At 39.5% G+C, this 72089-nt stretch overlaps 4 protein-coding genes and 1 long non-coding RNA gene across 9 annotated transcripts; 2 read left to right on the top strand and 3 right to left on the bottom strand.

Moving 5' to 3' along the window:
* Positions 1-29535: 29535 nt before the first annotated feature.
* LOC146676989 (TBC1 domain family member 2A-like) lies at positions 29536-37147 on the bottom strand. 5 transcript variants are annotated; one of them, XM_085417386.1, is made up of 6 exons: positions 36544-37147; positions 32210-32397; positions 32002-32122; positions 31732-31917; positions 30986-31107; positions 29537-30656 (listed from the first exon to the last, which is right to left on the bottom strand). In XM_085417386.1, the coding sequence occupies exons 1-6, from the start codon at positions 36547-36549 to the stop codon at positions 30455-30457; spliced, it is 825 nt and encodes a 274-aa protein (XP_085273512.1). In that variant the 5' UTR covers positions 36550-37147; the 3' UTR covers positions 29537-30454. The 5 variants fall into 5 exon arrangements, with proteins under 5 accessions (XP_085273511.1, XP_085273512.1, XP_085273513.1 ...); XM_085417390.1 differs by lacking the exon at positions 36544-37147 and adding an exon at positions 35566-35681 and having other exon boundaries at positions 29539-30656; positions 32221-32397; XM_085417389.1 differs by lacking the exon at positions 36544-37147 and adding an exon at positions 35566-35681 and having other exon boundaries at positions 29539-30656.
* A 533-nt stretch (positions 37148-37680) lies between these two features.
* On the top strand, positions 37681-39474 carry LOC146676990 (uncharacterized). The gene is made up of 3 exons (XR_014913130.1): positions 37681-37919; positions 38599-38983; positions 39111-39474. It is a non-coding gene; the product is annotated as an uncharacterized LOC146676990 (long non-coding RNA).
* A 7565-nt stretch (positions 39475-47039) lies between these two features.
* On the top strand, positions 47040-48351 carry LOC146676991 (syncytin-A-like). The gene has a single exon (XM_085380825.1). The coding sequence runs from the start codon at positions 47217-47219 to the stop codon at positions 48177-48179; it is 963 nt and encodes a 320-aa protein (XP_085236951.1). The 5' UTR covers positions 47040-47216; the 3' UTR covers positions 48180-48351.
* Positions 48352-53836: 5485 nt separating this feature from the next.
* On the bottom strand, positions 53837-55554 carry LOC146676992 (TBC1 domain family member 2A-like). The gene is made up of 4 exons (XM_085380848.1): positions 55384-55554; positions 55114-55299; positions 54368-54489; positions 53837-54038 (listed from the first exon to the last, which is right to left on the bottom strand). The coding sequence occupies exons 1-4, from the start codon at positions 55552-55554 to the stop codon at positions 53837-53839; spliced, it is 681 nt and encodes a 226-aa protein (XP_085236974.1).
* Positions 55555-67399: 11845 nt separating this feature from the next.
* On the bottom strand, positions 67400-69593 carry LOC146676993 (TBC1 domain family member 2A-like). The gene is made up of 4 exons (XM_085417391.1): positions 69423-69593; positions 69153-69338; positions 68407-68528; positions 67400-68077 (listed from the first exon to the last, which is right to left on the bottom strand). Exons 1-4 carry the CDS (start codon positions 69591-69593, stop codon positions 67876-67878), a joined length of 681 nt encoding a protein of 226 aa, XP_085273517.1. The 3' UTR covers positions 67400-67875.
* Between the last annotated feature and the right edge of the window lie 2496 nt (positions 69594-72089).

Genomic DNA, 72089 nt, shown 5'->3' on the forward strand with positions numbered 1-72089 from the left:
AACGGGTTATGTACAGAATTAAGGGGAGAGAAGACATTTTTGAGCAGGTCTGGGGTCCTTTTTTGGTGTACATCGACAATGTCTCCTAGATATTATGATAAATGTTCTTTTGGGGGGGGGGGGGGGGGGGTTTCATGTGTCATTGGTATTTTTGTTGTTGTCTTTTTTTTTTTTTTTTTTTTTTTTTACTTTGAAAGTCAGTAGAGGGAAGAAATTGTCTTAATGTCATCAGTGGTCAAGGTTATGTTTTGTTTTTAGGCACCTGGGTGTTTTGCCCCCATTACTTTTGTTTTTGCTGATGTTTCCCAGGAGGCGGTATATCATTTTGTTTCTCCTGGGTTTTTTTTTTGCTTTGTTTTTTTGTTTGTTTGTTTGTTTGTTTGTTTGTTTGTTTGTTTGTTTGTCTGTTTGTCTTAGTTACTGTTAGTCCTTATTTGTTGGTTGTTGTTAAGAAACGGACAGAGAACTGACAGTATGATTATTCCAGTTGTATATTTGTTAACGTTTCTGTCCATCCAAAATATGAATAAAAAAAAACCAAAAAAAAAAAAACAAGAAGACAAACAAAATTTGTTGGTCAGCGTGATCAGTCGTTTGGGCTCCTCAGCTTACAGCGGTGAGTGGGTGCTTTCAGACACATGTGCTGAATGCAGGTCAGCTTTGAAAGTTTATGAGACGTTAATAAGTGCGCCTTCTCCTCTCAGGACATTACGTCTGTGACGGCGTTCACCAGATGAGCGGAAGAGACGACGTCACAGACAGCCGGCTCACGTACGATGACGAGTTGGTCTGCCAGACCACGTGTGAGTCTGTGTGTGAGCAGCGGCAGAGAACAGCTTACCTGCTATTCTATAAAAGACAGGTGACGTCTCCCAGCAAACAGTCAGCATGTCTGTGCAAATATTCAGTGTAACTTGTAGAAAAACCCTCACACTCAGTTTATTTGTGTTTTTCTTTTTCTATTTCTTACTTTCTTTGCCGCACTAGAAAGGCAGCAGAGTCGGGACTCAGATCTGCAGCAACACCTTCATTGTTATTGTTATTATTGTTGTTAGTACTGTTGTTGTTATGATTGATATTGTTACTGTTATGATCAGTTTTATTATTATTATCATTATTAATTTTTTAATACATTTGTTTATCTTTATTATTATTAGTAGTAATGTTGTTGTTTATGTTGTTATTGTTATTATTATTACTGGTATTTTTGACATTATTATTATTATTTTGTTGTTATTGTCATTATTAGTAGAAGTAGTATTAGTTATATCATTTTTATATCAGCCTGGAGTGAACAACATGAAAGCATGGATCCATCCTCCCTCACATTCACAATTCAGGCTGCTGGTGTAATCGTGCAGGGGATATTTTCCTGGTACACTTTGGGACCTTTAAATGCTACAGTCTGAGTATTGTTATGACCACAGTGTACCCTCTTCTGATGGCTGAAAGTAAAAGGGGGTCCAGTACCGGTTCCGGTACCAGGCCTACTGACAATTTAACATAATGTAAAATGGTAACATCGTAAACATAATGTTACCATTTAACATAATGTAAAATGGTAACATTGTAAACAGAATGTTACCATTTAACACAATGTGAAATGGTAACATTGTAAACAGAATGTTACCATTTAACATAATGTTAAATGGTAACATTGTAAACAGAATGTTACCATTTAACACAATGTAAAATGGTAACATTGTAAACATAATGTTACCATTTAACATAATGTAAAATGGTAACATTGTAAACAGAATGTTACCATTTAACACAATGTGAAATGGTAACATTGTAAACAGAATGTTACCATTTAACACAATGTGAAATGGTAACATTGTAAACAGAATGTTACCATTTAACACAATGTGAAATGGTAACATTGTAAACAGAATGTTACCATTTAACACAATGTAAAATGGTAACATTGTAAACAGAATGTTACCATTTAACACAATGTGAAATGGTAACATTGTAAACAGAATGTTACCATTTAACATAATGTGAAATGGTAACATTGTAAACAGAATGTTGCCATTTAACATTATGTTAAATATAACTAACGGATTTACTTTACCAAATGGACCATCCCGGCCTTGCCGTATTGGTCTATTTGATTCACCTTTGTTTTTCTTGTTTATTTTATTTTCACTTGCTACACATAGGACAGACATGACTGGGGGAAAGAAAGGGGAGAAAGAAAGAGGGAAAGAAAAACAGCAGGGAAGAGGAATGGTGATAAAGGGCAAAAAACAAAAACCAACAAAACAAACAGACAAAAAATATATATATCAGTCACTTCAACTCAAAGAAGTCCAGACGCTTTTCTTTCCAAGCTCCTTTGACTGACTGTTAGGACAACTTATTTATTGCAAGCATGCAGTACAAGAATAACTCGATGTTTCTGACTTTGCATTACGAATTGTTTACCCACTGACAAACATTTCAAATGAAATTAAATTAAAAAACAATTTGTGGTAACCTGATTTTAATTCAAAAAGAATCATTAACAACACTTCTTGTAATGGTGTCAAAATCAGCCCAACTTTTATTTTCAAATGCAAAAAGTAAAAGAAAATGAGCCAACATACTGGACACATATAATTGTCAATATAATTGTTTATAAACAATTATACTGTCATCATTGTTACAGATATGGAAACTTTATTAACAATTTGTCCAAGTAAAAAAATGCCCTGCTAATTGTTGGGGTTTTCTCTCCTCTAGCCCTTTCCTTTAAGCTCTTCTTTACATCCCCCCACCCCCACCTTTTCTTTTTTCTTAATAATATAACAATAAAAACAATTGGCTGCATTTTAAATGTGTCAGATCAATGTCTTTATTCAAGAATACAAGAAATGGTAATAGCTGCATGTGTGTTTGTGTGTGTGCATAATATGCATACTTTACTTGTTGGATCCAAATCCCACAAGGAATCAAATAAAACAAGAAGACAAATTATCCTTTCAAAAAAACAGAGATTGTGGATGCGTCTGGCTTTCATAACTGGATGCAGGATAATACTTAGGCACTGGAAGTCATCCAGCCCCTGTTCTCTCAGGGAATGGACTGAACAAATGTCTAAGATGGCATCATATGAACGGGTTATGTACAGAATTAAGGGGAGAGAAGACATTTTTGAGCAGGTCTGGGGTCCTTTTTTGGTGTACATCGACAATGTCTCCTAGATATTATGATAAATGTTCTTTTGGGGGGGGGGGGGGGGGTTCATGTGTCATTGGTATTTTTGTTGTTGTCTTTTTTTTTTTTTTTTTTTTTTTTTACTTTGAAAGTCAGTAGAGGGAAGAAATTGTCTTAATGTCATCAGTGGTCAAGGTTATGTTTTGTTTTTAGGCACCTGGGTGTTTTGCCCCCATTACTTTTGTTTTTGCTGATGTTTCCCAGGAGGCGGTATATCATTTTGTTTCTCCTGGGTTTTTTTTTTGCTTTGTTTTTTTGTTTGTTTGTTTGTTTGTTTGTTTGTTTGTTTGTCTGTTTGTCTTAGTTACTGTTAGTCCTTATTTGTTGGTTGTTGTTAAGAAACGGACAGAGAACTGACAGTATGATTATTCCAGTTGTATATTTGTTAACGTTTCTGTCCATCCAAAATATGAATAAAAAAAAACCAAAAAAAAAAAACAAGAAGACAAACAAAATTTGTTGGTCAGCGTGATCAGTCGTTTGGGCTCCTCAGCTTACAGCGGTGAGTGGGTGCTTTCAGACACATGTGCTGAATGCAGGTCAGCTTTGAAAGTTTATGAGACGTTAATAAGTGCGCCTTCTCCTCTCAGGACATTACGTCTGTGACGGCGTTCACCAGATGAGCGGAAGAGACGACGTCACAGACAGCCGGCTCACGTACGATGACGAGTTGGTCTGCCAGACCACGTGTGAGTCTGTGTGTGAGCAGCGGCAGAGAACAGCTTACCTGCTATTCTATAAAAGACAGGTGACGTCTCCCAGCAAACAGTCAGCATGTCTGTGCAAATATTCAGTGTAACTTGTAGAAAAACCCTCACACTCAGTTTATTTGTGTTTTTCTTTTTCTATTTCTTACTTTCTTTGCCGCACTAGAAAGGCAGCAGAGTCGGGACTCAGATCTGCAGCAACACCTTCATTGTTATTGTTATTATTGTTGTTAGTACTGTTGTTGTTATGATTGATATTGTTACTGTTATGATCAGTTTTATTATTATTATGATTGTTATTTTTTTAATACATTTGTTTATCTTTATTATTATTAGTAGTAATGTTGTTGTTTATGTTGTTATTGTTATTATTATTACTGGTATTTTTGACATTATTATTATTATTTTGTTGTTATTGTCATTATTAGTAGAAGTAGTATTAGTTATATCATTTTTATATCAGCCTGGAGTGAACAACATGAAAGCATGGATCCATCCTCCCTCACATTCACAATTCAGGCTGCTGGTGTAATCGTGCAGGGGATATTTTCCTGGTACACTTTGGGACCTTTAAATGCTACAGTCTGAGTATTGTTATGACCACAGTGTACCCTCTTCTGATGGCTGAAAGTAAAAGGGGGTCCAGTACCGGTTCCGGTACCAGGCCTACTGACAATTTAACATAATGTAAATGGTAACATTGTAAACAGAATGTTACCATTTAACATTATGTTAAATGGTAACATTGTAAACAGAATGTTACCATTTAACACAATGTGAAATGGTAACATTGTAAACAGAATGTTACCATTTAACATAATGTTAAATGGTAACATTGTAAACAGAATGTTACCATTTAACACAATGTAAAATGGTAACATTGTAAACATAATGTTACCATTTAACATAATGTAAAATGGTAACATTGTAAACAGAATGTTACCATTTAACACAATGTGAAATGGTAACATTGTAAACAGAATGTTACCATTTAACACAATGTGAAATGGTAACATTGTAAACAGAATGTTACCATTTAACACAATGTAAAATGGTAACATTGTAAACAGAATGTTACCATTTAACACAATGTGAAATGGTAACATTGTAAACAGAATGTTACCATTTAACATAATGTGAAATGGTAACATTGTAAACAGAATGTTGCCATTTAACATTATGTTAAATATAACTAACGGATTTACTTTACCAAATGGACCATCCCGGCCTTGCCGTATTGGTCTATTTGATTCACCTTTGTTTTTCTTGTTTATTTTATTTTCACTTGCTACACATAGGACAGACATGACTGGGGGAAAGAAAGGGGAGAAAGAAAGAGGGAAAGAAAAACAGCAGGGAAGAGGAATGGTGATAAAGGGCAAAAAACAAAAACCAACAAAACAAACAGACAAAAAATATATATATCAGTCACTTCAACTCAAAGAAGTCCAGACGCTTTTCTTTCCAAGCTCCTTTGACTGACTGTTAGGACAACTTATTTATTGCAAGCATGCAGTACAAGAATAACTCGATGTTTCTGACTTTGCATTACGAATTGTTTACCCACTGACAAACATTTCAAATGAAATTAAATTAAAAAACAATTTGTGGTAACCTGATTTTAATTCAAAAAGAATCATTAACAACACTTCTTGTAATGGTGTCAAAATCAGCCCAACTTTTATTTTCAAATGCAAAAAGTAAAAGAAAATGAGCCAACATACTGGACACATATAATTGTCAATATAATTGTTTATAAACAATTATACTGTCATCATTGTTACAGATATGGAAACTTTATTAACAATTTGTCCAAGTAAAAAAATGCCCTGCTAATTGTTGGGGTTTTCTCTCCTCTAGCCCTTTCCTTTAAGCTCTTCTTTACATCCCCCCACCCCCACCTTTTCTTTTTTCTTAATAATATAACAATAAAAACAATTGGCTGCATTTTAAATGTGTCAGATCAATGTCTTTATTCAAGAATACAAGAAATGGTAATAGCTGCATGTGTGTTTGTGTGTGTGCATAATATGCATACTTTACTTGTTGGATCCAAATCCCACAAGGAATCAAATAAAACAAGAAGACAAATTATCCTTTCAAAAAAACAGAGATTGTGGATGCGTCTGGCTTTCATAACTGGATGCAGGATAATACTTAGGCACTGGAAGTCATCCAGCCCCTGTTCTCTCAGGGAATGGACTGAACAAATGTCTAAGATGGCATCATATGAACGGGTTATGTACAGAATTAAGGGGAGAGAAGACATTTTTGAGCAGGTCTGGGGTCCTTTTTTGGTGTACATCGACAATGTCTCCTAGATATTATGATAAATGTTCTTTTGGGGGGGGGGGGGGGGGGGTTCATGTGTCATTGGTATTTTTGTTGTTGTCTTTTTTTTTTTTTTTTTTTTTTTTTACTTTGAAAGTCAGTAGAGGGAAGAAATTGTCTTAATGTCATCAGTGGTCAAGGTTATGTTTTGTTTTTAGGCACCTGGGTGTTTTGCCCCCATTACTTTTGTTTTTGCTGATGTTTCCCAGGAGGCGGTATATCATTTTGTTTCTCCTGGGTTTTTTTTTTGCTTTGTTTTTTTGTTTGTTTGTTTGTTTGTTTGTTTGTTTGTCTGTTTGTCTTAGTTACTGTTAGTCCTTATTTGTTGGTTGTTGTTAAGAAACGGACAGAGAACTGACAGTATGATTATTCCAGTTGTATATTTGTTAACGTTTCTGTCCATCCAAAATATGAATAAAAAAAAACCAAAAAAAAAAAACAAGAAGACAAACAAAATTTGTTGGTCAGCGTGATCAGTCGTTTGGGCTCCTCAGCTTACAGCGGTGAGTGGGTGCTTTCAGACACATGTGCTGAATGCAGGTCAGCTTTGAAAGTTTATGAGACGTTAATAAGTGCGCCTTCTCCTCTCAGGACATTACGTCTGTGACGGCGTTCACCAGATGAGCGGAAGAGACGACGTCACAGACAGCCGGCTCACGTACGATGACGAGTTGGTCTGCCAGACCACGTGTGAGTCTGTGTGTGAGCAGCGGCAGAGAACAGCTTACCTGCTATTCTATAAAAGACAGGTGACGTCTCCCAGCAAACAGTCAGCATGTCTGTGCAAATATTCAGTGTAACTTGTAGAAAAACCCTCACACTCAGTTTATTTGTGTTTTTCTTTTTCTATTTCTTACTTTCTTTGCCGCACTAGAAAGGCAGCAGAGTCGGGACTCAGATCTGCAGCAACACCTTCATTGTTATTGTTATTATTGTTGTTAGTACTGTTGTTGTTATGATTGATATTGTTACTGTTATGATCAGTTTTATTATTATTATCATTATTAATTTTTTAATACATTTGTTTATCTTTATTATTATTAGTAGTAATGTTGTTGTTTATGTTGTTATTGTTATTATTATTACTGGTATTTTTGACATTATTATTATTATTTTGTTGTTATTGTCATTATTAGTAGAAGTAGTATTAGTTATATCATTTTTATATCAGCCTGGAGTGAACAACATGAAAGCATGGATCCATCCTCCCTCACATTCACAATTCAGGCTGCTGGTGTAATCGTGCAGGGGATATTTTCCTGGTACACTTTGGGACCTTTAAATGCTACAGTCTGAGTATTGTTATGACCACAGTGTACCCTCTTCTGATGGCTGAAAGTAAAAGGGGGTCCAGTACCGGTTCCGGTACCAGGCCTACTGACAATTTAACATAATGTAAATGGTAACATTGTAAACAGAATGTTACCATTTAACATTATGTTAAATGGTAACATTCTGTTTACAATGTTACCATTTAACACAATGTGAAATGGTAACATTGTAAACAGAATGTTACCATTTAACATAATGTTAAATGGTAACATTGTAAACAGAATGTTACCATTTAACACAATGTAAAATGGTAACATTGTAAACATAATGTTACCATTTAACATAATGTAAAATGGTAACATTGTAAACAGAATGTTACAATTTAACACAATGTGAAATGGTAACATTGTAAACAGAATGTTACCATTTAACACAATGTAAAATGGTAACATTGTAAACAGAATGTTACCATTTAACACAATGTGAAATGGTAACATTGTAAACAGAATGTTACCATTTAACATAATGTGAAATGGTAACATTGTAAACAGAATGTTACCATTTAACACAATGTGAAATGGTAACATTGTAAACAGAATGTTACCATTTAACATAATGTGAAATGGTAACATTGTAAACAGAATGTTGCCATTTAACATTATGTTAAATATAACTAACGGATTTACTTTACCAAATGGACCATCCCGGCCTTGCCGTATTGGTCTATTTGATTCACCTTTGTTTTTCTTGTTTATTTTATTTTCACTTGCTACACATAGGACAGACATGACTGGGGGAAAGAAAGGGGAGAAAGAAAGAGGGAAAGAAAAACAGCAGGGAAGAGGAATGGTGATAAAGGGCAAAAAACAAAAACCAACAAAACAAACAGACAAAAAATATATATATCAGTCACTTCAACTCAAAGAAGTCCAGACGCTTTTCTTTCCAAGCTCCTTTGACTGACTGTTAGGACAACTTATTTATTGCAAGCATGCAGTACAAGAATAACTCGATGTTTCTGACTTTGCATTACGAATTGTTTACCCACTGACAAACATTTCAAATGAAATTAAATTAAAAAACAATTTGTGGTAACCTGATTTTAATTCAAAAAGAATCATTAACAACACTTCTTGTAATGGTGTCAAAATCAGCCCAACTTTTATTTTCAAATGCAAAAAGTAAAAGAAAATGAGCCAACATACTGGACACATATAATTGTCAATATAATTGTTTATAAACAATTATACTGTCATCATTGTTACAGATATGGAAACTTTATTAACAATTTGTCCAAGTAAAAAAATGCCCTGCTAATTGTTGGGGTTTTCTCTCCTCTAGCCCTTTCCTTTAAGCTCTTCTTTACATCCCCCCACCCCCACCTTTTCTTTTTTCTTAATAATATAACAATAAAAACAATTGGCTGCATTTTAAATGTGTCAGATCAATGTCTTTATTCAAGAATACAAGAAATGGTAATAGCTGCATGTGTGTTTGTGTGTGTGCATAATATGCATACTTTACTTGTTGGATCCAAATCCCACAAGGAATCAAATAAAACAAGAAGACAAATTATCCTTTCAAAAAAACAGAGATTGTGGATGCGTCTGGCTTTCATAACTGGATGCAGGATAATACTTAGGCACTGGAAGTCATCCAGCCCCTGTTCTCTCAGGGAATGGACTGAACAAATGTCTAAGATGGCATCATATGAACGGGTTATGTACAGAATTAAGGGGAGAGAAGACATTTTTGAGCAGGTCTGGGGTCCTTTTTTGGTGTACATCGACAATGTCTCCTAGATATTATGATAAATGTTCTTTTGGGGGGGGGGGGGGGGGGGGGTTCATGTGTCATTGGTATTTTTGTTGTTGTCTTTTTTTTTTTTTTTTTTTTTTTTTACTTTGAAAGTCAGTAGAGGGAAGAAATTGTCTTAATGTCATCAGTGGTCAAGGTTATGTTTTGTTTTTAGGCACCTGGGTGTTTTGCCCCCATTACTTTTGTTTTTGCTGATGTTTCCCAGGAGGCGGTATATCATTTTGTTTCTCCTGGGTTTTTTTTTTGCTTTGTTTTTTTGTTTGTTTGTTTGTTTGTTTGTTTGTTTGTTTGTCTGTTTGTCTTAGTTACTGTTAGTCCTTATTTGTTGGTTGTTGTTAAGAAACGGACAGAGAACTGACAGTATGATTATTCCAGTTGTATATTTGTTAACGTTTCTGTCCATCCAAAATATGAATAAAAAAAAACCAAAAAAAAAAAACAAGAAGACAAACAAAATTTGTTGGTCAGCGTGATCAGTCGTTTGGGCTCCTCAGCTTACAGCGGTGAGTGGGTGCTTTCAGACACATGTGCTGAATGCAGGTCAGCTTTGAAAGTTTATGAGACGTTAATAAGTGCGCCTTCTCCTCTCAGGACATTACGTCTGTGACGGCGTTCACCAGATGAGCGGAAGAGACGACGTCACAGACAGCCGGCTCACGTACGATGACGAGTTGGTCTGCCAGACCACGTGTGAGTCTGTGTGTGAGCAGCGGCAGAGAACAGCTTACCTGCTATTCTATAAAAGACAGGTGACGTCTCCCAGCAAACAGTCAGCATGTCTGTGCAAATATTCAGTGTAACTTGTAGAAAAACCCTCACACTCAGTTTATTTGTGTTTTTCTTTTTCTATTTCTTACTTTCTTTGCTGCACTAGAAAGGCAGCAGAGTCGGGACTCAGATCTGCAGCAACACCTTCATTGTTATTGTTATTATTGTTGTTAGTACTGTTGTTGTTATGATTGATATTGTTACTGTTATGATCAGTTTTATTATTATTATCATTATTAATTTTTTAATACATTTGTTTATCTTTATTATTATTAGTAGTAATGTTGTTGTTTATGTTGTTATTGTTATTATTATTACTGGTATTTTTGACATTATTATTATTATTTTGTTGTTATTGTCATTATTAGTAGAAGTAGTATTAGTTATATCATTTTTATATCAGCCTGGAGTGAACAACATGAAAGCATGGATCCATCCTCCCTCACATTCACAATTCAGGCTGCTGGTGTAATCGTGCAGGGGATATTTTCCTGGTACACTTTGGGACCTTTAAATGCTACAGTCTGAGTATTGTTATGACCACAGTGTACCCTCTTCTGATGGCTGAAAGTAAAAGGGGGTCCAGTACCGGTTCCGGTACCAGGCCTACTGACAATTTAACATAATGTAAATGGTAACATCGTAAACATAATGTTACCATTTAACACAATGTGAAATGGTAACATTGTAAACAGAATGTTACCATTTAACACAATGTGAAATGGTAACATTGTAAACAGAATGTTACCATTTAACACAATGTGAAATGGTAACATTGTAAACAGAATGTTACCATTTAACACAATGTAAAATGGTAACATTGTAAACAGAATGTTACCATTTAACATAATGTGAAATGGTAACATTGTAAACAGAATGTTGCCATTTAACATTATGTTAAATATAACTAACGGATTTACTTTACCAAATGGACCATCCCGGCCTTGCCGTATTGGTCTATTTGATTCACCTTTGTTTTTCTTGTTTATTTTATTTTCACTTGCTACACATAGGACAGACATGACTGGGGGAAAGAAAGGGGAGAAAGAAAGAGGGAAAGAAAAACAGCAGGGAAGAGGAATGGTGATAAAGGGCAAAAAACAAAAACCAACAAAACAAACAGACAAAAAATATATATATCAGTCACTTCAACTCAAAGAAGTCCAGACGCTTTTCTTTCCAAGCTCCTTTGACTGACTGTTAGGACAACTTATTTATTGCAAGCATGCAGTACAAGAATAACTCGATGTTTCTGACTTTGCATTACGAATTGTTTACCCACTGACAAACATTTCAAATGAAATTAAATTAAAAAACAATTTGTGGTAACCTGATTTTAATTCAAAAAGAATCATTAACAACACTTCTTGTAATGGTGTCAAAATCAGCCCAACTTTTATTTTCAAATGCAAAAAGTAAAAGAAAATGAGCCAACATACTGGACACATATAATTGTCAATATAATTGTTTATAAACAATTATACTGTCATCATTGTTACAGATATGGAAACTTTATTAACAATTTGTCCAAGTAAAAAAATGCCCTGCTAATTGTTGGGGTTTTCTCTCCTCTAGCCCTTTCCTTTAAGCTCTTCTTTACATCCCCCCACCCCCACCTTTTCTTTTTTCTTAATAATATAACAATAAAAACAATTGGCTGCATTTTAAATGTGTCAGATCAATGTCTTTATTCAAGAATACAAGAAATGGTAATAGCTGCATGTGTGTTTGTGTGTGTGCATAATATGCATACTTTACTTGTTGGATCCAAATCCCACAAGGAATAAAATAAAACAAGAAGACAAACTATCCTTTCAAAAAAACAGAGATTGTGGATGCGTCTGGCTTTCATAACTGGATGCAGGATAATACTTAGGCACTGGAAGTCATCCAGCCCCTGTTCTCTCAGGGAATGGACTGAACAAATGTCTAAGATGGCATCATATGAACGGGTTATGTACAGAATTAAGGGGAGAGAAGACATTTTTGAGCAGGTCTGGGGTCCTTTTTTGGTGTACATCGACAATGTCTCCTAGATATTATGATAAATGTTCTTTTGGGGGGGGGGGGGGGGGGGGGGGGGGTTCATGTGTCATTGGTATTTTTGTTGTTGTCTTTTTTTTTTTTTTTTTTTTTTTTTACTTTGAAAGTCAGTAGAGGGAAGAAATTGACTTAATGTCATCAGTGGTCAAGGTTATGTTTTGTTTTTAGGCACCTGGGTGTTTTGCCCCCATTACTTTTGTTTTTGCTGATGTTTCCCAGGAGGCGGTATATCATTTTGTTTCTCCTGGGTTTTTTTTTTTGCTTTGTTTTTTTGTTTGTTTGTTTGTTTGTTTGTTTGTTTGTCTGTTTGTCTTAGTTACTGTTAGTCCTTATTTGTTGGTTGTTGTTAAGAAACGGACAGAGAACTGACAGTATGATTATTCCAGTTGTATATTTGTTAACGTTTCTGTCCATCCAAAATATGAATAAAAAAAAACCAAAAAAAAAAAACAAGAAGACAAACAAAATTTGTTGGTCAGCGTGATCAGTCGTTTGGGATCCTCAGCTTACAGCGGTGAGTGGGTGCTTTCAGACACATGTGCTGAATGCAGGTCAGCTTTGAAAGTTTATGAGACGTTAATAAGTGCGCCTTCTCCTCTCAGGACATTACGTCTGTGACGGCGTTCACCAGATGAGCGGAAGAGACGACGTCACAGACAGCCGGCTCACGTACGATGACGAGTTGGTCTGCCAGACCACGTGTGAGTCTGTGTGTGAGCAGCGGCAGAGAACAGCTTACCTGCTATTCTATAAAAGACAGGTGACGTCTCCCAGCAAACAGTCAGCATGTCTGTGCAAATATTCAGTGTAACTTGTAGAAAAACCCTCACACTCAGTTTATTTGTGTTTTTCTTTTTCTATTTCTTACTTTCTTTGCCGCACTAGAAAGGCAGCAGAGTCGGGACTCAGATCTGCAGCAACACCTTCATTGTTATTGTTATTATTGTTGTTAGTACTGTTGTTGTTATGATTGATATTGTTACTGTTATGATCAGTTTTATTATTATTATCATTATTAATTTTTTAATACATTTGTTTATCTTTATTATTAGTAGTAGTAATGTTGTTGTTTATGTTGTTATTGTTATTATTATTACTGGTATTTTTGACATTATTATTATTATTTTGTTGTTATTGTCATTATTAGTAGAAGTAGTATTAGTTATATCATTTTTATATCAGCCTGGAGTGAACAACATGAAAGCATGGATCCATCCTCCCTCACATTCACAATTCAGGCTGCTGGTGTAATCGTGCAGGGGATATTTTCCTGGTACACTTTGGGACCTTTAAATGCTACAGTCTGAGTATTGTTATGACCACAGTGTACCCTCTTCTGATGGCTGAAAGTAAAAGGGGGTCCAGTACCGGTTCCGGTACCAGGCCTACTGACAATTTAACATAATGTAAAATGGTAACATCGTAAACATAATGTTACCATTTAACATAATGTAAATGGTAACATTGTAAACATAATGTTACCATTTAACATAATGTAAAATGGTAACATTGTAAACAGAATGTTACCATTTAACACAATGTGAAATGGTAACATTGTAAACAGAATGTTACCATTTAACACAATGTAAAATGGTAACATTGTAAACAGAATGTTACCATTTAACATAATGTGAAATGGTAACATTGTAAACAGAATGTTGCCATTTAACATTATGTTAAATATAACTAACGGATTTACTTTACCAAATGGACCATCCCGGCCTTGCCGTATTGGTCTATTTGATTCACCTTTGTTTTTCTTGTTTATTTTATTTTCACTTGCTACACATAGGACAGACATGACTGGGGGAAAGAAAGGGGAGAAAGAAAGAGGGAAAGAAAAACAGCAGGGAAGAGGAATGGTGATAAAGGGCAAAAAACAAAAACCAACAAAACAAACAGACAAAAAATATATATATCAGTCACTTCAACTCAAAGAAGTCCAGACGCTTTTCTTTCCAAGCTCCTTTGACTGACTGTTAGGACAACTTATTTATTGCAAGCATGCAGTACAAGAATAACTCGATGTTTCTGACTTTGCATTACGAATTGTTTACCCACTGACAAACATTTCAAATGAAATTAAATTAAAAAACAATTTGTGGTAACCTGATTTTAATTCGAAAAGAATCATTAACAACACTTCTTGTAATGGTGTCAAAATCAGCCCAACTTTTATTTTCAAATGCAAAAAGTAAAAGAAAATGAGCCAACATACTGGACACATATAATTGTCAATATAATTGTTTATAAACAATTATACTGTCATCATTGTTACAGATATGGAAACTTTATTAACAATTTGTCCAAGTAAAAAAATGCCCTGCTAATTGTTGGGGTTTTCTCTCCTCTAGCCCTTTCCTTTAAGCTCTTCTTTACATCCCCCCACCCCCACCTTTTCTTTTTTCTTAATAATATAACAATAAAAACAATTGGCTGCATTTTAAATGTGTCAGATCAATGTCTTTATTCAAGAATACAAGAAATGGTAATAGCTGCATGTGTGTTTGTGTGTGTGCATAATATGCATACTTTACTTGTTGGATCCAAATCCCACAAGGAATAAAATAAAACAAGAAGACAAACTATCCTTTCAAAAAAACAGAGATTGTGGATGCGTCTGGCTTTCATAACTGGATGCAGGATAATACTTAGGCACTGGAAGTCATCCAGCCCCTGTTCTCTCAGGGAATGGACTGAACAAATGTCTAAGATGGCATCATATGAACGGGTTATGTACAGAATTAAGGGGAGAGAAGACATTTTTGAGCAGGTCTGGGGTCCTTTTTTGGTGTACATCGACAATGTCTCCTAGATATTATGATAAATGTTCTTTTGGGGGGGGGGGGGGGGGGGGTTCATGTGTCATTGGTATTTTTGTTGTTGTCTTTTTTTTTTTTTTTTTTTTTTTTTACTTTGAAAGTCAGTAGAGGGAAGAAATTGACTTAATGTCATCAGTGGTCAAGGTTATGTTTTGTTTTTAGGCACCTGGGTGTTTTGCCCCCATTACTTTTGTTTTTGCTGATGTTTCCCAGGAGGCGGTATATCATTTTGTTTCTCCTGGGTTTTTTTTTTTGCTTTGTTTTTTTGTTTGTTTGTTTGTTTGTTTGTTTGTCTGTTTGTCTTAGTTACTGTTAGTCCTTATTTGTTGGTTGTTGTTAAGAAACGGACAGAGAACTGACAGTATGATTATTCCAGTTGTATATTTGTTAACGTTTCTGTCCATCCAAAATATGAATAAAAAAAAACCAAAAAAAAAAAACAAGAAGACAAACAAAATTTGTTGGTCAGCGTGATCAGTCGTTTGGGCTCCTCAGCTTACAGCGGTGAGTGGGTGCTTTCAGACACATGTGCTGAATGCAGGTCAGCTTTGAAAGTTTATGAGACGTTAATAAGTGCGCCTTCTCCTCTCAGGACATTACGTCTGTGACGGCGTTCACCAGATGAGCGGAAGAGACGACGTCACAGACAGCCGGCTCACGTACGATGACGAGTTGGTCTGCCAGACCACGTGTGAGTCTGTGTGTGAGCAGCGGCAGAGAACAGCTTACCTGCTATTCTATAAAAGACAGGTGACGTCTCCCAGCAAACAGTCAGCATGTCTGTGCAAATATTCAGTGTAACTTGTAGAAAAACCCTCACACTCAGTTTATTTGTGTTTTTCTTTTTCTATTTCTTACTTTCTTTGCCGCACTAGAAAGGCAGCAGAGTCGGGACTCAGATCTGCAGCAACACCTTCATTGTTATTGTTATTATTGTTGTTAGTACTGTTGTTGTTATGATTGATATTGTTACTGTTATGATCAGTTTTATTATTATTATCATTATTAATTTTTTAATACATTTGTTTATCTTTATTATTAGTAGTAGTAATGTTGTTGTTTATGTTGTTATTGTTATTATTATTACTGGTATTTTTGACATTATTATTATTATTTTGTTGTTATTGTCATTATTAGTAGAAGTAGTATTAGTTATATCATTTTTATATCAGCCTGGAGTGAACAACATGAAAGCATGGATCCATCCTCCCTCACATTCACAATTCAGGCTGCTGGTGTAATCGTGCAGGGGATATTTTCCTGGTACACTTTGGGACCTTTAAATGCTACAGTCTGAGTATTGTTATGACCACAGTGTACCCTCTTCTGATGGCTGAAAGTAAAAGGGGGTCCAGTACCGGTTCCGGTACCAGGCCTACTGACAATTTAACATAATGTAAAATGGTAACATCGTAAACATAATGTTACCATTTAACATAATGTAAAATGGTAACATTGTAAACAGAATGTTACCATTTAACACAATGTGAAATGGTAACATTGTAAACAGAATGTTACCATTTAACACAATGTGAAATGGTAACATTGTAAACAGAATGTTACCATTTAACACAATGTGAAATGGTAACATTGTAAACAGAATGTTACCATTTAACACAATGTAAAATGGTAACATTGTAAACAGAATGTTACCATTTAACACAATGTAAAATGGTAACATTGTAAACAGAATGTTACCATTTAACATAATGTGAAATGGTAACATTGTAAACAGAATGTTGCCATTTAACATTATGTTAAATATAACTAACGGATTTACTTTACCAAATGGACCATCCCGGCCTTGCCGTATTGGTCTATTTGATTCACCTTTGTTTTTCTTGTTTATTTTATTTTCACTTGCTACACATAGGACAGACATGACTGGGGGAAAGAAAGGGGAGAAAGAAAGAGGGAAAGAAAAACAGCAGGGAAGAGGAATGGTGATAAAGGGCAAAAAACAAAAACCAACAAAACAAACAGACAAAAAATATATATATCAGTCACTTCAACTCAAAGAAGTCCAGACGCTTTTCTTTCCAAGCTCCTTTGACTGACTGTTAGGACAACTTATTTATTGCAAGCATGCAGTACAAGAATAACTCGATGTTTCTGACTTTGCATTACGAATTGTTTACCCACTGACAAACATTTCAAATGAAATTAAATTAAAAAACAATTTGTGGTAACCTGATTTTAATTCAAAAAGAATCATTAACAACACTTCTTGTAATGGTGTCAAAATCAGCCCAACTTTTATTTTCAAATGCAAAAAGTAAAAGAAAATGAGCCAACATACTGGACACATATAATTGTCAATATAATTGTTTATAAACAATTATACTGTCATCATTGTTACAGATATGGAAACTTTATTAACAATTTGTCCAAGTAAAAAAATGCCCTGCTAATTGTTGGGGTTTTCTCTCCTCTAGCCCTTTCCTTTAAGCTCTTCTTTACATCCCCCCACCCCCACCTTTTCTTTTTTCTTAATAATATAACAATAAAAACAATTGGCTGCATTTTAAATGTGTCAGATCAATGTCTTTATTCAAGAATACAAGAAATGGTAATAGCTGCATGTGTGTTTGTGTGTGTGCATAATATGCATACTTTACTTGTTGGATCCAAATCCCACAAGGAATAAAATAAAACAAGAAGACAAACTATCCTTTCAAAAAAACAGAGATTGTGGATGCGTCTGGCTTTCATAACTGGATGCAGGATAATACTTAGGCACTGGAAGTCATCCAGCCCCTGTTCTCTCAGGGAATGGACTGAACAAATGTCTAAGATGGCATCATATGAACGGGTTATGTACAGAATTAAGGGGAGAGAAGACATTTTTGAGCAGGTCTGGGGTCCTTTTTTGGTGTACATCGACAATGTCTCCTAGATATTATGATAAATGTTCTTTTGGGGGGGGGGGGGGGGGGGGGTTCATGTGTCATTGGTATTTTTGTTGTTGTCTTTTTTTTTTTTTTTTTTTTTTTTTACTTTGAAAGTCAGTAGAGGGAAGAAATTGTCTTAATGTCATCAGTGGTCAAGGTTATGTTTTGTTTTTAGGCACCTGGGTGTTTTGCCCCCATTACTTTTGTTTTTGCTGATGTTTCCCAGGAGGCGGTATATCATTTTGTTTCTCCTGGGTTTTTTTTTTGCTTTGTTTTTTTGTTTGTTTGTTTGTTTGTTTGTTTGTCTGTTTGTCTTAGTTACTGTTAGTCCTTATTTGTTGGTTGTTGTTAAGAAACGGACAGAGAACTGACAGTATGATTATTCCAGTTGTATATTTGTTAACGTTTCTGTCCATCCAAAATATGAATAAAAAAAAAACCAAAAAAAAAAAACAAGAAGACAAACAAAATTTGTTGGTCAGCGTGATCAGTCGTTTGGGATCCTCAGCTTACAGCGGTGAGTGGGTGCTTTCAGACACATGTGCTGAATGCAGGTCAGCTTTGAAAGTTTATGAGACGTTAATAAGTGCGCCTTCTCCTCTCAGGACATTACGTCTGTGACGGCGTTCACCAGATGAGCGGAAGAGACGACGTCACAGACAGCCGGCTCACGTACGATGACGAGTTGGTCTGCCAGACCACGTGTGAGTCTGTGTGTGAGCAGCGGCAGAGAACAGCTTACCTGCTATTCTATAAAAGACAGGTGACGTCTCCCAGCAAACAGTCAGCATGTCTGTGCAAATATTCAGTGTAACTTGTAGAAAAACCCTCACACTCAGTTTATTTGTGTTTTTCTTTTTCTATTTCTTACTTTCTTTGCCGCACTAGAAAGGCAGCAGAGTCGGGACTCAGATCTGCAGCAACACCTTCATTGTTATTGTTATTATTGTTGTTAGTACTGTTGTTGTTATGATTGATATTGTTACTGTTATGATCAGTTTTATTATTATTATCATTATTAATTTTTTAATACATTTGTTTATCTTTATTATTATTAGTAGTAATGTTGTTGTTTATGTTGTTATTGTTATTATTATTACTGGTATTTTTGACATTATTATTATTATTTTGTTGTTATTGTCATTATTAGTAGAAGTAGTATTAGTTATATCATTTTTATATCAGCCTGGAGTGAACAACATGAAAGCATGGATCCATCCTCCCTCACATTCACAATTCAGGCTGCTGGTGTAATCGTGCAGGGGATATTTTCCTGGTACACTTTGGGACCTTTAAATGCTACAGTCTGAGTATTGTTATGACCACAGTGTACCCTCTTCTGATGGCTGAAAGTAAAAGGGGGTCCAGTACCGGTTCCGGTACCAGGCCTACTGACAATTTAACATAATGTAAATGGTAACATTGTAAACATAATGTTACCATTTAACATAATGTGAAATGGTAACATTGTAAACAGAATGTTACCATTTAACACAATGTGAAATGGTAACATTGTAAACAGAATGTTACCATTTAACACAATGTGAAATGGTAACATTGTAAACAGAATGTTACCATTTAACACAATGTGAAATGGTAACATTGTAAACAGAATGTTACCATTTAACACAATGTAAAATGGTAACATTGTAAACAGAATGTTGCCATTTAACATTATGTTAAATATAACTAACGGATTTACTTTACCAAATGGACCATCCCGGCCTTGCCGTATTGGTCTATTTGATTCACCTTTGTTTTTCTTGTTTATTTTATTTTCACTTGCTACACATAGGACAGACATGACTGGGGGAAAGAAAGGGGAGAAAGAAAGAGGGAAAGAAAAACAGCAGGGAAGAGGAATGGTGATAAAGGGCAAAAAACAAAAACCAACAAAACAAACAGACAAAAAATATATATATCAGTCACTTCAACTCAAAGAAGTCCAGACGCTTTTCTTTCCAAGCTCCTTTGACTGACTGTTAGGACAACTTATTTATTGCAAGCATGCAGTACAAGAATAACTCGATGTTTCTGACTTTGCATTACGAATTGTTTACCCACTGACAAACATTTCAAATGAAATTAAATTAAAAAACAATTTGTGGTAACCTGATTTTAATTCAAAAAGAATCATTAACAACACTTCTTGTAATGGTGTCAAAATCAGCCCAACTTTTATTTTCAAATGCAAAAAGTAAAAGAAAATGAGCCAACATACTGGACACATATAATTGTCAATATAATTGTTTATAAACAATTATACTGTCATCATTGTTACAGATATGGAAACTTTATTAACAATTTGTCCAAGTAAAAAAATGCCCTGCTAATTGTTGGGGTTTTCTCTCCTCTAGCCCTTTCCTTTAAGCTCTTCTTTACATCCCCCCACCCCCACCTTTTCTTTTTTCTTAATAATATAACAATAAAAACAATTGGCTGCATTTTAAATGTGTCAGATCAATGTCTTTATTCAAGAATACAAGAAATGGTAATAGCTGCATGTGTGTTTGTGTGTGTGCATAATATGCATACTTTACTTGTTGGATCCAAATCCCACAAGGAATCAAATAAAACAAGAAGACAAATTATCCTTTCAAAAAAACAGAGATTGTGGATGCGTCTGGCTTTCATAACTGGATGCAGGATAATACTTAGGCACTGGAAGTCATCCAGCCCCTGTTCTCTCAGGGAATGGACTGAACAAATGTCTAAGATGGCATCATATGAACGGGTTATGTACAGAATTAAGGGGAGAGAAGACATTTTTGAGCAGGTCTGGGGTCCTTTTTTGGTGTACATCGACAATGTCTCCTAGATATTATGATAAATGTTCTTTTGGGGGGGGGGGGGGGGGGGGGTTCATGTGTCATTGGTATTTTTGTTGTTGTCTTTTTTTTTTTTTTTTTTTTTTTTTACTTTGAAAGTCAGTAGAGGGAAGAAATTGTCTTAATGTCATCAGTGGTCAAGGTTATGTTTTGTTTTTAGGCACCTGGGTGTTTTGCCCCCATTACTTTTGTTTTTGCTGATGTTTCCCAGGAGGCGGTATATCATTTTGTTTCTCCTGGGTTTTTTTTTTTGCTTTGTTTTTTTGTTTGTTTGTTTGTTTGTTTGTTTGTTTGTTTGTTTGTCTGTTTGTCTTAGTTACTGTTAGTCCTTATTTGTTGGTTGTTGTTAAGAAACGGACAGAGAACTGACAGTATGATTATTCCAGTTGTATATTTGTTAACGTTTCTGTCCATCCAAAATATGAATAAAAAAAAAACCAAAAAAAAAAAACAAGAAGACAAACAAAATTTGTTGGTCAGCGTGATCAGTCGTTTGGGATCCTCAGCTTACAGCGGTGAGTGGGTGCTTTCAGACACATGTGCTGAATGCAGGTCAGCTTTGAAAGTTTATGAGACGTTAATAAGTGCGCCTTCTCCTCTCAGGACATTACGTCTGTGACGGCGTTCACCAGATGAGCGGAAGAGACGACGTCACAGACAGCCGGCTCACGTACGATGACGAGTTGGTCTGCCAGACCACGTGTGAGTCTGTGTGTGAGCAGCGGCAGAGAACAGCTTACCTGCTATTCTATAAAAGACAGGTGACGTCTCCCAGCAAACAGTCAGCATGTCTGTGCAAATATTCAGTGTAACTTGTAGAAAAACCCTCACACTCAGTTTATTTGTGTTTTTCTTTTTCTATTTCTTACTTTCTTTGCCGCACTAGAAAGGCAGCAGAGTCGGGACTCAGATCTGCAGCAACACCTTCATTGTTATTGTTATTATTGTTGTTAGTACTGTTGTTGTTATGATTGATATTGTTACTGTTATGATCAGTTTTATTATTATTATCATTATTAATTTTTTAATACATTTGTTTATCTTTATTATTATTAGTAGTAATGTTGTTGTTTATGTTGTTATTGTTATTATTATTACTGGTATTTTTGACATTATTATTATTATTTTGTTGTTATTGTCATTATTAGTAGAAGTAGTATTAGTTATATCATTTTTATATCAGCCTGGAGTGAACAACATGAAAGCATGGATCCATCCTCCCTCACATTCACAATTCAGGCTGCTGGTGTAATTGTGCAGGGGATATTTTCCTGGTACACTTTGGGACCTTTAAATGCTACAGTCTGAGTATTGTTATGACCACAGTGTACCCTCTTCTGATGGCTGAAAGTAAAAGGGGGTCCAGTACCGGTTCCGGTACCAGGCCTACTGACAATTTAACATAATGTAAATGGTAACATTGTAAACATAATGTTACCATTTAACATAATGTGAAATGGTAACATTGTAAACAGAATGTTACCATTTAACACAATGTGAAATGGTAACATTGTAAACAGAATGTTACCATTTAACACAATGTGAAATGGTAACATTGTAAACAGAATGTTACCATTTAACACAATGTGAAATGGTAACATTGTAAACAGAATGTTACCATTTAACACAATGTAAAATGGTAACATTGTAAACAGAATGTTGCCATTTAACATTATGTTAAATATAACTAACGGATTTACTTTACCAAATGGACCATCCCGGCCTTGCCGTATTGGTCTATTTGATTCACCTTTGTTTTTCTTGTTTATTTTATTTTCACTTGCTACACATAGGACAGACATGACTGGGGGAAAGAAAGGGGAGAAAGAAAGAGGGAAAGAAAAACAGCAGGGAAGAGGAATGGTGATAAAGGGCAAAAAACAAAAACCAACAAAACAAACAGACAAAAAATATATATATCAGTCACTTCAACTCAAAGAAGTCCAGACGCTTTTCTTTCCAAGCTCCTTTGACTGACTGTTAGGACAACTTATTTATTGCAAGCATGCAGTACAAGAATAACTCGATGTTTCTGACTTTGCATTACGAATTGTTTACCCACTGACAAACATTTCAAATGAAATTAAATTAAAAAACAATTTGTGGTAACCTGATTTTAATTCAAAAAGAATCATTAACAACACTTCTTGTAATGGTGTCAAAATCAGCCCAACTTTTATTTTCAAATGCAAAAAGTAAAAGAAAATGAGCCAACATACTGGACACATATAATTGTCAATATAATTGTTTATAAACAATTATACTGTCATCATTGTTACAGATATGGAAACTTTATTAACAATTTGTCCAAGTAAAAAAATGCCCTGCTAATTGTTGGGGTTTTCTCTCCTCTAGCCCTTTCCTTTAAGCTCTTCTTTACATCCCCCCACCCCCACCTTTTCTTTTTTCTTAATAATATAACAATAAAAACAATTGGCTGCATTTTAAATGTGTCAGATCAATGTCTTTATTCAAGAATACAAGAAATGGTAATAGCTGCATGTGTGTTTGTGTGTGTGCATAATATGCATACTTTACTTGTTGGATCCAAATCCCACAAGGAATCAAATAAAACAAGAAGACAAATTATCCTTTCAAAAAAACAGAGATTGTGGATGCGTCTGGCTTTCATAACTGGATGCAGGATAATACTTAGGCACTGGAAGTCATCCAGCCCCTGTTCTCTCAGGGAATGGACTGAACAAATGTCTAAGATGGCATCATATGAACGGGTTATGTACAGAATTAAGGGGAGAGAAGACATTTTTGAGCAGGTCTGGGGTCCTTTTTTGGTGTACATCGACAATGTCTCCTAGATATTATGATAAATGTTCTTTTGGGGGGGGGGGGGGGGGTTCATGTGTCATTGGTATTTTTGTTGTTGTCTTTTTTTTTTTTTTTTTTTTTTTTTACTTTGAAAGTCAGTAGAGGGAAGAAATTGTCTTAATGTCATCAGTGGTCAAGGTTATGTTTTGTTTTTAGGCACCTGGGTGTTTTGCCCCCATTACTTTTGTTTTTGCTGATGTTTCCCAGGAGGCGGTATATCATTTTGTTTCTCCTGGGTTTTTTTTTTGCTTTGTTTTTTTGTTTGTTTGTTTGTTTGTTTGTTTGTTTGTTTGTCTGTTTGTCTTAGTTACTGTTAGTCCTTATTTGTTGGTTGTTGTTAAGAAACGGACAGAGAACTGACAGTATGATTATTCCAGTTGTATATTTGTTAACGTTTCTGTCCATCCAAAATATGAATAAAAAAAAACCAAAAAAAAAAAACAAGAAGACAAACAAACTTTGTTGGTCAGCGTGATCAGTCGTTTGGGATCCTCAGCTTACAGCGGTGAGTGGGTGCTTTCAGACACATGTGCTGAATGCAGGTCAGCTTTGAAAGTTTATGAGACGTTAATAAGTGCGCCTTCTCCTCTCAGGACATTACGTCTGTGACGGCGTTCACCAGATGAGCGGAAGAGACGACGTCACAGACAGCCGGCTCACGTACGATGACGAGTTGGTCTGCCAGACCACGTGTGAGTCTGTGTGTGAGCAGCGGCAGAGAACAGCTTACCTGCTATTCTATAAAAGACAGGTGACGTCTCCCAGCAAACAGTCAGCATGTCTGTGCAAATATTCAGTGTAACTTGTAGAAAAACCCTCACACTCAGTTTATTTGTGTTTTTCTTTTTCTATTTCTTACTTTCTTTGCCGCACTAGAAAGGCAGCAGAGTCGGGACTCAGATCTGCAGCAACACCTTCATTGTTATTGTTATTATTGTTGTTAGTACTGTTGTTGTTATGATTGATATTGTTACTGTTATGATCAGTTTTATTATTATTATCATTATTAATTTTTTAATACATTTGTTTATCTTTATTATTATTAGTAGTAATGTTGTTGTTTATGTTGTTATTGTTATTATTATTACTGGTATTTTTGACATTATTATTATTATTTTGTTGTTATTGTCATTATTAGTAGAAGTAGTATTAGTTATATCATTTTTATATCAGCCTGGAGTGAACAACATGAAAGCATGGATCCATCCTCCCTCACATTCACAATTCAGGCTGCTGGTGTAATCGTGCAGGGGATATTTTCCTGGTACACTTTGGGACCTTTAAATGCTACAGTCTGAGTATTGTTATGACCACAGTGTACCCTCTTCTGATGGCTGAAAGTAAAAGGGGGTCCAGTACCGGTTCCGGTACCAGGCCTACTGACAATTTAACATAATGTAAAATGGTAACATCGTAAACATAATGTTACCATTTAACATAATGTAAATGGTAACATTGTAAACATAATGTTACCATTTAACATAATGTAAAATGGTAACATTGTAAACATAATGTTACCATTTAACACAATGTGAAATGGTAACATTGTAAACAGAATGTTACCATTTAACATAATGTGAAATGGTAACATTGTAAACAGAATGTTACCATTTAACACAATGTAAAATGGTAACATTGTAAACAGAATGTTACCATTTAACATAATGTGAAATGGTAACATTGTAAACAGAATGTTGCCATTTAACATTATGTTAAATATAACTAACGGATTTACTTTACCAAATGGACCATCCCGGCCTTGCCGTATTGGTCTATTTGATTCACCTTTGTTTTTCTTGTTTATTTTATTTTCACTTGCTACACATAGGACAGACATGACTGGGGGAAAGAAAGGGGAGAAAGAAAGAGGGAAAGAAAAACAGCAGGGAAGAGGAATGGTGATAAAGGGCAAAAAACAAAAACCAACAAAACAAACAGACAAAAAATATATATATCAGTCACTTCAACTCAAAGAAGTCCAGACGCTTTTCTTTCCAAGCTCCTTTGACTGACTGTTAGGACAACTTATTTATTGCAAGCATGCAGTACAAGAATAACTCGATGTTTCTGACTATGCATTACGAATCGTTTACCCACTGACAAACATTTCAAATGAAATTAAATTAAAAAACAATTTGTGGTAACCTGATTTTAATTCAAAAAGAATCATTAACAACACTTCTTGTAATGGTGTCAAAATCAGCCCAACTTTTATTTTCAAATGCAAAAAGTAAAAGAAAATGAGCCAACATACTGGACACATATAATTGTCAATATAATTGTTTATAAACAATTATACTGTCATCATTGTTACAGATATGGAAACTTTATTAACAATTTGTCCAAGTAAAAAAATGCCCTGCTAATTGTTGGGGTTTTCTCTCCTCTAGCCCTTTCCTTTAAGCTCTTCTTTACATCCCCCCACCCCCACCTTTTCTTTTTTCTTAATAATATAACAATAAAAACAATTGGCTGCATTTTAAATGTGTCAGATCAATGTCTTTATTCAAGAATACAAGAAATGGTAATAGCTGCATGTGTGTTTGTGTGTGTGCATAATATGCATACTTTACTTGTTGGATCCAAATCTCACAAGGAATCAAATAAAACAAGAAGACAAACAAAAACAAAACAAAAATATATTTCTCTCCCTTCCCAGGTCAGGTTCACAAAAGCATTGCAGCTCTTTATTCCTCTTGTACAGCTCCACAGTCTGTCAGCCAAAAAGAAACTACTGAGGTTCCAACACCCAGTGTTTCTGTAAACACAGATGAAAATGAACAGTCATCCACATCTAAAAGATTTGTAGATTCGAGGGACCGGTATAATACATCTAGTACATCTTTGTTTAAACCTCAGAACACAAAAAGGGAACAAACCATTGTATACAGATTTAAAAGTGCGCAAAGCAACGAACAGTCACCCTCTGAAACAGCTGAGGTTATCACAACCATTGTTTCTGTAAATACACAGGAACAGTCACCCACCTCAAAAAGATTAGTATATTCAAGGGACCAGTGTATCTACTCTGGTCAAAAGAATCCATGCTTCGTACTGATGTCCACAATTCTTTTTTATTCCTCTCACAATCATGGAGCACCGTGAAAACTAGAAACGAGTAAAATAATATCAATAGCACATATGACATCCATCTCAGCCACTTATTTCTTTTCACAAGATGCACAAGTGCTTAACAAATAACAGCATAATGTTTTTACCGTGTACGCCTTGTAAAACCAGTAGTAGAAAAGTTGTAGGTTCGTGCTCTTGTGGGGGAGACGTATGTTATCCACCACCTCGATAGCTAGCCGAGAGTTCGAGGGTCACTAGAGCCGCCGAGAACGCATGAACTACTTACGGTAGGACGTTTTGCCAAAGTAAGACGTTTTGTCAGAACACCGAGTCCTCAGGAGGATGCAGCCCATGAATTTGGACACGATCTCAGATGCACTTCTGGTGTTGTCATGGCAACCCACACAAACATTTCAGCGTCAGCTACAATGAGGCGGAGCCCTTACTGAAACACTGAGCTCAGGTAGAGTGAAAGACAACATTTTTCCGCATCCAAAACAGCAGCGCTGTTCCTGTGACCTCTAGTAAAGCCTCTACTTGGGAAAAGGGAGTCTTTCATCAAAGCATCCTGCAGAAGTTGAATAAAAATATGCAAATGTTTAAATGATGCAACTTAATGAAGGCTGACAGCAGTTGTACTATTTTACATTGCAGCGAACAGGGGTGACCATTATTTTCAACGTTTTTACAGCATTTTTCACATTGAAAGTGAAATAATATAAATAATGTCTCAATTAAATTGCGTTAATATTTAAAAATACAAAAACTACAGCTTTGTTCACAAGCCAATAAAAATGTACTTGGGCCAGTGGTAAATGAAAATAACACTTATTCAGCACCTGGTTGTTGCGGCTGCATCAGGACACCAGATGTTCAGCCTCCATCCTGTAGGCAGACTTATCCCCGTCTGAGAGGAGTCCAATAATGGTGGTGTCATCTGCAAGCTTAATTAATTTGACAGACTGGTGGTTGGAGGTGCGGCAGTTGGTGTACAGGGAGAAGGGCATAGAAGAAAGAACACAGCCCTGAGGGGAGCTCGTGCTGATGGTCCGGGAGTCCAAGACATTCTTCCCCAGCCTCACTGGTTGCTTCCTGTCCGTCAGGAAGTCAGTGATCCACCGGCAGATGGGATCAGGCACATTCATCTGGGAAAGCAATCCTTGAAGAAGGTCTGAAAGGATGGTGTTGAAGGTAGAGCTGAAGTCCACAAACAGGATTCTAGCATAGATTCTGCAGGACAAAGTGTAGGGCCATGTTGATGGCATCGTCTACAGACCTGTTGGCTCTGTATGCAAACTGCAGGGGGTCCAGGAGGGGGGCCGTGAGGGTCTTAAGATAGGAGAGAACCAGGCGCTCAAAAGACTTCCTGACCAGATGTCAGAGCCACAGGTCTGTAGTCTTTTCGTCCAGTGATCTTTGGCTTCTTGAAAGCTATATATGATATAAAAATTATATAAAAACTGTTAATCAGCAAAAGAAATGATATCATAGTTCTTATAAAGAAAGCCTCTATCAATCAAACACCAGCAGTGTAGCAATGTTGTTCACTTACACTGTATATAAAACACTGATTTTGGCTACATCCAGTTTTTACTGTATTATAAACATTTTTTACCATGAAGAGTAAAGTGTTTGGCATTTTTGTCATTGTTATTGAGCTCAGAGATCAGGCCCAGCCCAGTATCTACCTGGTTATGAGCAAGGAGCTGGAGGTGATAACTCAACAATAACCAGGCCATGCATGCATGCATGGATGGATGCATGGATGGATCAGTTTGTAGGCTGTGTGTGGTCAGCAGCAGGCTGCTGGGTGTGGACCAAGAGGGAAAGCCCAGCATGTGAAACCCATCAGCAGAAGGCCAGAACAAAGGTGCACAGACAAACGCAGCCCAGACACTCAGGCAGGACGAGTAAAATAAATGGCAGCAAACACAGTATGATGTGGTAAAATGTGCTTTCTTTCACAAACAGATAGCACAAACAAGAATCACAAGAATCTCCTTTGTGGTTCTTGTTTTTCTTTTGAGTACATTAATAAAAAGTTGAAATAAAGTGGCAATAAAATTCATGCACTGAAGACCACACGAAACCCTAATTCACCCTACTACCTGTTGCCTTCACATTCCATTTGCATCCCTTGTCCACAGAATCAAAAATGACCCTTCTTCACTAAAGATCGAACATAAAGCAATTGCATTTTAAATGGAAGCCCATTTTGCATTAAGAAACACTATCAGCAATCAGAAATTGTGTATATCAGAGTTCTCTGTTTTTACTGTCCTGAAAACTGCATTAATTCAGTGGATGCGGTTAGGTTCAAAACAACGTAATATAAGAGGGCAACCAATTCAATCTAAGAGGGATCCAATTTTTATCCATTCATGTACCAGCTACTGGCTTTTTGCTGTTATGTTCTCATATCGCGTGAGAGTTTATTTGCCAGGTGTCAGAAGTCTAATAATGAATAAAGTTCAGGATATGCTTAAAAACTCACCTCAGTATAGCCGTCATCAGAAGGAAGTGCGCTTCACTGACTCATCAACTTGTCTCAGGCTTTCCACAAAGTTTCACAGTTGACCTTAAAGTAAGATGCTGCAAGCTTACCTTGCAGTGTATTACTTTTTAAGGTCTAAAGACCTTAAAGTGCGCTATAGATTGAAGTGATTTGAACTGACAACAGGGCTAATTCAGCACTTCAAGTTAACATCAATAAAAGTTTTTAAATTTATTCTGATTTCCGTTTGTTTTCATTGCCTGTGCTATCTGTTATTTAGTTCAAATTGTGGGTAGATAATGCTGTGCTGTCATGTGACCTGTTCTCTCATGTGTGCCTTTCTCTTGTTTTGTATGTATTTCTCGTTTGTTATTTATTCCTATTTTATTCCTGCAATTGGTATGGAATTCATTTTTTTTTAATTGATCAGTGTTTTGAAATTAGATGTGATGAACATGTGACCTTAATTTACAAAATCAACATCATGTTGGATTCAATGAGACATGAAACTAGTGCATGAAACAGGTCTCAGTAAATGTTCTCATAGACTGCAATACACTGCCCCCTGCTGGTCATTATAAAGTCTGCAGATGTCATTTGACATGAATGTCATATTTGTGAAACAAAATAAAGGACTCTGTAAAATAAATGAAAATCAAATATTTATATACAGAATATTTATGTACAAATGCTGAAAAAGACATTTGAACAAGATGCACACCCAGTAAAATTAAAAAAAAAAAGAAAAGTCAGTTTTATCATGTGACTATCATGCTGTCATTTCTGCACAATGCACTTTACACCAGATCAAAATAAAACACTGTGAGGTCGTTCTAACCGGAAGCCCAGAGAGCTTCGACAATGCAGCACAATGCCCTGAAGCATCAGCATCAAAATATACTTCAAGTACCAAAAAGTACTCATTGTGCAGAATGCCCTATTTTTGAATAGCTGGACATTTAATTACTTTATCACCAGCTGTGACTACAGCTGATAATAAACCATGTTTCATAGGGATGTGACTACATTTAGAAATGTCACGCATTTTTAGGTATAAAGCAAAAGATGCAATGAAATAAATAAGCTATCACATATTAATCCAAATGAATTCACTGAAATACATCTGCACATTTCTGCAGCCTGACTTATTACACACGTGAACACAGTACACATTTGTTTACTGCAAGCTTGTTTCAGAGATGTGATGCAGTTAAATCTGTATGCGTCTGTTTCCTTGTAGTGTTAGTAGAGATGGTGAACCTGACACAATCCTGTGTTTGGTGTGAAGGAAACCAGTTAACAGCCGGTTTAGTGAAATTCTCTTGAACTCATGGAAAACTCATCGTCGTCTCGAAGTGAGCAGCTGAAGCGTCCCGTGTGATCAGAGGTCCTCGTCGTCCTCGCTCACCATGACGTCGAGCTCTTTGTCTTTCCGTACGACGCTCTCGGTGATGAACTCCTTGTGCTGCTCCTCCAGCTCACGCAGCTCCGCCTGCAGGCGCTCCAGGTGGAGCACTCGCCGGTTCCTCAGCAGCCGGCTGGGGAATGGGTTCATGTCGTTGAAGGCGATGCTGGTCAGCTTCCTGCATGGACACACGCAGGTGGAAAGGACTCGATCACCAACACAGAGGAACTGGAAACTGATCAGCTTGAGTGTTTCTGTTTTATGCTGCTTGATACTTCAGGTACTGCAGTTTGAGCAGGAAATACTGGACTGACTGGACCACATGTATCCGAGAGCTGCAGATACTTAAAAATCTTTAAATCGTTGTTACTGTGATCAGGGAAATTTAAACTTCTCACAAAATTTCAGTAAAAAGGGTTTGAAGCTCAAAGATTCAACAGCTACATCCGCTACACTTCTGAGAGTGTAACAGCTCGTAGATTAAGGCGGGTGGAGGCGAGTGCGTACCTGGCATTGGAGACGGTCTTTGTGAAGAAGCGTAGGTACTGGTAGATCTCCACGCTGTCGTGAATCTTCAGGATGTCGTCCTCTTTGTATTTGAACAGAGCCAGAGTGTATCTGAAGATCACCTGCAGCACAGACACGCATTTCATAACAGGACACTCACGCCACACAATTAATTGGAAACTTTGAGGAGGTGAGTCATAAAATTACTCTTTCAGTTGTGGTGCAGTTGGGCCCTTTACTCATTACAGCTCTGATCGATTTCCAATAAGCCACTTGGTTCCTCAGTTGCCAGATAATATTAACTTACTTGGTAGTTGAGCTTTAAGTTTAAATTAAACTTTTGGGTTGGATCTACGTGGCTGAAGCTGTTGTCAGCATTTATCCCTGTGTGGTATATATTTCTGTGTCTGAACTGTGATTTTATTTCCTGAGACAAACGATGTAAAAGCTGTGCTGCATTTGTCACATTGCAGAAACAAGCCCAAAGCCATTGTCCCGCTCATCGTCTGGATTTACGCTGCTTGTGGTAGACTGTGAGGTCGTTACTAGAATGATCTGCTTTCCCACTCCTATTTCATGTCACATGACAGTTCCCCATGCTTAGTAAACAATGTCTTATTACTCCTAAAATGTAAATAAAGACATCTAAAGGTGAAAACAAAATCATTTTTGTTTCCATGGACACTACTGTGGTGCATTCAAGTGTTGTCTGCATTTCTGTCATGGTGTGTTCGGGTGTATGGTACCTTGGTACCCTCATACAGGAAGGCGTCCCACAGAGGCATCAGGATGTCGCTGGGCAGACTCTCCACAAAAACCACCAGGAACCAGTTGAAGGTGACCAGAGAGACGTCAATGTTGTGATCCTCAAAGTGAGATGCCAGGCGAGGAAGCTTCTCCGCCATGAAGTCCTTCAGCACGCGCTGGTCCGCCTGAGCACAAAGACTCACAGAGATCAGCCTCACTGATCACTAAAACAGATCACAGCAGGCAAGCAGGTGAGTGTGTCTGCTGACCTGAGAGGCCACCAGATTCTTGGTGTAGTAGTCCTGAGGCATGATGGCTTCCACCACTGCCACCAGACACCAGAAGGCGTCTTCGTCACTTTGGAGGACCAGCAGAGCGAGGGCCGCTAACCTGTGGACATTGATGGAAGGTGAGGTTCTGCCTGGAAGGCGGGTCCACATAAGAACTCAGATATAAAATTTATACTTTTGTTCTGACCTGCTGAGTACCTGGCAGTAGCCAATGGCAGGGTTATGCCCGGAGAAGGCCAGAAGGATGCGGCGGAGCTGCTGGAGGGCGGGGCTGGACAGCGAGGAGAAGTGCTGATTGGTCGTCAGGGTTCGGTGAAGGTCCAGCTGGACCTGCCTGGAGGCAGGATTAGGAGCTGTCCGACTCTTCTCACACAGCTGGAAACAGAACAGGATTACTGAGTGCTCGCCAGCATTCCCAACAGGAAGGAGGAGGAGCCACCTGTGCTCAGGTGCGGATAAAGCACTCTGTTGGCAGAGGTATGAAAATGCGCAGTAAAATCTAACGTGCATAGCTAACTTCATCAACGACATTTTGGGAGGAATAATCACACATCAGCCTTCGGCCATTTTTTGATGAACGCATACGCCCCCTAGAGCGCGCTAACTTTATTAACAGCCACACAAATGTAAAGCACACATCAAACATAAATAAACCATTTGACTGTCTCCATAATTGAGAGCATTTTCTCTTCTTATTTCAACACCCCCACTTGCTCTCATATTATGATGCTCTTAAGTAAACAAAAAAAACAACAAACAAAAGGTTTCTTCCTCAGTACTGTATACATGTTTGTATACCATGTTAATGCCCAAACATAAACTTCTCAAACTTGAACAGCTTAACTTTTGTTGCAGGCTTTGTCATTACATCTGCAACCATCTCTTCTGTTGAACAATAATCCAGAGTTATTTTTCCTGCACTCACAGTTGATCTCACAAAGTTGTACTTTATGTCAACATGTTTACATCTCTGTCTCGTCACAGGATTCTTCGCCAACGCAATTGCACCCTGATTATCTTCATGAACTTTTGGCGGTGCATATTTTTGTCCATCAATACCTTGTAACAGTTGCATTAGGTACAAAACTTCTTGTAGGGTCGCAGCTAAAGCCATGTACTCCGCTTCACAGGTAGATAATGCAACAGTAGGTTGTCTTTTGGTTTTCCATGAGATTAAAGGACCATCTACAGACAAGCTTATGCAATAACCAGTTGTACTCCGTCTGTCTGTTACATCAGCTGCCCAATCAGCATCGCTGTATGCCCACAACCTCAGTTCTTTGTTGTCACATTTCCTGTAACACAGTTCTTTCTCGGTTGTCCCTTTCAGATACCTCAGTACATGTTTTACTGTAGTCCATTTGTCTTCAGTTGGCTCAGTAAAGTACTGTGAAAGTTTACTGACTATAAAACTCAAGTCCGGTCTTGTGCATGTAGCCAAATAGATCAGACTACCAACTGCCTCTCTGTACCTTTTGACATCACTCATCTTTTCTGCATCATCAGCATAGTTCAGTTTTTGCTCACAAGGTGTCTGTCTTTCTTTACAATCCTGCATGTTGAATCTTTCAAGTATTTTTTCCACATATTGTTTTTGTGACATTTTTACACAGTTATCACTCTGGTCAAAATCTATACCAATGAAATGTCTCAGTTTACCCAAATCCTTCATTTTGAATTTTGCTGCAAGCATTTTCTTCACAACAGTTAGTTCACTTTCATCACTAGCAGCAATGATCAGGTCATCTACCCATACAATCAGAATCACCTTCTTATTTTCTGTCATTTTTGTGTAAACACAATGGTCAGCGGGGTTTTGCACAAAGTCGTTCTCACTCAGATATTCATGCAACAACTTGTTCCAATTCCGGCCTGATTGTTTTAGCCCATATAGCGACTTTTTCAACTTGCACACCAGTTTTTCATTTGTGTCGGATTTTACCTCATAACCCTCAGGTTGTTCCATGAATACCTCACAATCTATTGGTGCATGAAGATAGGCAGCTTTAACATCCATCTGGTGTAAAAGCATGTTTTCTTGTGCTGCCTTTTGCATCAACACTCTGATACTAGTCAGGTTAGCAGTAGGGGAAAATGTTTCTTCATAATCCACACCTATCCTCTGACTATATCCTTTAGCAACATAACGTGCCTTGTACTTCTCAGATCCATCAACATTGTTTTTGACTGCGTACACCCATCTACCCCCCACTGTCTTCTTACCCTCAGGCAAAGTGGTTAAGGTAAATGTGTCATTTTCTCTTAGTGATTGCATCTCTTCATCCATTGCACTGACCCATTTCTCTGAGTTAGATGAAGTTATTGCTTCCTTGAATGTTTGGGGAATGTTACACATTGCTCTGTAACAATAATCCATGTTTGTAAGTACTTGATCACAATCCTCCTTATCAGTAACATATTCACTTAAATACCCAGGCCTCTTTCTCACTCTGGAAGGATACCTTGCAGCCTCGCAGTCGAGTTCATTCTCCTGTGACTGGCTGCTCATCTCAGACATGCTTACTGGGATCTGTTCCTGAGTATCTGTGTGTTCTGTACTCACATCAGTCTGTTCTCTGGTCTTGGTGAACCTGTTTGGTGTCTCAAAGTCACCCTCATCATCTGGCACCTTGTCAGTCTGTGTTTGTCTCTCTACTCTTGTTTTAGTCTCAAACTTCACCAGTCTATGCTTCTGTACTTTCCCACTGCCCGGGTAGTAGACCATATAAGCTGGACCGTTCTTGTCATATCCAACAAAAATTCCTTTCTCACACCTTGAGTCTAGTTTTCTCTTGTTCTGCCTGTAGGCATAACACACTGACCCAAATGTCTGCATCCTGGAAAGGTTTGGCCTTCTTCCTGTCAGCATTAAATATGGTGTCGGTTCTGTGCGTCTGTTAAAACATCTATTCCTCACTACAGCTGCTGTTTGCACTGCGTAAGTCCACAACTCTTTAGGTAACTGTTTCTCTATTAACATACACCTGGCCATATCAAAAAGAGTACGCCAATTGCGTTCTGCAGTACCATTTTGGTGTGGTGAGTATGGTGCTGAGGTCTCATGCCTGATTCCATTTTTGCTAAGGAGTGCCTGATACTCATTTCCCATAAACTCTGTTCCATTGTCAGACCTGATACATTTAACTTGCCCATACGGGGCTGTATCAGCCAAAAACTTCTGTGTTGCTTTTGCTGTGTCACTCTTATTTTTCAGAAAATACACAAACACTGCACTGGAATAGTCATCAGTGAATGATAGTGCAAATCTATATCCATCTCTGGACTCTGAGTCTACTGGACCAGCTAGATCTGTGTGTACCAGCTCTAAGGCGGTTTTGGCTCGTGCATCAGGGTCCCTGTTTCTAGTTTGAACAAACTTTCCCTGTGTGCACACTTCACAATGCAAGACAGATTTGTCTGTTTTTCCTTTGATTGCCATACCATCAACAACCCCCTGTAATTTCTGAATGTCATCATAATTACAGTGACCAAGAATTTCATGCCATGTTTGCATGTCATAGCAAGCCTTACACTGGTCTTTACCTTCAGTGTTTACTGTTTGTAGGTAGTACAGTCTGTTGTACTCATATATTGGGAACCTTGTACCGTCTTTGTGTCGCAGGGTGTCTTTTCCTTGCTTGAAGATCATAGTTGCTCCATTTGAGGTAGCTGCTTTCACAGAGAAGATGTCTTGTGGATACGATGGGATGTACAGTGCCTGTTTCAAGGTTGTTTTGTGGCACTGCCCCCTGCTGTCCATCAAGCAAAACTCTGCCTCCCCTCTTTGCTCTGCAACTCCAGTGCACTTGGTGCCGTCAGCCAACTCTACGTAGTGTGACTTGGGCTGGAAACTGTCGTCGAATCTCCTGAACTTCGTTATATCTGTAACAATATGCGAAGTTGCCCCTGTGTCCACCATCAGACCCTTTTTGTTGATGCCATGCTCTGACTGGAACGCTGCACCCTCGCTGCTTACCCGGAATGCGTAGTCTTTGCTACCCCACTCCTCGGAAACTTTCCGTGCATTGTCTTGCCGCCGTTTCCGTCTGCATGTTGAGTCCCGATGGGTGGTGCTCGCTACACCACTGCTTGCGCTGACACGTCCTGGCTTTGTGTCCCTTTAGTCCGCATCTGAAACACACTGTCTGCGTTGCCGGCCCCACGGTCATTCGATTTTTCAAACGTGGGATTGTCGCTCGGTCGTGCACGTGCTTTCATGATGTTGTCATCTGACGCTGCGGCGCGCATTTTCTCTGTGTCTTCAAAGCTTCGCAGTTTAGTTTTAAATTCAGCAAAAGTCACTTCAACTTCACTTTGTGTGACATGGATAGCAAACGGTTTGAACGATTCTGGCAGTCCCTTCAAAACCATTGCTACCAATAGCCCATCACTCAAAGTTTCACCAGCATTCCTCAGGGCTGTGATTATTGTCTCTGCTCGTATCACATACTCAGTCACACTCTCACTTTTGGAGCGAAGTGAGTTCTGTGTACAGGCTAATTATACGAGGCTTTCCTTTACCTGCATAATAGTTTCTTAGAATCCCCAGCGCCTTCCGTCCATCATCCGCTGCTTCTCGCATAACAAGAGACAAACTTTTGTCATCCAGAAACTGGATCAGCTCCGCGTAGGCCTCTGCATTCTTTGCTCTCTCTTCTTCTCCCTCCGCGTCGGTAGGCTGCTTCAAAATAATGTCTCTTAAACCTTGCAGACGAAGGTGGCCCAAAAATTTCGTCTCCCATAGTTCGTAATTCTTTTCATCCCCATCAAAAACTAGCCGAGCCCAACGGCTATTTGACTCAGCGGCTCGTCGGCTCATGGCGCTAGCATGGTATGCTAATCCTCACCGAGTGCGCAGTACGTCGCGGCGTTTCTCTCGGTGGCAAAACGACATGGACTCTTTTGGAAAACTTCTTAGCTTCCTGGGCCCATAACCTGTTGGCAGAGGTATGAAAATGCGCAGTAAAATCTAACGTGCATAGCTAACTTCATCAACGACATTTTGGGAGGAATAATCACACATCAGCCTTCGGCCATTTTTTGATGAACGCATACGCCCCCTAGAGCGCGCTAACTTTATTAACAGCCACACAAATGTAAAGCACACATCAAACATAAATAAACCATTTGACTGTCTCCATAATTGAGAGAATTTTCTCTTCTTATTTCAACACACTCTCTCTCTCTACAGCTGTACCTGCTGATAGCGTTGCGTGTGGCACTCTTGGCTTGTCAAAGTTCTGGCTCGGACCAAACAGCGCCACACTCTGCCGATACTCCCGAGGGACGCCTTCACGCACCAGAATTTTGAGCTCAGGTGAGATGATGAAGTCATCGTCGGACCTGCCTGCAAGGTACTGAGCCCAGCGGCTCAGCAGGGGGTGCTCCAGACCCTCCTACAGAGACAATGATGTATGATATAAAAAGAGGATAACCATTATCTGTTAAGCATTATGTTACAATTTAACATAATGTAAAATTGTAACATTGTAAACATAATGTTACAATTTTAATCCGTATTAATATCATAGGGAGATTAATATCCCTACAATATTAAGCATCAGACTTTATCAAATTTTCTAAAAACTTTTTTTGTTGGATAGTGTAGCGCAGCTGGATAGTGTAGTGGTAATACTACATATCTTTGGAGTCGCACGTTCGATTCCCACCCAGTATCCAGTAAGGGTCCTGGCTAGACCCCTCATGCTAACCAAAAATCCCTGGAATGGTGCGGCTATGTCTGCAGTCTCTCCGCTTAAATTTAGAGCTTGCTTGTTTGTTAAATGTATTATTTACTGTTTTTAGTTTACTCCATGACGGGGCTGGATATCGGGCGTCCTGCACCACCCATCCGGTCTGGAGCATAGCGAAACCATTTCTGCACTGTTTGAACGAAGGTAAACTCAGAAACTGCCCCCACCTGCTGAGTCAGGCCATCTAAGACAACAAAAACCCCCAAAAACAAACAAACAAAAAAACAGTAAAAAAGAGGGGTTCAATTAGAGTTCAAATATGAATAACCTCTCGCCAAAAGTCTTTAACAGCTAGAAAGCTGGCAAACTACTAAGCTGATCAACATGAAAGGCACAAGGTGGAAATCAGCAAACTGCTGCCTCACTTTGTTCACCTGTGCTCTATATTTCATGGTCCGGTTGGCTGCAGGACCAAACATTTGGCCTTACACCTTATTTCTTTATGTTTTGCTTCCAAGGTGCCAGACTTGTAGGTAACTTTTTACACTGACATGACCTCAGCAATAGTTTCCAGTCTTTCAACTTCCTTGGGCTTTGGCTGCTTTTTTACTCATTTTCAGTCCAGTCCTTCTACCTGACCATTTTCAGAGAACTCTAAGGAGCTTGGGGGAAAAAAGCAACCGGACTTCTTTAACTTTTTTGAAGACGTTTCGCTTCTCATCCCAGAAGCTTTTTCAGTTCATTGAAGCCTCATAAGAAAGTGACACAATAACATTTAGATAATAAAACTCGCCAAAAATGCACCTTAAGAGCACTGTCTCTTTAAATACCCTCTTTTGCTTGGTCTGCTCCTTATTTTTTCTCATTTTTTCTTACTTTGGAGGACCAGCAGAGCGAGGGCCGCTAACCTGTGGACATTCATGGAAGGTGACGTTGTGTCTGGAAGGCGGGTCCACATAAGAACTCAGATATAATATTTATATTTTTGTTCTAACCTGTTGAGTCCCTGGCAGCAGCCAATGGCAAGGTTGTGCCAGCCAGCAGGATGCTGCTGAAGGGCGGGGCTGGAGTCTGAAAGTAAGAGCTCGTTTAGACTCTATTCTGTGAACAGGCTTGCTCCCACGAATATGTGAATTCATCTGTAAAAGAGTTTAACTCTAATGCACCTGTTCCTCCTGCTCCCTGCTGCAGGGCGGCCTGTTGGACTACGAATGCCAGTGCGGAGCTAAGAAGATCAAAGAGGAGCTGTTGTTCTTGAACCTGCCAAAGTGAGTAACCTCAAATCGGTCCCCAAAGGCCTCAAACCACCACAGTTCAGTCGGTGTCAGTTTTGTTCATGTCATGTCCTCCTTGCGTCTTCCTTTGAGCCTCTCCTCTTTGTCTCATCTCTTTCAGTGTGCTGATCCTCCAGCTGAAGTGGTTTACGTTCACTCCATCGTTCACCGTGGAGAAGAAGAACAGCCCCATTGTTCTGACACAGCAGCTGGTGATCAGCCAGGACACAGCCTTTACTGAAGAGGTAAGGGAAAAGGCACACCGTTCATTTCAAGTATGGATGGAGCCCATTTCTAAGCTAACGGGTGGTGCCGCTGCCCTCTCCCAGTAAACTGCTCGCTATTTGTTGGTCAGCGTGATCAGTCGTTTGGGCTCCTCAGCTTACAGCGGTGAGTGGGTGCTTTCAGACACATGTGCTGAATGCAGGTCAGCTTTGAAAGTTTATGAGACGTTAATAAGTGCGCCTTCTCCTCTCAGGACATTACGTCTGTGACGGCGTTCACCAGATGAGCGGAAGAGACGACGTCACAGACAGCCGGCTCACGTACGATGACGAGTTGGTCTGCCAGACCACGTGTGAGTCTGTGTGTGAGCAGCGGCAGAGAACAGCTTACCTGCTATTCTATAAAAGACAGGTGACGTCTCCCAGCAAACAGTCAGCATGTCTGTGCAAATATTCAGTGTAACTTGTAGAAAAACCCTCACACTCAGTTTATTTGTGTTTTTCTTTTTCTATTTCTTACTTTCTTTGCCGCACTAGAAAGGCAGCAGAGTCGGGACTCAGATCTGCAGCAACACCTTCATTGTTATTGTTATTATTGTTGTTAGTACTGTTGTTGTTATGATTGATATTGTTACTGTTATGATCAGTTTTATTATTATTATTATCATTATTAATTTTTTAATACATTTGTTTATCTTTATTATTAGTAGTAGTAATGTTGTTGTTTATGTTGTTATTGTTATTATTATTACTGGTATTGTTGACACTATTATTATTATTTTGTTGTTATTGTCATTATTAGTAGAAGTAGTATTAGTTATATCATTTTTATATCAGCCTGGAGTGAACAACATGAAAGCATGGATCCATCCTCCCTCACATTCACAATTCAGGCTGCTGGTGTAATCGTGCGGGGGATATTTTCCTGGTACACTTTGGGACCTTTAAATGCTACAGTCTGAGTATTGTTATGACCACAGTGTACCCTCTTCTGATGGCTGAAAGTAAAAGGGGGTCCAGTACCGGTTCCGGTACCAGGCCTACTGACAATTTAACATAATGTAAAATGGTAACATTGTAAACAGAATGTTACCATTTAACACAATGTGAAATGGTAACATTGTAAACAGAATGTTACCATTTAACACAATGTAAAATGGTAACATTGTAAACAGAATGTTACCATTTAACACAATGTGAAATGGTAACATTGTAAACAGAATGTTACCATTTAACACAATGTGAAATGGTAACATTGTAAACAGAATGTTACCATTTAACATAATGTGAAATGGTAACATTGTAAACAGAATGTTACCATTTAACACAATGTAAAATGGTAACATTGTAAACAGAATGTTACCATTTAACATAATGTAAAATGGTAACATTGTAAACAGAATGTTACCATTTAACACAATGTAAAATGGTAACATTGTAAACAGAATGTTACCATTTAACATAATGTGAAATGGTAACATTGTAAACAGAATGTTGCCATTTAACATAATGTAAAATGGTAACATTGTAAACAGAATGTTACCATTTAACATAATGTGAAATGGTAACATTGTAAACAGAATGTTACCATTTAACATAATGTAAAATGGTAACATTGTAAACAGAATGTTACCATTTAACACAATGTAAAATGGTAACATTGTAAACAGAATGTTACCATTTAACATAATGTGAAATGGTAACATTGTAAACAGAATGTTGCCATTTAACATTATGTTAAATATAACTAACGGATTTACTTTACCAAATGGACCATCCCGGCCTTGCCGTATTGGTCTATTTGATTCACCTTTGTTTTTATTGTTTATTTTATTTTCACTTGCTACACATAGGACAGACATGACTGGGGGAAAGAAAGGGGAGAAAGAAAGAGGGAAAGAAAAACAGCAGGGAAGAGGAATGGTGATAAAGGGCAAAAAACAAAAACCAACAAAACAAACAGACAAAAAATATATATATCAGTCACTTCAACTCAAAGAAGTCCAGACGCTTTTCTTTCCAAGCTCCTTTGACTGACTGTTAGGACAACTTATTTATTGCAAGCATGCAGTACAAGAATAACTCGATGTTTCTGACTTTGCATTACGAATTGTTTACCCACTGACAAACATTTCAAATGAAATTAAATTAAAAAACAATTTGTGGTAACCTGATTTTAATTCAAAAAGAATCATTAACAACACTTCTTGTAATGGTGTCAAAATCAGCCCAACTTTTATTTTCAAATGCAAAAAGTAAAAGAAAATGAGCCAACATACTGGACACATATTGTTACAGGAAAAATGATTCTATGTTTCTTTACCTTCTTTTAAATGTACAAAGATGCCTTTTGTCTGCCCTTTGCCTATGGTTAGATTAGTTTAGAATTATCTTTTTAGACTTTCTCAGCAAAGACATACTGTTTTGGGACATATTGTTTTAGATTGTTTTATCTCTCACAGCCTTCTCCCAGCTCTCTGCTGACGAGACTAGCGCCACATATGGAGTTGTTTATTTTATTTGTTTTGTATTTTCTTATCCTGTTCTCACTGTCTTTCCTATAAAAATTACCAAGCCACTGTGCATGGTGTGAGTTGTTCTTAGCAGCTCACCCGTGTACACGTTTGATAAAGAAAGTAACTTTGTCTCATTGTGTCTTTATTTCTCCTGGATCTTTTACAGAGTTTTCCCCCAACATTTCTTGGTCCTTCGACAGCCGGATCACCTCCATCGTGTCCCATCTCCGTGACCAGTCCACGTTGTTCGCCTGTCGACAGCCCACACACCAGGTGTGTGGAAAAAGACCAAGAGCGTTAAATTCGGGTCTTGGCCAACGTCTTAGAAAGCGACCCACGGTGGTGGGACCCGATCGAGGTGGACCAGACCCGGCGACACCGACCAGGTAGATACAGACACACTGACACAATCTTGCGTAAAAACGTATTTTAAATTCAGGGAATTTAAAATAGCGGAAGTAGCTCGTCGACTGGTAGCTCTGGGAGCTCGTCGACTGGTAGCGTAGCTCGTCGACTGGAAGCTTTGGAAGCTCGTCGACTGGTAGCTTTGGAGCTCTGGGTAGCTCCCCCAGCTGGGTCTAGACTGGGTCTAGGGAGTAAGTAGCTCTGGGAGCTCCCCTTATCATAAGGGTTCCGGTCGCGCGCGTCGAAGCTGTGAATGTGAATGTGTGTGTGTGTATTGTTTTAATTAATGGAGCAAGCTGAATTTTCACGGTCCAATAAGAGACTGAGCTGCTCCTACTGTGTTTTTCTTTTACTGCTATTCACTGACGTGCTGGTGAGTTGAGAGAACGGTCGAGTTCCGTCTCGTAAAGTTCACACCGCTTTTGGAAATAGTCCGAAAGTAGAAGGGCGTGTGAGCAACCACTCTCGTCTCTAATACCAGCGAAGGTGATAGCAGCTGTATTGTGTATATATTACTTAAACAAAAATAAGTAAATACATAAATAAGATGGGTAATCAAGCAAGTGAAATTAAAACTCACTCCTGCTGACGAGCAGTGGTGAGAAAAGAAAAGTCCAGACGCCGGACAAAAACAGTGTCTGTAAACTGAGAGATTTAAGAAAACAAAATATAAACAGTCAGAAGAACAGAACTCAACTGCCAGTTTAGTAAAACCAGAAGACGAGACACTGTGCAGTTCCCACAATCCTTTTAGTAAACCATCCCTCACTCCTGCAGCCGCATCTGCAGCACCACCCATATCAGGAAGAACTTAATAATCCCTTATTAAGTGAAAACTAGAGATCACAGTAGTTTGAAGTAGTTTAAAAGGGTTGAAAACAGACCCCACTGAGTAGATATAAATATAAAAAGTGCGAAATAAAGATGAACAAAGGGAAAATTACAGTAGAAATGATCTTTAGAGTATTTGACATTAATAATAGCAAGGACAACAACCTGTAAAGTGATATTAACAATGAAACACAGTTGGCATGATGACCATGCCCAGCATGTATAAAATGAATATAAAGCAAATAATTCACACGAAAATATTTTAATAACATAAATAAGGTATATTAAGGCTGTGTCACTGTTCAGCCAAGGACAGTGTGTGAAAAGGTAACTGTCTCCACCCTGGGAAAAGGATGATTCTGCAGGTCATCTGAAGCCCTTGATGGATACAAAATAAAATATAATTAATACATTATAATAGAACTGCCTGGTCCGCCATGCAACAGAGAGAACAAATGTGACCGCTGATTGGATGAATTCAAAATTATCTGTTTGCTGAATAAGATGATCCTAACTATCAAATTGGCTCAGTAGTACTATAGTGGTACACACTGCTAAAATATTATAATATGCTATTGCTGTCATATAAGACAAAGAGGATAATATTAACAATGACAATATTAATATGAAGAGGCACCTTAATCTGTTATGATGTGTGGTGAATAATTGTTAAGCAGTAGTCTGCATCAAGCTTAAGGTTTGCTGAAACTCAGTGTAATGACATGTGAGATGAAGACAATACGGAGAATAACTAAACTAATGAAGTGCATAGAGGCACTTGACCAGCTTGAAACCTATCATCCTAGACTGACACATTGCTGAGATATAGAGCACACCTATAATAACAACCAATAAGCAAAACCCTGTAGACAACAGCTAAAACTACAGGATTGAGAAGCTGAATTAAATATGTAGACACTGCTAAGCTGATGAGCATGTTCCACATTTTCTTTTCTTTTTATTTATTTGTTTCTTTTAGAGCAGAAGCTGCTGTAACACACCCAAAGAAAGACTCTAGGTCTGACCAACCGTCTCAGTCGTGGGCAAAAAGATGTCAGTCAATAAAATTCTAAAAGATAATTTATTGACAAAAAATATATCAAGAGACAAAACGACACACTTAATATAAAATTCATAGCGCAAAACCAATCCATCCCAATCATATCTGATTTCATCACATTACATACCTGCACAGAGAGACAAAACAAAACAGCAGTGGTTGTAGTGTGGGCTATAAGTAGACCAGTGTATCAGTGCAATCAAGTACACCTGCCTCTAATTAGTCCAACCTCATTCCAGCCATTGGCTCACCAAAAATGTGACACACACAAAACCACTCCCAACCCAGTGCAACTTCACACAATAATATGGAGCTGAATTAACACAGGCACATTAGTCTACCATGTTACAAGCTGCATGCTATTACAAGCCAACATATGCAGACTTCTGCCTTGTTCGGGTGGCAGCATTTTTCTTTTTTCTTTTGTGTCCTGACACGTTTATGTTTTTTGTTTTTGTTTGATTATTTTGTTGGTTTTGGAAACGAATTTAAACGAACTTGTGACAATACTTGAGAATCACAGTGACACATAGTGATTAGGCATATGATTGAAAAATGCCTAGGTTTAGAGCTGTGAGCTATGAGCTGTGAGCAATGCAAAGTTAAATATATATATGTATAAATGGGAAACAACCCTAACTTCAAAGTTTGAAATGTGTGAGATCCATGAATTGTTTGAAAAACTAGAAATTATTCAAAACTGCCTTAAGTGAAAATGTAGTGTTGCATCTATTCTCCCAGACCAAGACGAACAAAAAAGAAGAAGCTTTCTGTAACTTCAAAATAAGGCTGACTGTTGACAATAGACTAAAACACTAATCCACAGGTGGCTATCAGGAACAGAGAGGCGAGCAAAGTCACAAACACTAAGGCTGCAGACAGCCACGCAGAAACAGCAGATAACATAGAGACAACGCCTGCTAGAACCATGGAGAGGAAGGTCACTTCCCACGAGATTGTAGGAGTAGAGGACAAATTAGTTGTAAAGTCAGCTTCAGGCCACACAACTGTACAACAATTAACTGCCCTTTTAGAACTAGTACACACAGCAAGTGGCCGCAGGTGCTTTATTAAATTCATATATGACCCGTTGTGTCCAGTAAATTTGCTAGGTAGAGACGCTCTGACAAAACTTAAGATAGCAGTCATGCCATTCTTTTCTGGTATTACACCTGAGTGCCAGAAACCGACCGAGTATCACAACATTCTGAGATTTAAACAAACTCCAGGCCCAGATCCACCTTATGATCAGCAAGTGTGGAAGCTAGGAGAACAGCATTTGACTTTACAGCACAGGCCGAAATTGTGTAGGTTACGCAGTAACCACAGATAGTAAAATAATGGAAGCAAAACCATTTTCTTCTTCATGTTCTGCACAGAGCGCTGAGCTGATAGCTGTGATACGCGAAAGCTAAATACAAACATACATACAGACAGCCAGTATGTTTTCTCTGCTGTGCATCATTTCGCAAAGCTCTGGCAAAACAGAGGAATGATTACATCAACCGGTAAACCAGTCCAGCATGCAAGCCTCTTACAACGCCTGCTGACTGTAATAAATTTACCACAACAACTCGCATTGTGTAAATGTGCAGCACACAAAACTGATAGCTCTTTTATTACTACAGGCAACAATTTTGCTGACAGAGCCGCAAAACAGGCGGCACAAAAGACAAACATGACATTGATGGCAGTAAACACACATCAGATTCCACTGGATGTGTTGCAAAGTGAACAAAAAGCAGCGAGCACAGCAGAGCAGGCAAAATGGCTAAAACACGGTGCAGTTCTGACAAACGATTTAATGATGTGTTATGGCAAGCCAGTGTTGCCAAAATCGCTCCACAAGATGGCGGCATTAGTGACTCATGGCTGTACGCATTTGTCATCGGGGGGAATGACCTGTATTGTCAACTCTCATTTTTACACTGTAAATTTTGAAACTTCAGCAAAACAATTTGTCAGAACGTGCATGACGTGTCAAAAATATAATGCTCAGGGTAACCTGCGACCACAAAGAGGCCGTTTTCCAACTCCACCTCATCCTTTTCACACAATTCATATGGACTTTATTGAGCTAAATGAATGCCAAGGGTAAAAATACACCCTAGTGGTTATAGATGTATTCTCAAAGTGGCCAGAAATCTATCCAGTGAAAAAGGCAGATGCAATTTCAGTAGCAAAGTGCCTGTGCAATCACTTCATACCCACATATGGCATCCCAGCTTTGATACGATCAGACAACGGCACTCATTTTGTAAATGATGTCATCACTAAGGTCTCTGAAGCACTCGGTTTCAGCATAAAACACCACTGTGCTTATCACCCTCAGAGCGCAGGCCTTGTAGAGAGAACTAACGGCACTATAAAACAAAGGCTCAGGAAATGCATGGCAGAAACAGGAAGGCCGTGGCCTGAATGTTTGGGTTTAGTGAAAATGTGGATGCGCTTAACACAAGGCTCCCATAAACTAACTCCATTTGAAATCATTCATGGCAGGCCGTTCCCACTGCCGATCACCAGTCAACCAATAGACAAAGCAATCAGAGAAAACACATTAGCAGAATGGATGTCTAAGCTGTTAGAAAACAAAGAGATCATTGTACATAATCAACAACCTGATGATGTTTCTCCAGTGTCTTGCAGACTAAAGCCCGGTGACTGGGTTCTGATCAAGGTGCTCCAAAGGAAAAACTGGAGCACACCCAGGTGGGAGGGGCCATACCAAGTCCTCCTCACTACACCGACCGCTTGCAAAATTGCGGAACGACCATCCTGGGTCCATCAGAGTCACTGCAGGCGAGTCAGTGAAGCCATCTAAACACAGCTGACGGCAGGCGTGCCTACTTGTTGTGATCTCGCCCGGTGGAGGGGTCAGCTTTCCTGGCCGGGGGGTCTACTCGCGACAGGAGGGTGTGTTCCGTCGTCATGAGGTGGTGGCTCTTATCAACTGCAGCGGCCCTGACCATGGCCGGGCTCTTCACCTTTGCTTCCATGAGGGACAACAAGTCACGCTACATGGAGAAAAGGCAGACACTGTATGACAAAGGAAAGTACACCAAGTTTCCCCATGGCTATGCCACTAATTTCTGGTGGCAGTTTATGAACACTACAGCTTACTTGAATAATAAAACTGACTGCTATGCAAATACATATACACTTTCTGCCCACCAAGGAACGAGAGGAAGTGTATGGACTGTTCACTCAACGAAACCTGTGCCAGTAACGCGACACTGATGAGCCTCAACTGTCGCTCTGACTACAGCTACCGAATGCCACTACAAACAAAGACTCAGTACCAGACAGGATGTGCACGGACGGCACCCAGCAGCAGAGGAACCAGAGTTTTGGCTGACTGGTACTTCCTATGTGGCAACAAGGCTTATCTGTCACTCCCTGAAGGTTGGGGAGGTCTGTGCGCCCTGGTGGAATTATCAGATCACGTTTTCTTCATGCAAAGTGTTGCACATCACCCAAGCAGCCGGCAGAGACGTGAAGTGGACATCGCCTCCCCCAATTCTTTCGGCATTACCGTGGACACTGGAGTGCCGGGAGAGTTTCGCATCTGGGGAGGAGGAGTGAAATTCTTACAGAGCTTGATCCCCGGCATTGGAGTTGCCGAGGTGCGGGATCACGTGGAAATCAACCGATATGCTCTGCTACGACACATCAACTTAACTAAGACCCTGGGAACCGCCTTAGCAGGAGAACAGCAGGCCATCAGAACGATGGTGCTGCAGAACAGACTGACACTAGACCTGCTAACAGCATCACAAGGAGGAGTTTGCAAGCTGATCGGGGAAACATGTTGCACTTTTATCCCTGATGGATACGAAACTGGAGGAGACATTTATGAAGCTTTGCAGAATTTGACCGCTCTGCAAAAATATGTCACTGAACACACACCTGGAGCAGCTACAGCACAAAGCTGGCTGGACTGGCTGTTCAGCGGTTCATGGCTGGCTGCTGTAGCAAAGCCATTTTTCCTTCTAGGTCTCATCATGATAGCACTGCTCATATTAGTGTTGTGTGTGTTGCCATGCCTAAGAGTAATGATTTCACAGATGATAACAACTACAATGACTGCTTATGTTGCCGTGCCTGAAGAAGAACAACATCCCGTTGCAATTCTGTTAGAGGAGAACTTGTACTAGCTGCTAATAAATGACGTGGTGATTAAAAATGACTTGTCAAGTGATCATGCACTGATTAAAACATTAGTAGGTTATGCAAGTTTTCATGCTTTTATTTTTTTTTAAGTCTTGACTTTTAAACATAAAGTTTTTCATTTTAAATATAAAGTTTTCATGCTATTATTTTTTGAAGTCTTCAGTTTTAAACATAAAGTTTTCATTTTAAATATGAAGTTTTCATTATTTTACATATAAAGTTTTCAATTTAAGGTGTGCATCATTTTAAATATAAGGTTTTTATCCTTGTATTTTTTGAAGTTTTCATTTTAGTTTTCATCCTTTTATTTTTTGTAGTTTTAGTTTTATTATTTTTTCTTGTTTATTCCACTTGTTATTTCATTTACTATGATTTTCATTTACTATGTTTTTCTTTTTATTTTGTTTTATTCTTTAGACCAAATGACTGCCATTTCTGCTATGATGACATTTTGAAGATTTTGGAAATTAAAAATTGCCTAACATACTTAATAAATGATTTTCATAGACAATTGTTGTATACATTTAAAATAAGTTAAACAGGGGGGAATGTTACAGGAAAAATGATTCTATGTTTCTTTACCTTCTTTTAAATGTACAAAGATGCCTTTTGTCTGCCCTTTGCCTATGGTTAGATTAGTTTAGAATTATCTTTTTAGACTTTCTCAGCAAAGACATACTGTTTTGGGACATATTGTTTTAGATTGTTTTATCTCTCACAGCCTTCTCCCAGCTCTCTGCTGACGAGACTAGCGCCACATATGGAGTTGTTTATTTTATTTGTTTTGTATTTTCTTATCCTGTTCTCACTGTCTTTCCTATAAAAATTACCAAGCCACTGTGCATGGTGTGAGTTGTTCTTAGCAGCTCACCCGTGTACACGTTTGATAAAGAAAGTAACTTTGTCTCATTGTGTCTTTATTTCTCCTGGATCTTTTACAGAGTTTTCCCCCAACACATATAATTGTCAATATAATTGTTTATAAACAATTATACTGTCATCATTGTTACAGATATGGAAACTTTATTAACAATTTGTCCAAGTAAAAAAATGCCCTGCTAATTGTTGGGGTTTTCTCTCCTCTAGCCCTTTCCTTTAAGCTCTTCTTTACATCCCCCCAACCCCACCTTTTCTTTTTTCTTAATAATATAACAATAAAAACAATTGGCTGCATTTTAAATGTGTCAGATCAATGTCTTTATTCAAGAATACAAGAAATGGTAATAGCTGCATGTGTGTTTGTGTGTGTGCATAATATGCATACTTTACTTGTTGGATCCAAATCCCACAAGGAATCAAATAAAACAAGAAGACAAACAAAAACAAAACAAAAATATATTTCTCTCCCTTCCCAGGTCAGGTTCACAAAAGCATTGCAGCTCTTTATTCCTCTTGTACAGCTCCAGAGTCTGTCAGCCAAAAAGAAACTACTGAGGTTCCAACACCCAGTGTTTCTGTAAACACAGATGAAAATGAACAGTCATCCACATCTAAAAGATTTGTAGATTCGAGGGACCGGTATAATACATCTAGTACATCTTTGTTTAAACCTCAGAACACAAAAAGGGAACAAACCATTGTATACAGATTTAAAAGTGCGCAAAGCAACGAACAGTCACCCTCTGAAACAGCTGAGGTTATCACAACCATTGTTTCTGTAAATACACAGGAACAGTCACCCACCTCAAAAAGATTAGTATATTCAAGGGACCAGTGTATCTACTCTGGTCAAAAGAATCCATGCTTCGTACTGATGTCCACAATTCTTTTTTATTCCTCTCACAATCATGGAGCACCGTGAAAACTAGAAACGAGTAAAATAATATCAATAGCACATATGACATCCATCTCAGCCACTTATTTCTTTTCACAAGATGCACAAGTGCTTAACAAATAACAGCATAATGTTTTTACCGTGTACGCCTTGTAAAACCAGTAGTAGAAAAGTTGTAGGTTCGTGCTCTTGTGGGGGAGACGTATGTTATCCACCACCTCGATAGCTAGCCGAGAGTTCGAGGGTCACTAGAGCCGCCGAGAACGCATGAACTACTTACGGTAGGACGTTTTGCCAAAGTAAGACGTTTTGTCAGAACACCGAGTCCTCAGGAGGATGCAGCCCATGAATTTGGACACGATCTCAGATGCACTTCTGGTGTTGTCATGGCAACCCACACAAACATTTCAGCGTCAGCTACAATGAGGCGGAGCCCTTACTGAAACACTGAGCTCAGGTAGAGTGAAAGACAACATTTTTCCGCATCCAAAACAGCAGCGCTGTTCCTGTGACCTCTAGTAAAGCCTCTACTTGGGAAAAGGGAGTCTTTCATCAAAGCATCCTGCAGAAGTTGAATAAAAATATGCAAATGTTTAAATGATGCAACTTAATGAAGGCTGACAGCAGTTGTACTATTTTACATTGCAGCGAACAGGGGTGACCATTATTTTCAACGTTTTTACAGCATTTTTCACATTGAAAGTGAAATAATATAAATAATGTCTCAATTAAATTGCGTTAATATTTAAAAATACAAAAACTACAGCTTTGTTCACAAGCCAATAAAAATGTACTTGGGCCAGTGGTAAATGAAAATAACACTTATTCAGCACCTGGTTGTTGCGGCTGCATCAGGACACCAGATGTTCAGCCTCCATCCTGTAGGCAGACTTATCCCCGTCTGAGAGGAGTCCAATAATGGTGGTGTCATCTGCAAGCTTAATTAATTTGACAGACTGGTGGTTGGAGGTGCGGCAGTTGGTGTACAGGGAGAAGGGCATAGAAGAAAGAACACAGCCCTGAGGGGAGCTCGTGCTGATGGTCCGGGAGTCCAAGACATTCTTCCCCAGCCTCACTGGTTGCTTCCTGTCCGTCAGGAAGTCAGTGATCCACCGGCAGATGGGATCAGGCACATTCATCTGGGAAAGCAATCCTTGAAGAAGGTCTGAAAGGATGGTGTTGAAGGTAGAGCTGAAGTCCACAAACAGGATCCTAGCATAGATTCTGCAGGACAAAGTGTAGGGCCATGTTGATGGCATCGTCTACAGACCTGTTGGCTCTGTATGCAAACTGCAGGGGGTCCAGGAGGGGGGCCGTGAGGGTCTTAAGATAGGAGAGAACCAGGCGCTCAAAAGACTTCCTGACCAGATGTCAGAGCCACAGGTCTGTAGTCTTTTCGTCCAGTGATCTTTGGCTTCTTGAAAGCTATATATGATATAAAAATTATATAAAAACTGTTAATCAGCAAAAGAAATGATATCATAGTTCTTATAAAGAAAGCCTCTATCAATCAAACACCAGCAGTGTAGCAATGTTGTTCACTTACACTGTATATAAAACACTGATTTTGGCTACATCCAGTTTTTACTGTATTATAAACATTTTTTACCATGAAGAGTAAAGTGTTTGGCATTTTTGTCATTGTTATTGAGCTCAGAGATCAGGCCCAGCCCAGTATCTACCTGGTTATGAGCAAGGAGCTGGAGGTGATAACTCAACAATAACCAGGCCATGCATGCATGGATGGATGCATGGATGGATAAGTTTGTAGGCTGTGTGTGGTCAGCAGCAGGCTGCTGGGTGTGGACCAAGAGGGAAAGCCCAGCATGTGAAACCCATCAGCAGAAGGCCAGAACAAAGGTGCACAGACAAACGCAGCCCAGACACTCAGGCAGGACGAGTAAAATAAATGGCAGCAAACACAGTATGATGTGGTAAAATGTGCTTTCTTTCACAAACAGATAGCACAAACAAGAATCACAAGAATCTCCTTTGTGGTTCTTGTTTTTCTTTTGAGTACATTAATAAAAAGTTGAAATAAAGTGGCAATAAAATTCATGCACTGAAGACCACACGAAACCCTAATTCACCCTACTACCTGTTGCCTTCACATTCCATTTGCATCCCTTGTCCACAGAATCAAAAATGACCCTTCTTCACTAAAGATCGAACATAAAGCAATTGCATTTTAAATGGAAGCCCATTTTGCATTAAGAAACACTATCAGCAATCAGAAATTGTGTATATCAGAGTTCTCTGTTTTTACTGTCCTGAAAACTGCATTCATTCAGTGGATGCGGTTAGGTTCAAAACAACGTAATATAAGAGGGCAACCAATTCAATCTAAGAGGGATCCAATTTTTATCCATTCATGTACCAGCTACTGGCTTTTTGCTGTTATGTTCTCATATCGCGTGAGAGTTTATTTGCCAGGTGTCAGAAGTCTAATAATGAATAAAGTTCAGGATATGCTTAAAAACTCACCTCAGTATAGCCGTCATCAGAAGGAAGTGCGCTTCACTGACTCATCAACTTGTCTCAGGCTTTCCACAAAGTTTCACAGTTGACCTTAAAGTAAGATGCTGCAAGCTTACCTTGCAGTGTATTACTTTTTAAGGTCTAAAGACCTTAAAGTGCGCTATAGATTGAAGTGATTTGAACTGACAACAGGGCTAATTCAGCACTTCAAGTTAACATCAATAAAAGTTTTTAAATTTATTCTGATTTCCGTTTGTTTTCATTGCCTGTGCTATCTGTTATTTAGTTCAAATTGTGGGTAGATAATGCTGTGCTGTCATGTGACCTGTTCTCTCATGTGTGCCTTTCTCTTGTTTTGTATGTATTTCTCGTTTGTTATTTATTCCTATTTTATTCCTGCAATTGGTATGGAATTCATTTTTTTTTTAAATTGATCAGTGTTTTGAAATTAGATGTGATGAAGATGTGACCTTAATTTACAAAATCAACATCATGTTGGATTCAATGAGACATGAAACTAGTGCATGAAACAGGTCTCAGTAAATGTTCTCATAGACTGCAATACACTGCCCCCTGCTGGTCATTATAAAGTCTGCAGATGTCATTTGACATGAATGTCATATTTGTGAAACAAAATAAAGGACTCTGTAAAATAAATGAAAATCAAATATTTATATACAGAATATTTATGTACAAATGCTGAAAAAGACATTTGAACAAGATGCACACCCAGTAAAATTAAAAAAAAAAAGAAAAGTCAGTTTTATCATGTGACTATCATGCTGTCATTTCTGCACAATGCACTTTACACCAGATCAAAATAAAACACTGTGAGGTCGTTCTAACCGGAAGCCCAGAGAGCTTCGACAATGCAGCACAATGCCCTGAAGCATCAGCATCAAAATATACTTCAAGTACCAAAAAGTACTCATTGTGCAGAATGCCCTATTTTTGAATAGCTGGACATTTAATTACTTTATCACCAGCTGTGACTACAGCTGATAATCAACCATGTTTCATAGGGATGTGACTACATTTAGAAATGTCACGCATTTTTAGGTATAAAGCAAAAGATGCAATGAAATAAATAAGCTATCACATATTAATCCAAATGAATTCACTGAAATACATCTGCACATTTCTGCAGCCTGACTTATTACACACGTGAACACAGTACACATTTGTTTACTGCAAGCTTGTTTCAGAGATGTGATGCAGTTAAATCTGTATGCGTCTGTTTCCTTGTAGTGTTAGTAGAGATGGTGAACCTGACACAATCCTGTGTTTGGTGTGAAGGAAACCAGTTAACAGCCGGTTTAGTAAAATTCTCTTGAACTCATGGAAAACTCATCGTCGTCTCAAAGTGAGCAGCTGAAGCGTCCCGTGTGATCAGAGATCCTCGTCGTCCTCGCTCACCATGACGTCGAGCTCTTTGTCTTTCCGTACGACGCTCTCGGTGATGAACTCCTTGTGCTGCTCCTCCAGCTCACGCAGCTCCGCCTGCAGGCGCTCCAGGTGGAGCACTCGCCGGTTCCTCAGCAGCCGGCTGGGGAATGGGTTCATGTCGTTGAAGGCGATGCTGGTCAGCTTCCTGCATGGACACACGCAGGTGGAAAGGACTCGATCACCAACACAGAGGAACTGGAAACTGATCAGCTTGAGTGTTTCTGTTTTATGCTGCTTGATACTTCAGGTACTGCAGTTTGAGCAGGAAATACTGGACTGACTGGACCACATGTATCCGAGAGCTGCAGATACTTAAAAATCTTTAAATCGTTGTTACTGTGATCAGGGAAATTTAAACTTCTCACAAAATTTCAGTAAAAAGGGTTTGAAGCTCAAAGATTCAACAGCTACATCCGCTACACTTCTGAGAGTGTAACAGCTCGTAGATTAAGGCGGGTGGAGGCGAGTGCGTACCTGGCATTGGAGACGGTCTTTGTGAAGAAGCGTAGGTACTGGTAGATCTCCACGCTGTCGTGAATCTTCAGGATGTCGTCCTCTTTGTATTTGAACAGAGCCAGAGTGTATCTGAAGATCACCTGCAGCACAGACACGCATTTCATAACAGGACACTCACGCCACACAATTAATTGGAAACTTTGAGGAGGTGAGTCATAAAATTACTCTTTCAGTTGTGGTGCAGTTGGGCCCTTTACTCATTACAGCTCTGATCGATTTCCAATAAGCCACTTGGTTCCTCAGTTGCCAGATAATATTAACTTACTTGGTAGTTGAGCTTTAAGTTTAAATTAAACTTTTGGGTTGGATCTACGTGGCTGAAGCTGTTGTCAGCATTTATCCCTGTGTGGTATATATTTCTGTGTCTGAACTGTGATTTTATTTCCTGAGACAAACGATGTAAAAGCTGTGCTGCATTTGTCACATTGCAGAAACAAGCCCAAAGCCATTGTCCCGCTCATCGTCTGGATTTACGCTGCTTGTGGTAGACTGTGAGGTCGTTACTAGAATGATCTGCTTTCCCACTCCTATTTCATGTCACATGACAGTTCCCCATGCTTAGTAAACAATGTCTTATTACTCCTAAAATGTAAATAAAGACATCTAAAGGTGAAAACAAAATCATTTTTGTTTCCATGGACACTACTGTGGTGCATTCAAGTGTTGTCTGCATTTCTGTCATGGTGTGTTCGGGTGTATGGTACCTTGGTACCCTCATACAGGAAGGCGTCCCACAGAGGCATCAGGATGTCGCTGGGCAGACTCTCCACAAAAACCACCAGGAACCAGTTGAAGGTGACCAGAGAGACGTCAATGTTGTGATCCTCAAAGTGAGATGCCAGGCGAGGAAGCTTCTCCGCCATGAAGTCCTTCAGCACGCGCTGGTCCGCCTGAGCACAAAGACTCACAGAGATCAGCCTCACTGATCACTAAAACAGATCACAGCAGGCAAGCAGGTGAGTGTGTCTGCTGACCTGAGAGGCCACCAGATTCTTGGTGTAGTAGTCCTGAGGCATGATGGCTTCCACCACTGCCACCAGACACCAGAAGGCGTCTTCGTCACTTTGGAGGACCAGCAGAGCGAGGGCCGCTAACCTGTGGACATTGATGGAAGGTGAGGTTCTGCCTGGAAGGCGGGTCCACATAAGAACTCAGATATAATATTTATATTTTTGTTCTAACCTGTTGAGTCCCTGGCAGCAGCCAATGGCAAGGTTGTGCCAGCCAGCAGGATGCTGCTGAAGGGCGGGGCTGGAGTCTGAAAGTAAGAGCTCGTTTAGACTCTATTCTGTGAACAGGCTTGCTCCCACGAATATGTGAATTCATCTGTAAAAGAGTTTAACTCTAATGCACCTGTTCCTCCTGCTCCCTGCTGCAGGGCGGCCTGTTGGACTACGAATGCCAGTGCGGAGCTAAGAAGATCAAAGAGGAGCTGCTGTTCTTGAACCTGCCAAAGTGAGTAACCTCAAATCGGTCCCCAAAGGCCTCAAACCACCACAGTTCAGTCGGTGTCAGTTTTGTTCATGTCATGTCCTCCTTGCATCTTCCTTTGAGCCTCTCCTCTTTGTCTCATCTCTTTCAGTGTGCTGATCCTCCAGCTGAAGTGGTTTACGTTCACTCCATCGTTCACCGTGGAGAAGAAGAACAGCCCCATTGTTCTGACACAGCAGCTGGTGATCAGCCAGGACACAGCCTTTACTGAAGAGGTAAGGGAAAAGGCACACCGTTCATTTCAAGTATGGATGGAGCCCATTTCTAAGCTAACGGGTGGTGCCGCTGCCCTCTCCCAGTAAACTGCTCGCTATTTGTTGGTCAGCGTGATCAGTCGTTTGGGCTCCTCAGCTTACAGCGGTGAGTGGGTGCTTTCAGACACATGTGCTGAATGCAGGTCAGCTTTGAAAGTTTATGAGACGTTAATAAGTGCGCCTTCTCCTCTCAGGACATTACGTCTGTGACGGCGTTCACCAGATGAGCGGAAGAGACGACGTCACAGACAGCCGGCTCACGTACGATGACGAGTTGGTCTGCCAGACCACGTGTGAGTCTGTGTGTGAGCAGCGGCAGAGAACAGCTTACCTGCTATTCTATAAAAGACAGGTGACGTCTCCCAGCAAACAGTCAGCATGTCTGTGCAAATATTCAGTGTAACTTGTAGAAAAACCCTCACACTCAGTTTATTTGTGTTTTTCTTTTTCTATTTCTTACTTTCTTTGCCGCACTAGAAAGGCAGCAGAGTCGGGACTCAGATCTGCAGCAACACCTTCATTGTTATTGTTATAACTCTCATAACTCAGACGCCCTCTCCAGGAAAGGGCAGAGCAGGCTGTACCTGCTGCGGAGACTCAGGTCGTTTGGGGTGGAGGGCCCACTCCTGAAGACCTTCTATGACTCTGTGGTGGCTTCTGCTATCTTTTATGGTGTGGTCTGCTGGGGCGGCAGCATCTCTGCTGGGGACAGGAAGAGACTGAACAGGGTGATCCGAAGGGCCAGCTCTGTTCTAGGATGCCCTCTGGACCCAGTGGAGGTGGTGAGTGACAGGAGAATGGCGGCTAAGCTGTCATCCCTGTTGGACAACGTCTCCCACCCCATGCAGCAGACTGTGACAGCACTGAGCAGCTCCTTCAGTGGGAGACTGCGGCACCCACGGTGTGGGACGGAGAGATTTCGCAGGTCTTTCCTCCCCACTGCTGTCAGACTCCACAACAAAGACTTTAACTGAACAAACACACACATCCACACATGTGCAATAACACTAAGTGCAATAATCTTTTCTGGCATCGTTGTATTTTTACTCAGTTGTATATAGCATTCGTATTCTATTTTTATCTTATTGTATATTTTTATTCTATTTTATTCTACTGTATATAGTATATTATTTTATTCTATTCTGTACAGCTGTGTACTGTATTTATTCTTATTGTATTCTAATTTTTGCGTCATAACTTTTGCACTGTCCACTTCCTGCTGTGACAAAACAAATTTCCCACGTGTGGGACTAATAAAGGTTATCTTATCTTATCTTATCTTATCTTATCTTATTATTGTTGTTAGTACTGTTGTTGTTATGATTGATATTGTTACTGTTATGATCAGTTTTATTATTATTATTATCATTATTAATTTTTTAATACATTTGTTTATCTTTATTATTATTAGTAGTAATGTTGTTGTTTATGTTGTTATTGTTATTATTATTACTGGTATTTTTGACATTATTATTATTATTTTGTTGTTATTGTCATTATTAGTAGAAGTAGTATTAGTTATATCATTTTTATATCAGCCTGGAGTGAACAACATGAAAGCATGGATCCATCCTCCCTCACATTCACAATTCAGGCTGCTGGTGTAATCGTGCGGGGGATATTTTCCTGGTACACTTTGGGACCTTTAAATGCTACAGTCTGAGTATTGTTATGACCACAGTGTACCCTCTTCTGATGGCTGAAAGTAAAAGGGGGTCCAGTACCAGTTCCGGTACCAGGCCTACTGACAATTTAACATAATGTAAAATGGTAACATCGTAAACAGAATGTTACCATTTAACATAATGTAAATGGTAACATTGTAAACAGAATGTTACCATTTAACACAATGTAAAATGGTAACATTGTAAACAGAATGTTACCATTTAACATAATGTAAAATGGTAACATTGTAAACAGAATGTTACCATTTAACATAATGTAAAATGGTAACATTGTAAACAGAATGTTACCATTTAACACAATGTAAAATGGTAACATTGTAAACAGAATGTTACCATTTAACACAATGTAAAATGGTAACATTGTAAACAGAATGTTACCATTTAACACAAGGTAAAATGGTAACATTGTAAACAGAATGTTACCATTTAACACAATGTAAAATGGTAACATTGTAAACAGAATGTTACCATTTAACACAATGTAAAATGGTAACATTGTAAACAGAATGTTGCCATTTAACATTATGTTAAATATAACTAACGGATTTACTTTACCAAATGGACCATCCCGGCCTTGCCGTATTGGTCTATTTGATTCACCTTTGTTTTTATTGTTTATTTTATTTTCACTTGCTACACATAGGACAGACATGACTGGGGGAAAGAAAGGGGAGAAAGAAAGAGGGAAAGAAAAACAGCAGGGAAGAGGAATGGTGATAAAGGGCAAAAAACAAAAACCAACAAAACAGACAAAAAATATATATATCAGTCACTTCAACTCAAAGAAGTCCAGACGCTTTTCTTTCCAAGCTCCTTTGACTGACTGTTAGGACAACTTATTTATTGCAAGCATGCAGTACAAGAATAACTCGATGTTTCTGACTTTGCATTACGAATTGTTTACCCACTGACAAACATTTCAAATGAAATTAAATTAAAAAACAATTTGTGGTAACCTGATTTTAATTCAAAAAGAATCATTAACAACACTTCTTGTAATGGTGTCAAAATCAGCCCAACTTTTATTTTCAAATGCAAAAAGTAAAAGAAAATGAGCCAACATACTGGACACATATAATTGTCAATATAATTGTTTATAAACAATTATACTGTCATCATTGTTACAGATATGGAAACTTTATTAACAATTTGTCCAAGTAAAAAAATGCCCTGCTAATTGTTGGGGTTTTCTCTCCTCTAGCCCTTTCCTTTAAGCTCTTCTTTACATCCCCCCACCCCCACCTTTTCTTTTTTCTTAATAATATAACAATAAAAACAATTGGCTGCATTTTAAATGTGTCAGATCAATGTCTTTATTCAAGAATACAAGAAATGGTAATAGCTGCATGTGTGTTTGTGTGTGTGCATAATATGCATACTTTACTTGTTGGATCCAAATCCCACAAGGAATCAAATAAAACAAGAAGACAAACAAAAACAAAACAAAAATATATTTCTCTCCCTTCCCAGGTCAGGTTCACAAAAGCATTGCAGCTCTTTATTCCTCTTGTACAGCTCCAGAGTCTGTCAGCCAAAAAGAAACTACTGAGGTTCCAACACCCAGTGTTTCTGTAAACACATCATCATCATCATCATCAACTTTATTTATAAAGCACTTTAAAACAACCACAGCTGACACAAAGTGCTGTACATTGGAACTGTAAAATAAAATTACATGAGATATAAATAAAAAACAAATAAAAGAAGAGTGAAATCATTAATTAAATAACTACTGCATTAAAAAAGAAACTAAGTCTCACTGAGGTTAAAAGCCAAGGAATAAAAGTGGGTTTTAAGACGTGATTTAAAAGTGGACAGTGAAGGGGCCTCTCTAACATGCATGGGCAAATTATTCCATAATTTTGGAGCCACAATAGAGAAGGCCCTGTCCCCTCTGAGCTTCCTCCTGGATCTCGGTACCTCCAGGAGCAGCTGGTCAGCTGACCTGAGAGACCGACAGGGTATGTGGGGATGAAGAAGCTCAGAGAGGTAAGGCGGGGCAAGACTGTGTAGACATTTAAAAACAAACATAAGAATTTTAAAATTAACTCTAAAAGACACAGGCAGCCAGTGCAGAGAGGCCAGCACGGGGGTTATATGCTCTCTCTTTCGAGTTCCTGTTAGGAGTCGTGCAGCCGCATTTTGAACCAGCTGCAGACGTGAGAGCAATAACTGACTGACCCCCACATAAAGTGAGTTACAGTAGTCCAGGCGGGAAGAAATAAAAGCATGGATCACTGTTTCAAGGTGCTGCCTCGAAAGAAAAGATTTTAGTCTTGCCAGTCGCCTTAAATGATAAAAACTGGACTTCACCACTGCTCTGATTTGGTTGTCCAATTTAAAATCACTGTCCAACTTAAAACCAAGGTCAGTAACAACAGATTTAAAATAGACTTCCAGGGATCCTAAAACAACAGAGGAGGACTCACAGGGACCACTGGGTCCAAACACCAACACTTCTGTTTTCTTTTTATTAAAATTTAAAAAGTTTCGAGCCAACCAAGCTTTAATGTCATCTAGACATGTCAAGAGAGGTTTTATGGAGATGGCATCCTTGCGTTTTAGTGTCAAATAAATTTGGCAGTCATCGGCATAACAGTGAAATGAGATCCCATGCCTTCTAAGGATAGAACCCAGAGGCAGTAGATACAGAGAAAAGAGCAGTGGCCCTAAAATTGAGCCCTGTGGGACACCACATGACAGAGGAGCAGAAGACGATTCGTAACCGAGAAGGCTGACAGAGAAAGTTCTATCTGACAAATAAGACCTAAACCAATTGAGTGCAGTGCCACCAATACCCACTACATCATGTAATCGAGAAATTAAAATATTGTGGTCTACTGTGTCAAAGGCAGCAGTTAGGTCAAGCAAGACAAGAACAACATGGTTACCAGAATCACATGCCAGAAGGATGTCATTAAAAACCCTTAGTAATGCAGATTCTGTGCTGTGAAGGGTTTTAAAACCTGACTGAAAAACCTCAAAGATTCCATTTTCATCTAGAAAATCTTTCAGTTGACTAAAAACAATTTTCTCTAAAACCTTGGAGACTAAAGGCAGCTTGGAAATAGGCCTATAGTTCGCTAAAACTGTGTGATCAAGGCCAGGTTTCTTAAGCAGTGGCTGTACTACTGCATGTTTGAAATTTGCAGGAACCACACCAGAAGACAGACTGCTGTTAATAATGTCAAGGACATACTGTTGTATACTAGGAAAAATTTCTTTAAAGAATTGTGGAGGGACAGGATCCCGTGGGGAACCTGTGGGCTTAATATGGCGAACCACTTCCTCTAAAGAGGAGAGCGTCACAAGCTCAAACTGAGTGAAAACAGCAGCGCAAGGGACAGAGACAGAGGGGTCAGAGTCAGGAGCTGTGATAAGAGCCCTGATGGTGACAACCTTTTCAATAAAAAAGTTCAGAAAATCATTGCAAATCTCAGGAGAAACTTCCAAACAGACATTCAAAGGAGTATTAAGAACAGTGTCAATGGTCCTAAATAACACACGTGGGTTATGACAGTTGGAAGAAATAATATTTGCAAAATATTCCCTTTTTGCCTCTTTAACAGTGTTCTGGTAGCGATGCCAGCAGTCTTTGAGAATTTGAAATGATACATGCAGTTTATCCTTTTTCCACCTCCGTTCTGCTCGACGACATTCCCTCTTAACAGCACGACTGCTCTCATTAAACCAAGGCTCAGGTTTAGCCTTAAGCTGCCTGGTTTTTAAAGGAGCCACAGAGTCCATGATTTTTTGACAGCAAGAATTAAACCAGGAATGTAGGTCTTCTGTGTCAGAGGAAACAAAGTCAGAAGGCCCGCCGAGCTGATTAAAAGCAGCAGAAAACTGCGCAGCAGTGGCGGGGTTAATAACCCGACAGCACCGAGTAGCAGCGCCAGGTTTAACTGCGGTATATGTCAAACCAACGTTGAATAACACAGGCATATGATCTGAGAGTGCACAGTCACAAATCTCCAAGTCAGTGACAGGCAGACCATATGACAGAACAAGGTCCAGTGTGTGTCCGTGCTCATGTGTAGGGCCACGTACGGACTGTACCAGGCTAAAAGAGTCAATAAGGCTTAAAAAGTCCTTTACCAGTGGCTTATCAGGACAGCATACATGTATATTAAAATCTCCAACAATAAGAACACTATCATAGTTGGGCATAATCCCAGCTAAAAAATCAGAAAAGTCGTTTATGAAGTTCTTATTGTATTTCGGGGGGCGATAGATGACAGCGCAGAAAATCGGGTTTGTACGACTCACCTCAAATGAGGTAAGTTCAAAGCTGGAGAACGAAGGCTGTAGAAAACACTGCTTACATTTAAAATCCTTTTTGTAAACAGTCACTGTGCCTCCACCTCTGCCTGACGTCCGTGGCGAGTTAAAATAGCAACAATCCACAGGTAAAAGTTCAGATAGAACACTGGACTCACCAACACTCAGCCACGTCTCAGTCACACACAGAAAATCCAGATCACGGGAACTGAAGAAGTCCCGAAGAATAAAAGTTTTGTTTAAAAGTGATCTGGCGTTCACCAGGCCAATCCTAGCTGGAGCTGGAGTTGGCGCTCGGGGTTCAGGAGGTCCAGAAACCCGCCGCAGCGATCTCAGATTCCGATAATGTTGACAGCGGAGGTTTAGCCTGGGAGGGCATGGGCAGCGAGGCCGAGGAGCATCATCATCAAAGCCGACCACAGGCACCAAACAGGTATCAACAGGATCCAGAAAACGCCGAGACGCAAACAGCCTTGGCAAGAATCCATGCACTGGTCGGAAAACAGCAGAATAATTCTTTAGGTAAACCTTTAGCTTCACCAGGCGACCGCTTCGTTTACCCCGGCGACGAGGACGCTTTCGCCGGGAAGGTAGCGTGGGAACCCAGTACAGGTAACCCGGGGTTTCCGATGCAAATGGGGGCAGGGGTTGCTGCCCACCAGCTCCAAAGGACACAATATTTTGGACCACAGGTTTGAGGTCCAATAGTGTCTGGCGATCATACCTCAGCAGAGACTTTGTTTCATGAATGACACAAATTAAAAATAACATAAACAGGAACAAACTTGGCAGTGACAGACGAGCAGCCACACACACCGGCGCCATCTTGCCAATCTTCAGTGTGAGGTTTCCCTCAGAAGCATGTAGAACAGGGGTGGGCAATTCCAGATGAAAATGAACAGTCATCCACATCTAAAAGATTTGTAGATTCGAGGGACCGGTATAATACATCTAGTACATCTTTGTTTAAACCTCAGAACACAAAAAGGGAACAAACCATTGTATACAGATTTAAAAGTGCGCAAAGCAACGAACAGTCACCCTCTGAAACAGCTGAGGTTATCACAACCATTGTTTCTGTAAATACACAGGAACAGTCACCCACCTCAAAAAGATTAGTATATTCAAGGGACCAGTGTATCTACTCTGGTCAAAAGAATCCATGCTTCGTACTGATGTCCACAATTCTTTTTTATTCCTCTCACAATCATGGAGCACCGTGAAAACTAGAAACGAGTAAAATAATATCAATAGCACATATGACATCCATCTCAGCCACTTATTTCTTTTCACAAGGTGCACAAGTGCTTAACAAATAACAGCATAATGTTTTTACCGTGTACGCCTTGTAAAACCAGTAGTAGAAAAGTTGTAGATTCGTGCTCTTGTGGGGGAGACGTATGTTATCCACCACCTCGATAGCTAGCCGAGAGTTCGAGGGTCACTAGAGCCGCCGAGAACGCATGAACTACTTACGGTAGGACGTTTTGCCAAAGTAAGACGTTTTGTCAGAACACCGAGTCCTCAGGAGGATGCAGCCCATGAATTTGGACACGATCTCAGATGCACTTCTGGTGTTGTCATGGCAACCCACACAAACATTTCAGCGTCAGCTACAATGAGGCGGAGCCCTTACTGAAACACTGAGCTCAGGTAGAGTGAAAGACAACATTTTTCCGCATCCAAAACAGCAGCGCTGTTCCTGTGACCTCTAGTAAAGCCTCTACTTGGGAAAAGGGAGTCTTTCATCAAAGCATCCTGCAGAAGTTGAATAAAAATATGCAAATGTTTAAATGATGCAACTTAATGAAGGCTGACAGCAGTTGTACTATTTTACATTGCAGCGAACAGGGGTGACCATTATTTTCAACGTTTTTACAGCATTTTTCACATTGAAAGTGAAATAATATAAATAATGTCTCAATTAAATTGCGTTAATATTTAAAAATACAAAAACTACAGCTTTGTTCACAAGCCAATAAAAATGTACTTGGGCCAGTGGTAAATGAAAATAACACTTATTCAGCACCTGGTTGTTGCGGCTGCATCAGGACACCAGATGTTCAGCCTCCATCCTGTAGGCAGACTTATCCCCGTCTGAGAGGAGTCCAATAATGGTGGTGTCATCTGCAAGCTTAATTAATTTGACAGACTGGTGGTTGGAGGTGCGGCAGTTGGTGTACAGGGAGAAGGGCATAGAAGAAAGAACACAGCCCTGAGGGGAGCTCGTGCTGATGGTCCGGGAGTCCAAGACATTCTTCCCCAGCCTCACTGGTTGCTTCCTGTCCGTCAGGAAGTCAGTGATCCACCGGCAGATGGGATCAGGCACATTCATCTGGGAAAGCAATCCTTGAAGAAGGTCTGAAAGGATGGTGTTGAAGGTAGAGCTGAAGTCCACAAACAGGATCCTAGCATAGATTCTGCAGGACAAAGTGTAGGGCCATGTTGATGGCATCGTCTACAGACCTGTTGGCTCTGTATGCAAACTGCAGGGGGTCCAGGAGGGGGGCCGTGAGGGTCTTAAGATAGGAGAGAACCAGGCGCTCAAAAGACTTCCTGACCAGATGTCAGAGCCACAGGTCTGTAGTCTTTTCGTCCAGTGATCTTTGGCTTCTTGAAAGCTATATATGATATAAAAATGATATAAAAACTGTTAATCAGCAAAAGAAATGATATCATAGTTCTTATAAAGAAAGCCTCTATCAATCAAACACCAGCAGTGTAGCAATGTTGTTCACTTACACTGTATATAAAACACAGTTTTTGGCTACATCCAGTTTTTACTGTATTATAAACATTTTTTACCATGAAGAGTAAAGTGTTTGGCATTTTTGTCATTGTTATTGAGCTCAGAGATCAGGCCCAGCCCAGTATCTACCTGGTTATGAGCAAGGAGCTGGAGGTGATAACTCAACAATAACCAGGCCATGCATGCATGGATGGATGCATGGATGGATCAGTTTGTAGGCTGTGTGTGGTCAGCAGCAGGCTGCTGGGTGTGGACCAAGAGGGAAAGCCCAGCATGTGAAACCCATCAGCAGAAGGCCAGAACAAAGGTGCACAGACAAACGCAGCCCAGACACTCAGGCAGGACGAGTAAAATAAATGGCAGCAAACACAGTATGATGTGGTAAAATGTGCTTTCTTTCACAAACAGATAGCACAAACAAGAATCACAAGAATCTCCTTTGTGGTTCTTGTTTTTCTTTTGAGTACATTAATAAAAAGTTGAAATAAAGTGGCAATAAAATTCATGCACTGAAGACCACACGAAACCCTAATTCACCCTACTACCTGTTGCCTTCACATTCCATTTGCATCCCTTGTCCACAGAATCAAAAATGACCCTTCTTCGCTAAAGATCGAACATAAAGCAATTGCATTTTAAATGGAAGCCCATTTTGCATTAAGAAACACTATCAGCAATCAGAAATTGTGTATATCAGAGTTCTCTGTTTTTACTGTCCTGAAAACTGCATTAATTCAGTGGATGCGGTTAGGTTCAAAACAACGTAATATAAGAGGGCAACCAATTCAATCTAAGAGGGATCCAATTTTTATCCATTCATGTACCAGCTACTGGCTTTTTGCTGTTATGTTCTCATATCGCGTGAGAGTTTATTTGCCAGGTGTCAGAAGTCTAATAATAAAGCTCCGGCACAACGTGGTCGAAGTTACCCGCATATCGGATCGCATCATGTCAGTGAAGATCGACGCCGACCCGACCGTCCTACGGATTATCTCCTGCTATGCACCACAGACCAACTGCCCCGACGAGGAGAAGACAGAATTCTGGCGCGCCCTCGACAACCACCTGCAAACGATTAGCCCTGAGGAACACGTGGCGGTAGGCGGCGACCTAAATGGACATGTAGGCAAGGGGAGTGACGGATATCACCGATTCCATGGCGGCCAAGGATTTGGGACCAGAAACGACGACGGTTGCCGGGTACTGGACTATGCAGAGGCCCACGATCTTGCCGTGACCAACACCTTCTTCAAAAAGAAGCCGGCACACCTCATCACGTACTCCAGCGGCGGCAGAGACACCCAAATCGACTACTGGCTAGTCCGAAGACCCCATCTCAGCCTAGTCACGAACGTAAAAGTCATACCATCAACCAATATTGGCCCTCAACATCGGCTACTTGTGATGGATCTCCGACTCAACCTTGGCCAACGACGACGAAGAACACCAACCACGACGGTGGAGAAGATCAAGTGGTGGCGCCTCCCTGAGGGATCCAATTTTTATCCATTCATGTACCAGCTACTGGCTTTTTGCTGTTATGTTCTCATATCGCGTGAGAGTTTATTTGCCAGGTGTCAGAAGTCTAATAATGAATAAAGTTCAGGATATGCTTAAAAACTCACCTCAGTATAGCCGTCATCAGAAGGAAGTGCGCTTCACTGACTCATCAACTTGTCTCAGGCTTTCCACAAAGTTTCACAGTTGACCTTAAAGTAAGATGCTGCAAGCTTACCTTGCAGTGTATTACTTTTTAAGGTCTAAAGACCTTAAAGTGCGCTATAGATTGAAGTGATTTGAACTGACAACAGGGCTAATTCAGCACTTCAAGTTAACATCAATAAAAGTTTTTAAATTTATTCTGATTTCCGTTTGTTTTCATTGCCTGTGCTATCTGTTATTTAGTTCAAATTGTGGGTAGATAATGCTGTGCTGTCATGTGACCTGTTCTCTCATGTGTGCCTTTCTCTTGTTTTGTATGTATTTCTCGTTTGTTATTTATTCCTATTTTATTCCTGCAATTGGTATAGAATTCATTTTTTTAAAAAATTGATCAGTGTTTTGAAATTAGATGTGATGAAGATGTGACCTTAATTTACAAAATCAACATCATGTTGGATTCAATGAGACATGAAACTAGTGCATGAAACAGGTCTCAGTAAATGTTCTCATAGACTGCAATACACTGCCCCCTGCTGGTCATTATAAAGTCTGCAGATGTCATTTGACATGAATGTCATATTTGTGAAACAAAATAAAGGACTCTGTAAAATAAATGAAAATCAAATATTTATATACAGAATATTTATGTACAAATGCTGAAAAAGACATTTGAACAAGATGCACACCCAGTAAAATTAAAAAAAAAAAGAAAAGTCAGTTTTATCATGTGACTATCATGCTGTCATTTCTGCACAATGCACTTTACACCAGATCAAAATAAAACACTGTGAGGTCGTTCTAACCGGAAGCCCAGAGAGCTTCGACAATGCAGCACAATGCCCTGAAGCATCAGCATCAAAATACTTCAAGTACCAAAAAGTACTCATTGTGCAGAATGCCCTATTTTTGAATAGCTGGACATTTAATTACTTTATCACCAGCTGTGACTACAGCTGATAATCAACCATGTTTCATAGGGATGTGACTACATTTAGAAATGTCACGCATTTTTAGGTATAAAGCAAAAGATGCAATGAAATAAATAAGCTATCACATATTAATCCAAATGAATTCACTGAAATACATCTGCACATTTCTGCAGCCTGACTTATTACACACGTGAACACAGTACACATTTGTTTACTGCAAGCTTGTTTCAGAGATGTGATGCAGTTAAATCTGTATGCGTCTGTTTCCTTGTAGTGTTAGTAGAGATGGTGAACCTGACACAATCCTGTGTTTGGTGTGAAGGAAACCAGTTAACAGCCGGTTTAGTAAAATTCTCTTGAACTCATGGAAAACTCATCGTCGTCTCGAAGTGAGCAGCTGAAGCGTCCCGTGTGATCAGAGGTCCTCGTCGTCCTCGCTCACCATGACGTCGAGCTCTTTGTCTTTCCGTACGACGCTCTCGGTGATGAACTCCTTGTGCTGCTCCTCCAGCTCACGCAGCTCCGCCTGCAGGCGCTCCAGGTGGAGCACTCGCCGGTTCCTCAGCAGCCGGCTGGGGAATGGGTTCATGTCGTTGAAGGCGATGCTGGTCAGCTTCCTGCATGGACACACGCAGGTGGAAAGGACTCGATCACCAACACAGAGGAACTGGAAACTGATCAGCTTGAGTGTTTCTGTTTTATGCTGCTTGATACTTCAGGTACTGCAGTTTGAGCAGGAAATACTGGACTGACTGGACCACATGTATCCGAGAGCTGCAGATACTTAAAAATCTTTAAATCGTTGTTACTGTGATCAGGGAAATTTAAACTTCTCACAAAATTTCAGTAAAAAGGGTTTGAAGCTCAAAGATTCAACAGCTACATCCGCTACACTTCTGAGAGTGTAACAGCTCGTAGATTAAGGCGGGTGGAGGCGAGTGCGTACCTGGCATTGGAGACGGTCTTTGTGAAGAAGCGTAGGTACTGGTAGATCTCCACGCTGTCGTGAATCTTCAGGATGTCGTCCTCTTTGTATTTGAACAGAGCCAGAGTGTATCTGAAGATCACCTGCAGCACAGACACACATTTCATAACAGGACACTCACGCCACACAATTAATTGGAAACTTTGAGGAGGTGAGTCATAAAATTACTCTTTCAGTTGTGGTGCAGTTGGGCCCTTTACTCATTACAGCTCTGATCGATTTCCAATAAGCCACTTGGTTCCTCAGTTGCCAGATAATATTAACTTACTTGGTAGTTGAGCTTTAAGTTTAAATTAAACTTTTGGGTTGGATCTACGTGGCTGAAGCTGTTGTCAGCATTTATCCCTGTGTGGTATATATTTCTGTGTCTGAACTGTGATTTTATTTCCTGAGACAAACGATGTAAAAGCTGTGCTGCATTTGTCACATTGCAGAAACAAGCCCAAAGCCATTGTCCCGCTCATCGTCTGGATTTACGCTGCTTGTGGTAGACTGTGAGGTCGTTACTAGAATGATCTGCTTTCCCACTCCTATTTCATGTCACATGACAGTTCTCCATGCTTAGTAAACAATGTCTTATTACTCCTAAAATGTAAATAAAGACATCTAAAGGTGAAAACAAAATCATTTTTGTTTCCATGGACACTACTGTGGTGCATTCAAGTGTTGTCTGCATTTCTGTCATGGTGTGTTCGGGTGTATGGTACCTTGGTACCCTCATACAGGAAGGCGTCCCACAGAGGCATCAGGATGTCGCTGGGCAGACTCTCCACAAAAACCACCAGGAACCAGTTGAAGGTGACCAGAGAGACGTCAATGTTGTGATCCTCAAAGTGAGATGCCAGGCGAGGAAGCTTCTCCGCCATGAAGTCCTTCAGCACGCGCTGGTCCGCCTGAGCACAAAGACTCACAGAGATCAGCCTCACTGATCACTAAAACAGATCACAGCAGGCAAGCAGGTGAGTGTGTCTGCTGACCTGAGAGGCCACCAGATTCTTGGTGTAGTAGTCCTGAGGCATGATGGCTTCCACCACTGCCACCAGACACCAGAAGGCGTCTTCGTCACTTTGGAGGACCAGCAGAGCGAGGGCCACTAACCTGTGGACATTGATGGAAGGTGAGGTTCTGCCTGGAAGGCGGGTCCACATAAGAACTCAGATATAAAATTTATACTTTTGTTCTGACCTGTTGAGTACCTGGCAGTAGCCAATGGCAGGGTTATGCCCGGAGAAGGCCAGAAGGATGCGGCGGAGCTGCTGGAGGGCAGGGCTGGAGGGCGGGGCTGGACGGCGAGGAGAAGTGCTGATTGGTCGTCAGGGTAAAGTGAAGGTCCAGCTGGACCTGCCTGGAGGCAGGATTAGGAGCTGTCCGACTCTTCTCACACAGCTGGAAACAGAACAGGATTACTGAGTGCTCGCCAGCATTCCCAACAGGAAGAAGGAGGAGCCACCTGTGCTCAGGTGCGGATAAAGCACTCTCTCTCTCTACAGCTGTACCTGCTGATAGCGTTGCGTGTGGCACTCTTGGCTTGTCAAAGTTCTGGCTCGGACCAAACAGCGCCACACTCTCTGCCGATACTCCCGAGGGACGCCTTCACGCACCAGAATTTTGAGCTCAGGTGAGATGATGAAGTCATCGTCGGACCTGCCTGCAAGGTACTGAGCCCAGCGGCTCAGCAGGGAGTGCTCCAGACCCTCCTACAGAGACAATGATGTATGATATAAAAAGAGGATAACCATTATCTGTTAAGCATTATGTTACAATTTAACATAATGTAAAATTGTAACATTGTAAACATAATGTTACAATTTTACATTATGTTACAGTTTAACATCATATAAAATTGTAACATTATGTTTACAATGTTACAATTTACAAATTGTAACATTGTAAACATAATGTTACAATTTTACATTATGTAACAATTTAACATAATGTAAAATTGTAACATTGTAAACATAATGTTACAATTTTACATTATGTTACAGTTTAACATCATATAAAATTGTAACATTATGTTTACAATGTTACAATTTACAAATTGTAACATTGTAAACATAATGTTACAATTTTACATTATGTAACAATTTAACATAATGTAAAATTGTAACATTGTAAACATAATGTTACAATTTTACATTATGTAACAATTTAACATAATGTAAAATTGTAACATTGTAAACCTAATGTTACAATTTTATATTATGTTACAGTTTAACATCATATAAAATTGTAACATTATGTTTACAATGTTACAATTTACAAATTGTAACATTGTAAACATGATGTTACAATTTTACATGATGTTAAATTGTAGCTGTTAAGGGTGGTGAGTTAGCGAACCTAGACGCGGACCTCTCGTTTAAGTTGAACAGTGTCTTTATTTACAGTGAAGCCAAAATCAATCCACAGTTATCCACAGTGCAAGTCCCTTCAGTGCTCCTCTCCCCGTCTCCCCTCGTGTGTCCACAAAACTCCCTAGAATCAGTGAAGTGTCCCCTTCCGTCTCTCCGTCTCGATCGCGTCCAGGCTTATTAGGCAGCTCAGAGTGGCAGCACTTACGGGTCGGAGGTAACAATCGCAGCGGAGAAAAAGCGGAGCGAGAGAGGAGAACAAAAAAACACACACACACAGGTCGACCGGTCGGGGCACCGTCCGACTCTGACAGTAACATAATGTAAAATTGTATTATGTTTACAATGTTACAATCCCTACCCTCACCTATGGCCACGAGCTGTGGGTAGTGACCGAAAGAACGAGATCGCGTATACAAGCGGCAGAAATGAGCTTCCTCCGAAGGGTGGCTGGCCTCTCCCTTAGAGATAGGGTGAGAAGTTCGGCCGTCCGGGAGGGGCTCAGAGTAGAGCAGCTGCTGCTCCACATCGAAAGGAGCCAGCTGAGGTGGTTCGGGCATCTGACAAGGATGCCCCCTGGGCGCCTCCTGGGTGAGGTGTTCCAGGCATGTCCCACCGGGAGCAGGCCCCGGGGCAGACCCAGGACACGCTGGAGAGATTATATCTCTCGGCTGGCCTGGGAACGCCTTGGGACGCTTGAGCGGTCAGCAAAAGTCGACTTCCCCCATCACCCACTCATTCACAAAATTTCCCTCGGGCCGTGAACAGGTGATATAGCAATCACTATTACTGACACCACGTGACCCAAAGCTACGCCTATCCACAACATTCCGGCCCCTAATTATTACATTTTTACAGTAATAATTACACATCCAACACCATAACTCACAACACACACTTCATCATATCACAGACACCCAGTGAGACAACATAACATACTCAAAAGTCCACCAAAGTTATTTTCTCATGTCTTCTCTTCTTTTCTTCTGTCTGCACATGGTCAGTCAGTCATAGGCCAGAGGTTACCAGCACTTAGCCTAAATATAGTCAGTCTGATGTACATCTCATAACATTAAAGTCAATTCAAAGTTAGTTATGTCACACTGTGTCAAAAATGTCATAGTCATGGGTCAGAGGCCTCCTGAAGAAGGCATATCTTTGTGATGGGTCTGCACACATGGCTGGTTGGGGTCTTAATCCAGACCTGACGCACAAGCCCCCTTTCATCTGGTGCAGCTCCGGTGACTCTCCCAATGAGCCAAGAACCACGAGGTGCAGAATCATCCACTA

This window comes from Rhamphochromis longiceps, linkage group LG2, assembly GCF_057381845.1.
Source record: "Rhamphochromis longiceps isolate RC_006_pf linkage group LG2, R_longiceps_female_GT1.1, whole genome shotgun sequence".
Taxonomy (NCBI): Eukaryota; Metazoa; Chordata; class Actinopteri; order Cichliformes; family Cichlidae; genus Rhamphochromis; species Rhamphochromis longiceps.

Coding starts and splice junctions, on each gene's coding strand:
- LOC146676993 (XM_085417391.1), bottom strand. CDS start 69,593: ATGTGGACCCGCCTTCCAGGCAGAACCTCACCTTCCATCAATGTCCAC. Junction 69,339..69,422: donor AGAATCTGGTGGCCTCTCAG/GTCAGCAGACAC, acceptor CTTTGTGCTCAG/GCGGACCAGCGCGTGCTGAA. Junction 68,078..68,406: donor AAGACCGTCTCCAATGCCAG/GTACGCACTCGC, acceptor GTGTCCATGCAG/GAAGCTGACCAGCATCGCCT.
- LOC146676989 (XM_085417385.1), bottom strand. CDS start 32,553: ATGTCGTTGATGAAGTTAGCTATGCACGTTAGATTTTACTGCGCATTT. Junction 31,108..31,731: donor TCCTGTATGAGGGTACCAAG/GTACCATACACC, acceptor TCTGTGCTGCAG/GTGATCTTCAGATACACTCT. Junction 30,657..30,985: donor AAGACCGTCTCCAATGCCAG/GTACGCACTCGC, acceptor GTGTCCATGCAG/GAAGCTGACCAGCATCGCCT.
- LOC146676991 (XM_085380825.1), top strand. CDS start 47,217: ATGGACTGTTCACTCAACGAAACCTGTGCCAGTAACGCGACACTGATG.
- LOC146676992 (XM_085380848.1), bottom strand. CDS start 55,554: ATGTGGACCCGCCTTCCAGGCAGAACCTCACCTTCCATCAATGTCCAC. Junction 54,490..55,113: donor TCCTGTATGAGGGTACCAAG/GTACCATACACC, acceptor TCTGTGCTGCAG/GTGATCTTCAGATACACTCT. Junction 54,039..54,367: donor AAGACCGTCTCCAATGCCAG/GTACGCACTCGC, acceptor GTGTCCATGCAG/GAAGCTGACCAGCATCGCCT.